Below are 66381 nucleotides of genomic sequence, written 5' to 3' on the forward strand. Positions count from 1 at the left end.
CGGACGTCTCTACACTGTAGGAGAGGTGAAGAAGGCTTTCGCAGGACCTCAGACCCACCCTGGGGGCAGGGGCTCCAGGGGGCTGTGGCAGAGGAGCAGCACAGACAAGCCTCCCAGAAAGCGGAGGCCCTTCTGCGGGGGACAAAGAGCTGGCCCCAGGTTAGGGACGCGCGTGGGCTGGGGCAGTCCCTACGGCAGGCGTTAGTTATCAAGTGCCTCTGGGCTTCCAGCTTCCCTACTGGCTCAGATGGTAAAGAGTCTGCCCGCACGGCAGGAGACCGGGTTCGATCCCTGGGTCAGGAAGATCCCCGGAGGACACACACACTGGTGCTTTTGTTGTTGCTCAGCCATGTCCGACTCTTTTCGACCCCGTGGACTGCAGCACGCCAGGCCTCCCTGTCCATCACCATCTCCTGGAGTTTGCTCAAACTCATGTCCATCGAGTCGGTGATGCCATCTCATCCTGTCGTCCCCTTCTCCTCCTGCCCTCAATCTTTCCCAGCATCAGGGTCTTTTCCAATGAGTCAGCTCTTCGCATCAGGTGGCCAAAGTGTTGGAGTTTCAGCTTCAACATCAGACCTTCCAATGAATATTCAAGATTGATTTCCTTTAGAATGGACTGGTTGGATCTCCTTGCTGTCCAAGGGGCTCTCAAGAGTCTTCTCCAACACCACAGTTCAAAAGCATTAATTCTTCGGCGCTCAGCTTTCTTTATGGTCTAACTCTCACATCCATACATGACTACTGGAAAAACCATAGGCTTGAGGAGACGGACCTTTGTCTCTGCTTTTTAATACACTGTCTAGGCCAGTCATAGCTTTTCTTCCAAGGAGCAAGCGTCCAAGTGTTTTGCAGAAGCTAGCTTGTGCTGTCCCGCCGCCCACGGAAGGCAGGTCCCACCCTACCGTCGGAGGCGCGGGGGCCGCGCGAGGATCGCCCCTACCCCAGGCGCTGCTGGCCAGAGGACGCGAAAGGGGAGCTCAGCTCTTTGCTGCATCTACTGCGAGAATGAAGACCATTCTCAGCAACCAGACTGTCGACATCCCAGAAAATGTCGACATTAACTTGAAGGGACGGACAGTTATTGTGAAAGGCCCCAGAGGCACCCTGCGGAGGGACTTCAATCACATCAATGTAGAACTCAGTCTCCTTGGGAAGAAAAAGAAGAGGCTCCGTGTTGACAAATGGTGGGGAAACAGAAAGGAACTGGCCACTGTTCGCACAATCTGTAGTCACGTACAGAACATGATCAAGGGTGTTACACTGGGTTTCCGTTACAAGATGAGGTCGGTGTATGCCCACTTCCCCATCAACGTTGTTATTCAGGAGAATGGTTCTCTTGTGGAAATCCGAAATTTTTGGGGTGAAAAATACATACGCAGGGTTCGAATGAGGCCAGGGGTTGCCTGTTCAGTATCTCAAGCCCAGAAAGATGAGCTGATTCTTGAAGGAAATGACATTGAACTTGTGTCAAATTCAGCTGCTTTGATTCAGCAAGCCACCACAGTTAAAAACAAGGATATCAGAAAATTTTTGGATGGTATCTATGTTTCTGAAAAAGGAACAGTTCAGCAGGCTGATGAGTAAGATCTCAGTGATCCTGCTGCAGAAACAAGATAGATGGTTCTATGGACTCAGTTGTGATGTTTTAAAGAGACAATAAAAACTCTTGATTTGAGATTTTTTCCTACTGATTATCATTTCAAACTATTTGGCCAGTAAGCAGTTAAGTAAATTCTAGTGTGTTAAAAACAATAACAGAAGGAATAGGAGTGGTTGATTGATTTTGTTGTTGTTAGAAAGATGTTAGCAAGACTTAATGGCAGAGGGGGCTTGAAGGAATACCAAGGACATTTCAGGCAAGAGGAATATGGTTATCGTGGGAAGAACTTTCGGAGATGCCCTGAAGGTATCTAATTTTGCAGTGGCACAGATTTGAATATTTGTGAGGCAAATGCCTGAGTCACAGTAACTGAAAAAGCAACTGAGAAGTGATACTGTCTTAGTAAGAATTAAAAGATGGAGTTAATTTGTATTTATGATAAACATGGTTGCTGTAGTCTAAGGTTCTCTCAGTTATACTCAGATTTCAGCCACATGTATATCCTAGTCTTTGATAGCTTTAAAAAAACTTAAGAAACGTTCCATGTGTCATACTTAAGATATACTACTATACAGTACAGTAGGGTTGCCCCTAAACCTGCGGTCCTCCCCTATCTCATTTGTTAGAAACTCTAACCGTGTAATTTCTCAGGCAAAACATTTCACTTTGTCTTACATACTGTGTCTAGTCCATCAATAAAATCTGTGGGCTTACTAAGATCTTGGTTTAAATAAATGGAATTAATTTAAAAAAAAAAAAGAAAGCGGAGCTCAGCCAGGGCGGCGGGCGCCACGCAGGCGGTGCGGCCGGGAGGGTCCGCTAGATGGCGCTGCGGCGCCGGCGAAGTCGGGGAGGGCGCGGGCTGGGCCTCGCGGGCCGCCGTCCGCGCTATAAAAGGCGCGGCGCGCGCTCGCGCGGCCTTTTCGGGCGGCGGGGATGGAGAGTCGGTGGGATCTCTTTACGGCCTCTGGACTGGAGGCCGAGCGCCCGCCCGCGGCCGAGCCCCGCGCCCGGCGTCTCCGCCCGGGGTGCTCTCCGCAGTTTCCTAGCTTGGAAGCCTCGGGAACATGGCGAGGCAGCGGTGGTTTAACGGGTGAGCTGGGACATTAGGGGAACGTGCCGCGTCTGGTTTTGTCTTTAAACGTATTGATCGCCTCTACTGGGCCCTGTCTCAAAGCTAGGCGGTCTACGGGTTATTCGTGGGTGTAACGTAGCGGGTGTGGGAGCGGGGCCCCCTTCCCGCAACAGTGGGGAGGGGGCGGCGGCATGCCTAGCGCGGCCCTTCTGTCCCCTGGGGTCTGCACGCTGTATCGTAACCTCGGTCTTCCACACAGCCCGAAATGAAGCAGGGGTCAAACGGAAGGTAGCTGGTTTGGCGTGCAGACAGGTGTAGGCCTGGAGGTCGAATGCAGCAAAGCCAAGCCTGGGTGGAGGGCCTCGTTGCGCGCTTCGCAGGCGCATAGGCAGTCTCGGGACTCGGACCCACGGGTGTCGTGATCTTCCCCGCACTGCCCCTAGAGGCGCTGCAGGCGTGGCTGCCGTGTCACGTCTGCGTCATGAGGTGGCAGAGAGGAAAGAGGCTCGGTCTACGCCCAGTGTTCTGGCCGGTGGACATCTGGATGATTGATAGTCTGACACTTGACAAAGTGCCCACCGAAGGTGGGTGTGTGTTGCTGTAAGAACGCCTGAATTCTCTCCTGGCGCTTGGCTGGGCCCCAGGACACCCCGAGGTTGCCGTGTGAGGAGCGGCAGCAGGTGGGTGTTTGCCCTCTGGCTGAGCGACCAGCGGGAAAGATGGGTAGGTTTCAGTAAGGCCGACCTACTTGCATTACAGAATGGTGGCACTAAAACTTCCCTTTCAAAGGTGAGCTCAGTGCCACCTAGCAAGTGACATAATTTAACTTGTTTTAGGCGGATTAAAATGTTACAGGACATTCACACGTGGTTTTTCTGCCTCTTAAAAGAAATTTTAAGATAGATTGTACAGCCAGAAACTCTTTAAAAAGAAAAAGTTGCCAGATAGTTCAAAGACCAGCTGCAGTAGCCTACGGTGAGGCCTGTGTAAATTCCAGAGCGTTTTTTCCTGTCGCCTTGTTAATGGTACTTTTTTTCTATCCAGTGTCTCACTGGTGGCTCCCTGGGAGAGAAGGTGCAGAGATTTCGGCGGGGGCGGGGGTCCTCTTGGATGGGCTTCCTAGGTGACTCGGTGGTAAAGAATCCGCCTGCCAGTGCAGGAGACCCAGGAAACTTGGGTTCAGTGCCTTGGTCAGAAAGATTGCCCAGAGAAGGGAATGGTAAGCCACTGCGGTATTCTTTCCTGGGAAATCCCTCGGGCAGAGGAGCCTGGCTGCGCTGTGGTCCCCCGGGTTCATCAGACGCCAGCCTACTGCGGCTGTTGGCGCAGGCAGACCGTGTCAGCCTCAGAGCTGACTGCCAGGGGTTCCGTGCCAGCAGCCCCGTTTGTTAGGTTTAAATGCTCAGTAGTAGCTTCTCTTCGCTGATTCTGGACCAACCATTCTTGTTATTTGATACAGGAAGGACGGTGACTGTTAGCCTGTGAACGAAAGCGAGAGTGAGCCGCCTCACGCTCCTGACCAAGGTAAGTGGCCGTGCTCTTCTGAGCTGTTTGGGGGCCTCGGGGGGGGGCGGGCACTGCCCTGCAGATGCCGGATTTGCCGGCACCACGGGTGCAGCCGCCCTGCTGCGCCTGTGCCGTTGGGGCAGAGAGGAAGCGGCTATTTCTACGCTCAGTGCTCAGAACCGTGGGCACTAAGAATGGTTTGTAGCCGAACATCAGTGGGCACCACACGAGGGAGCCCCTTGTTCCCACATGTACAGAAGAGAAGGCTGGGGAGGACCGAGGGAGCGGACAGGCACACGGCAAGCTTGGGTCCGGTGGGATTGACCAGGAGACGTGGGAGGACATTTAGGCGTCCTTGAGCACCTGTGACGCGCCTCCCTGGCTGGGGGCTGCTGAGCTGGAGTCCTGCGCCACCCAGCCTACAAACTCCTGACGTAAGGAGTCCCTTGAGGGAAGGCCAGAGGATCCGGTTGACAGCGCTGCTGCAGGAAAACAGGGTTTGGGAGGATTCGCTGATTAGATTCCATCTCACAGATCCCTAGGTGCGGCTGGTTCATGGGGGAGACAGCTGCAGGTGGGACTCTTCAGGACACGTGTCAGGGAAGGTACGTTGGGCAGGAGGCTGGCGGGGGCTCTGACACCTTCTGGACCCTCACAGTAGGCAGTGGTTTGCCAGAATCTGGGTGTGGGCAGTGTATGAAATCCTGGAGGGGAGTCAGGTCATTAGCTGACGGGGCACCTGGGCGGCAGGTTAGGGGTGTGTCGGGCGGAGTGTGTGCAGCCTGCTGGAATCAGTTGTGGGGGTGCTTTTGGGGGTGTTCGAGGCCCCGACAGTGAAAGCCACCCTGGACAGAACGGGAGGCAGGAAGCAGCTGGTGACACCCTGCTGGCAGGATGGCTCCCCTGAGCTCGGCTGACCCAGCCCTCACGCCCTATGGTCCCTCCCACAGGGCAGGTGAGGGCTGTCTGCGCAGTGTGTATCTGGTTGGTTTTTAAATCCAAGTTGGGTGTGTTGTTTTGTTTTTTTAAGAGTGATCTTGAACTTGTGGCTGCTACTAGATTTTTGCCCACACCTCCTCGTATGCTGCGGCTTCTCCACTGGAGTGGGGCCAGGGTGACCGTGGACTTACCGCAAGTCAGACGGCTGCAGGTCGCAGCAGGTCCAGTCTGTCCACCTTTGAGCGGCGGCGGCATGTCCTTCCCCACCCTCGATGACCCCCGCTGGCTGGACCCCCAGAAACTGCGTGGAGTGTTCGGGGGATGAGGCTGAGGAGGCTTGTCTTTGCCTTCCGGAACCCCGCTCCTGTCCTGAGGTCTCCACCCAAGGTAAGGAGGCTTGACCAGGGGAGGGGCCTCGGTCTGGCCGCTCCAGCACCGGGAGGCACGCCTAGCGGGTCCCCTCGGTTTTCTGTCTGCAGGTGGGAACCCCGGAGAGCAGCCTAGCAGCCACGCGCCGCCGGACTCGCGGGCAGTACAGAGCCTGGGAAAGGCGCGGCCTCGGAAGTTGCTCTGAAGAGCGAGCAGGCTCGTCGCGTCGCGTGTTGAGAAGCAGCAGTGGTGTGGATCAGCAGGGTTGAGGCAGCGGCTGTGCGCGTCACGACAGAGACGTGAGCAGAGGCCGCGTGGCGCCCAGGGAGCCAGCGATGACAGCCCGGCAACGGGCGGGGCGGGGGCAGGAAGGCGCCTGAAGGCAGCGGTGTCCGCCTGCAGTGGCAGCAGCCCCGCAGGTACCCCAGGGCATGGTCCTGAAGTCCTCCAGCCGGGAGGTGCGGGATCTTGTGTGCAGGCCCACCCCACAGGCCTGAGCTGTCTGGATTACCCCCCAGCCAAGGGGAGAATGTCGATGAGGTTTACGAATTAGTCCTGAGAACGAGTGTCTCACGCTGAAACCTTGGGACCTGTGTTTCCAGCACAGGTTGTGACAGTGAGTGGAAAGATCTGTCTCGGTGAAGGAGCATGTCCCCATGTTGGCAAAACTATAAAGAATAAACGGATCTTGAATAAACTACCTTGACTTGCCTTTGTCTGATCAGCCAGGGCCCCAACAGGAGCTGAGGGTGTGAGGGGTCAGGGTCCTGGGCTCTTTTCCTGGACGATGGTAGCTTTTTGAAGTCGGTGAAACCCGAAGTTCTGCAATTGCGTGCGCCCCTGCTTACGTCCCCGTCCACGTGTGGTCCAGCTCAGGGCTGGTCACCCTTGCCCTTGGCCCCAGTCAGCCCCAAGCAGCCAGCTGCCAGGATGTGGGTCCAGGGGTGGCGTGGGCCCGTGGCTGCCCCTTCCCTGTTCCCTGCAGTGACTCCAGGCTGAGTAGGGTGAGGGCACTCAGGAAAAGCGGAAAAGCTGGCTTGAGAGAACTGAGATGATCGCATCCCTCCCAGCACTTCATGGCAAGTAGGGAAACAATGACACTATTTTCTTGGGCTCCAAAATCGCTGGGGACAGGGATGGTAGCCATGAAATTAAAGACGCTCCTTGGAAGAAAAGCTGTGACAAACTTAGTGTATTAGAAAGCAAAGACATCACTTTGCTGACAAAGGTCCATATAATGAAAGCTGTGGTTTTTCCAGCAGTCCTGTATGGATGGATGTGAGTTGGACCATAAAGGCTGAGCTTTCAAGCCAGTCAATCGTAAACAGAGAGCAACCCTGAATATTCGTTGTAAGGACTGAAGCTTCGGCCACTTGATTCTAAGAGCCAACTTGTGAGAAAAGGCCCTGATGTTGGGGAAGATTGAAGGCAGGAGGAGAAGGGGACGACAGAGGCTGAGATGGATGGCTTCACCGACATGAGTCTGAGCAAACTCAGGGAGATGGTGAAGGACAGGGAAGCCTGGCGTGCTGCACGCGGTCCACGAGGCCGCAGAGTTGAACACGACTTAGTGACTGAACAGTAATTCACAGAAAAGCTTTATTTACACATAGTTCTCCAAAGTAACAAAACCTTGGCCTGGGCAGGTCCCAGGGCCAGCCCTTGGTGCTTGGGCTCTGAGTCCTTCCCTCTTTCCTGCCAGCTCCACTGTCCTGTCGGGAGCCCAGAAAACCCGGGGCGGGGTGGGGAGGTGGTGGTGGTGGTGCAGGGGCAGGAACCGCGTGGCCGCCGCGCTCTGGTGGCAGAGGGCCTCGTGCTGTGGGAGGCGGGGAGAGGCCCGGGGGCAGGCGTGGCTGGTGGGCCCGAGCCAGCGTCCCCCGCCGCCCGCCGGCCTGGACAGGGCGGGGCAGGGGCCCGCGGCCCTCAGGTGTACTTGGTGTTGGAGATCTCCTTCCAGAGCAGGGTCTTGAGGTGGCTGAGCACCAGCGAGTGGTGGGCCTCCACCTGGCTGGCCAGCCCGCTCAGCGTGGTGCAGGTGCGCAGCTGCCTGCCCAGCTCGGCGCGCAGGCCGGCAGGGGCACCGGGCAGCAGGTAGTCCCGCAGCAGCTCGCACACCTTGGCCAGGTTGGGCTGCACCAGGTCGCCCTTGCACTGGCGCAGGAGCGTGTCGCAGGGCGCCCGGCAGTCGCGCCCGTAGGTGCAGTCCGCACTGCGCTCACAGTGGCGGCCCCGCAGGAAGCGGCGCACGGCGGCCTCGGGCGCCACCTGCTGTAGGTCGGCCATCCTGAAGTCGTACTTGGCCGTGTAACCCACGTTGGCCAGCGTGGTCTCGCACATGTAGAAGGTCCCGTAGGCGCCGTGGAAGAGCTCCTCCACAAACTCCAGCAAGCCGATGGCGATCTTGGCGCGCCAGGGCCAGGCGGGCCCCAGCCACTGCTGCAGGGCCCCGTGCAGCGCGGGCGGCAGCAGCGGCCGCAGCAGGGCCGGGAGGGCGGCGCGGGCCCCGAGCTGCGCGGGACGCCCTCCGTGACGTAGAGGTCCCCGCAGTGGCCCAGGAGCGGCGCAGCGTGCCCCCTCCCCTGCAGGGACAGCAGCAGCAGGAACTCGTTGCGCTGCAGCAGCGCCCACAGCGACCTGGCCTCTGCCAGTGACACCCTGCTGTCCTTGTTGAAGTCGGCCATGAGCAGGACCTGGCCGACCAGCGCGGGCAGTGAGGGAAGGTCTCCCAGATTAGCCTGAGGTTCGGGACCAGGAGAGAGGGGAGGCGGGACATGGGCGCGCTGCTGCAGGCTTGGCACCCGACGCCACGCATCGGCCCGATGGGGGAGCCCGGCCTCCAGCCCCCAGGATGAAGCAGGCAGCAAGGCGCTGGGGAGGCCCCTCACCACTCCTGGAAAGCCCACCTGCGTCTCTCTCCCCAGCGCTCAGGGAGCCTGGGGACTTCCTGCACGGAGGTGGGAGTGCTGCGAGGGTCGCTCACCCTCATCTGCCCCATCCACCCCCGAGTCCCACCTCCTCCCTGGCCTCCTCCCCACGGATGCCCTCCCCCTGCCCCCTGCCCTCTGGCCCCAGGCGCGATCTCATGCCTGTGGGTGCTCCCTGAGCCTCGTGCCTGTGGGGTCTGCTTGGAACCGGCGGGCTAGCCAGATATCCCCTGGCCCGTGTGGCCCCCCCATCCAGCTTGCTGCCTGCCCTGTGCACACATCCTTGGGCGTGAACTTGACACGCCAAGCCCCCAGGAGGGCCAGCTGACCTTGAGAAAGCTGAGGGTCATCTCCCGGAACTCCTTAATCGAGGTGCCCCGAGTGGGCTTGTCAAACAGCACCAGTTCCCGCCGGGGGGCCACGTCGGCCCCGGCCTTCCAGCTCAGGCTCTCCTCCAGGCCACACTTGATGGTCACCTCCTTGCCCTGCCAGAGCCCGCTGTACACCTGCAGAAGCACAGGGACCCGCTGTGTACACGGCCCCCTCAGGGCGCACTGCGGGCGGCAGGGCCCCAGGGGCTGAGCCCGGCCAGGCCTACCTGTTGGCCTGGCACGGAGGAGAGGCAGGTCCTCCACTCCACCTGCTGCAGGTTGCACAGGTCCTGGCAGATGGAGCCTGAGATGATGCCCTTGCGGTACTGGTCACACTGAGGAGAGCAGGGAGACGCAGCAAGTGGCCTGGGAAGCGAGGGCTCCATCCGCCTGCCCACCAGCGCCTCATTAGCCAGACGCACGGGGAGAGGCTTGCAGCGCTAATCAGGTCAAGCTCTGCAGGAGCCGCTGCCCCCACCGGGCCCTTCCTGGCTCCAGACAGGGCCTTGCAGCCCCGAGTCCTGGGGGTGTGGGCTGAGCCGAGCTGGAAGGTGAGGCCCTTCCCAGGGCGGTCCCTAGGTGGGGGGCGGGGGGATTTGTGGCGTCTGGAGCAAGCGTGGGGTGAACTCCTGGATGTGCATCACTGCTGCCATGGTGCCCCGGCCCTTGGTGGAGCAGGCCTGCAGGAAGGGAGCGTGCCAGGGCGGGGAGGCAGGGCCTCCTGAACGCCGAGGCCCTGGACTCACCTACGGGACCGGGGAGGAGGCTTCTGTGCTGCGGCTTCAGAGCCCGACAGCCGTTCATCAGGACAGAAAAGGGGAGCCCGTCCACTGCAGCGGTCCGCTCTGACCCCTTCAGGTTCCCCCGGAGCCACAAGGCCCTTCGTGGGGGGGGGTCTGCCAGTGCGGGCGGTCAGGCTGGGCCAGGGTTGGCGCCTGCAGGCCACGCTGCCCACCAGGGTGGGGAGGGGCTTCCACCGAAGCTGAGGTGGGCAGTGTGGCCGTCAGCCTCAGGCGGGGCAAGACCCCTCCCCTCCCAGCCTGTCTCCTGTCTACAAACCGGGCTGACGTGGGGAGCCGGCTGAGCACCCTGGAGTCCATGGGTACCTGGTCTGTGACCCCGGTCCTGCCTTCCCCCCAACACACACACCCTGGGTGCCCTTGGACAAGCTGTGGAATCTCTCAGAGACGGCTGATACCCCCGTGAGGTGGCCAGGTCTTCTCGGGAAAGGAGGGGGTATCCCCGCGGCCCAGCAGCCGGGGAGACCGCTCTGGTGCTGGTGGGAAGGCCAGGGCGCTCTGGGAAGACGGAAGCTGCAGATCCTCTGGTTGGGGGGGCACGTTCCTTGTCTGCTCCCCCAGGGCCCCTCAGTCCTCTGCATGTTGGGGGCGCTGCTGCGGGCACACAGAAGTGCTCAGAAAACACCCACCAGCTCTGAGCAGCTGCTCACTGCATCCCACTGGCCAGACCCCGTGTCCTCCCAGGCCTCACTGCCCCAAGAGACCCCTCCACCCACCCGGGCAGCCCAGGACCTCGCCTGGTGCAAGAGGTCCCCAAGCAGTACCCCTCACCGCCCCTGCCCAGAGGCCAGGCTCCCTCTACACGCACACCTGCCCCTGCACGTCTCCAGCCCGCCAGGCTGGGGGCAGAGCCATGTGTCTGGCGCCCAGCTCAGGTCTGACCCCTGGAGGGCCCCAGCGAGCATTTCTGGAAGAAACAAGGCCCCCAAGCTGGGTGCTGCACCCTCATGCCCGTGTTGGCCTTCCCCCAGCCAACGATCTACGATCGACGGGCCCCTCGCAAGTCCTGTCACGTGGGCTCTGGACCCCTCCACGACCACCTCCGGACTGTCCCAAGTTTGGCCCCCACGGGACCCTGGGCAGAACAAGCCTGCTGAGCCCTTCCACAGTGCCACACAGCCCCCCAGGAAGAGCGCCCCTCACCCTGCAGAGGAGCAGAGACTCCAGGCCCCCATCAGGAGACAGGTTCAAGGCCAGGCGTCTCCCACTGCCCCCACTTCAGGACCCGAGGAGCTCCACTGGGGCAGGTCCCCCCAGGGCATGGATGCCTCAGACCCTGTTAGCCCGCTGAGGGCTCCCCACTGCCCGGGGAGGCTGGCGGAATCAGCGTCTGAGGGTTACCAGGGCCTCTTCGGCTGGCGTCACCTCCCCCTCCACCAGTCACAGGGCATCCTTCAGCAGGAGCCGTGAGCCAGTGGAGCAGTGCTCATGGGCACACATGCACTCCCGTGGACAAGCACACACAGGTTCACAAGCGCCCTCACACACACGTGCACAGCTTTGCTCTACCAGCCATAGTGGTGACTCAGCGCGTCTCCACCCCCAGGCCCCGAAGACCACGCCCTGCAGCCTCCTTGGCTGGACCCCTGGCACCCCCGGACACGTCTACAGCTGGCCCTGTCTACCCATCCGTCTGTCTGTCCACCCCCAGCCACCCGCTTGTGCCCCACAGGGCACCCCTTCCTCCCAGGCTCCCCCCCGCAACCCCCACCCCGCCACGGCCTGCAGGGACAGCCCCACAGGACGCAGCCGGACCCTCCTAGAATCCACTGGGCGGGCCTCAAGCCCCGTTTCTAGGCTGCCCACAGCAGGAGCGCTGGCTGGGGGCGGCCGGAGCCCAGACGGCCCCGGGCGACACTTACGATGACCACTCTGCAGACATGGCCGCGGCAGAGCTCCGCGTAGGACGAATAGTGCACGTAGGCCAGCCAGCTGCCTGCGAGGACGCCCAGCCAAACCAGGAAGACATACTTGACCCTCAGGCCTGGGAGCCGGCCCTGCGGGGGAGGGGGCATGAAGAAGCACAGCGTTCTAGGTGCACAGACCCCGCCTCCTAGACCCCAGCCCCGCCTCCTAGGCCCCAACCCCGCCTCCTAGACCCCAGCTCCCCAAGCCCCGCCTCCTAGACCCCAGCCCCGCCTCCTAGACCCCAGTCCCCACAAGCCTGGCCTCCTAGACCCCAGCCTCCCCAAGCCCCGCCTCCTAGACCGCAGCTCCCCAAGCCCCGCCTCCTAGACCCCAGCCCCAAGCCCCGCCTCCTAGACCCCAGCCCCGCCTCCTAGACCCCAGCACCCCCCCAAGCCCCGCCCCAGTCAGTGTCTCCCTCCCACTCCGCGCGCACCCACTCCTGGTGCCAGGCAGGGGCCTGGTGTCTCCCAGACCTTGAAATCTCACAGGCAGGGAAAAATAATTCCCGAATGAGGAGGATTTAGGGTAGACAACTCTTTATTTTGCTGAATAAAGAGATTTGGAACAATTTTTTCCTCCTGTCCTGCCCTCATTTCATAATGACATGTAACCTCTGTACAAGGTCAGGCTGGAGAGGCGCTCCCCGACCCTGGGCCCCTCACCCTGGCCCAGCACCCTGCACACGGTTCCTCCCACTGGGGAAGACTTCAGGCTGGACCAGGGCCGGCAGGGAGCACAGGGCTCGGAGGCGCGGCCACCCTGTGAGCTTTTACGGGACCCAGCCTCGCACACGCCCCATCACAGCCGCCAAAGTGTAGACAACCCGCAGACCCACTGACAAAGGAGCGGGCAAGTCAGATACAGCCCATCCACAGGAGAGAACGGTGTTCAGCCATGAAAAGGCAAAGAACTCCGACCCAGGCTACGGCATGGATGACCCAGCAGGACATCATGTCCAGTGAAATGAGCCAGACACAAGACAGATCCTGTGTGACTCCACCCATCCAACAACCTAGAGGACTCAGACCCACAGACACAAGCAGGGTGGGGACAACGGGGAGCGGTGGGGAGAAAAGGGGGGCCTGCCCAGGATGGCGAGCGAGGGTTTGAAGGGGACAGAGCTTGAGTGCTTGAGTTTGGAAAGATGAAACGAGTTCTAGAGACGGCTGGTGGTGGTGGCTCAACGACGGGGATGTGTTTAATGCCCTTGAACGGTGCACTTAAAAAATGGTTAAGATGCTAAATTCACGCGATGTGCAATTTACCATGATAGAGAAGACATAACTAAGATATTCAGCTCCTGGCCCCGCTGCCAGAGGCTCCGTCCCAGGAGCGTGGGGTGGGCCAGGAACTGTTTCTCTGGAGGGCTCGGTCCCTCGGCCAGGTCTCCCCGGCTGACGAGTGGAATCACAGGGTTGGGGGAACCCAGAGCCCTGTAGGAACTGGGGGGCACTGTCTCCCATCCAGCCCCCAAGCCGCGACTGCAGGAGCATCAACTTCCTTCCCCACCCCCGTCCTGGCAAATCACGGCCTCGATGGCTGCTGCCCAGCGGCGGTCAGCTGATGGGCCAGGGCTACCAGGCACTGCCCCGTGCAAGAGCTCAGACACCCTGACCGGGGCAGCTGAGCCCCAGAGAAGAGGGCCCAGGAGAGCAAGGGGGCTTCAGACCAGCCTGCCCTGGAGCAGGGCCTCTACCAGCACTGGTCACACATCCCGCCACCCGTGGTTCAGTGGGGCGGCTCCAGTCCTGGTCAGCCCTGGGTTTCTCATCACCTGGAGGCTGGGGCCCAGAAATGGGGCCGGCGGCTCTGCCCTGAGGACGGGGCAAGGCCTCCAGGCTCAGCTCAGGCAGCTGTTTTTACGGTTCCTCCAGGAGAGGCAGGGTCCTCCCCTCCTGCTTCTCTGGCCGACTCCCTCGGCCGGCCACCCTAGAAGGCGCTGCAGCAGGCACGGCTCGGAGCCGCGGAGGCCCGAGGTGGCCCTGGCCAGTCGCAGGGCTGGGTCGAGGCCCACTGGCCCTGCCACCACATCTGTTTCCGCAAGTTTTGTTCAAAGGGAAAAACAGGAAAGCAGACCAGTGGGTGGGGGGCCGGGAGCCAGGGGCGCGGCTGGGGCAGGACGAGGTCAGAGGACTTCCAACCACGGGTGACCACGAGGCGGGCAGGGCCTCTGGGAGCCCGTGCTGGGGGTCCTGGGGGAACAGGCGGGAGGGAAGCAGGCTGTCGCCTGCACTGGCCCCAGGGGCTGACCTGGGCCAGACCCAGGTTCGCGGCCTGACCGCAGGGCCCACCTCGGACACGGCCCATGCTCCCGCCAGAGCCCCTCCAGCTCCGGCCTTCCTGTGGCGGCCTGCTCCATGGACACCGTCCCCAGTGCCGAGCTCTGAGCGACCCCCAGGTCCTGATTGCAGGCAGGCACTTCCTCCGAGGGGAGTCCCGGCCCCTACCCCCTGCCCTGCCCTACCCCTGTGGCATCCTGACGCCCACAGGTGAGCATGCCCCCAGGACAGGGGAAAGCTCACTCAGTGCGCCCTGGCCGGCGGCTCCCCGCATCCCCCAGCTTGCCCGGCTCCTAGTGGAGCATTTGGGGGGGTCACTCGGGGGACAAAGAATGATGACCGGCAGCCTCGGGGCCAGGGGCCCAATTACACCGTGGCCTCCACCCCTCACCTCCAACGCAGGAGTGTGTTTCACACGTGGTAAACTGAGGCTCAGGGTGTCTCCTCTCATTAAGGTGGGGGTGTCTGGGAACCAACCCAAGCCATCGGGAACCCATCACCTCTCCTGTCCAGGCTCATCTGCCGTTCCCGGGCTGAGCTCAAAGGCCTGACACCCCCAGTCCGAGACCCGCCACACTGGCCTCCTCGGTCAAGGCCTTTCCCTCAGGATGGGGCCGCTGCACCCCCACCTCCCAGCGTGGGGGAGGCCACAGACCCTCAGCTCCCACCCCACCCAGAGCTGGGTGGAGACCACGACCCTCCCAAGACCCCTGGATGGCAGGAGGGCTTCTGGCGCAGACCCCTGTGGGCATTACCTGGCTCCCACCCTTCTCCCCAGAGGGGACCCCAAGGAGGTGCGGGCGGGTCTGACTAGTGTTGTCTCCTGCCCAGGGCCTGGGGTCGTGAAGGTGGCAGGTTGGCCTGAATAATTTGACGCTCGCATTCAGCCTGGCTCAGACCACCCCAAGCAGCCATGACAGGGATCGCGGTAGCCCGCCCCCAAAGCAGCCTGGGCCTCCCCTGCAGACAGCAGGGTCCCGAGAGGGACGGGGATCTGTCCAAGGTCACTGTGGGGTCAGGGCACATTCTTCATCTCGGGCTGGCTGAGGGATGACCCAGGGGGAGGGTATGCCCTTCTTAGGGTGCTTCTACGGGTCCCAAGTTTTCCATCACAGAAACACAAACCTGGTCTCCTAAGTAGAGGAAAGCGGGCGGACCTGGTGTGGCTTCGCGGCCTGCGGGAGCAGCTCCGGCCCGCGGCGGAGCGGGGGCCTTCTGCAGCCCCAGAGGCACTGGGGCCAGCCCCGCAGCATCCGCTCACTCGATCGGCAACCTCCACCCCGGGCCCTGCCTGTCCCCGGCCCCCCAGGGACCACGTACCCGGGCCCTCAGCGACCTTGAGTCCGGAATCCGCCCAGGGTCCCCGGGCTGGATGCCGCGCGACCCCGCCGCGGCCCGGGACCCAGGGCGGGAGGGGTAGGGGCGGGAGCCGGCCCGGCCGGGGGCGCGCCTACCTGCAGGCCCTTGGAGAAGGGGCAGAAGAGCACCAGGTGCGCCAGGCGCCGCAGCCGCCGCATGGTGGGCGCGGGCCGTGCGCGGGCCCGGCTCGCCTCCGCTCGGCCTCAGCCCCGCGGGCCGGCGCGCCCGCATCGGCCGCCGCGCCTCCTCCACGCCCCGCGTCCGCGCCAGAGCGCTCGCCTCTGACGGCCCGGCGGGGGCGCGGGGAGGGGGCGCGGCGGGGACGCGCGGCGGGGGGAGGCGGGGAGCCAAGGCGCGCGAGGGCGCGTGGCCGCGAGGCGGGCGGCGCGGGGTCGCGCGGCGGGGAGGGAAGGAGGGCCGGGGGAGGCGCCCGCGGCCCCGCCTTCGCCCCGCGGCCCCCCCGCCGCGCCCCGGCGGGAAGCGGGAGGGCGCCGAGGCCCCGCCCTCCCGCGCCCCCGGCCCGCCCCGTGCCGCAGACTAGCCCCTGCGTGCAAGCCCCGGTCGCCCGCGCGGCCGCCACGGGAGGGGACTGCACGGCGGGGGCCGTCGCGCGGCCCTCGGAGGAGGAGAGGCGGGTAATGGAGCCGGGCAGCCTGCGGAGGTCCCCCGGGGCGGGGGCGGACGCGCGGGGCGCGGGAGGCGCCGGGGCCCGGGACGAGTCATGGGGGCCCTAGTGGGGTCCTGCGCCGATCACAGGGCCTGGAGGGGCAGTGGGTACTGCGGCAGCATTGGCCTCTTTCTCCCGCTTTTTAAAGAGAGTAAAGCGCACTCTCGCACCGTGCAGCTCTGCCGGTGTTTGCACAGACAGCCCGTGGGCACCACCGCTTGCAGGCCGCAGAGCAGTTCGGGCCCCGCTTTCTTCCAGGCTCCCCCGCCCGGGCCCCGCTCCGGCTCGTCCCCTGCACGACACAAAAATGCAACAAGGCGGCCGCAGACCCCAGGTCTGGCCTCTGTCCCTGGGCAGAGGCCTGGACGCTCAGCACCCCTCTTTGCCAGCGCGGGCACCAGGCACCAACTCGATCAGCCAGTCAGTCACCTCCTGAAGGCCCTCGGAGTTGGTCCTGGCTTGGGACATCAGGAGCAGAGCCGCCGTCAAGTCAGAACTCGAGGTTCTGTACGAAGGACATTCCTTTTCCCTGAGGTAATACAGGCTGGGGATGCCGTGGGAGGTCTAGGCACCCTTTACATTCCCTGCGTGTGGGAGTTCTGGTCACTCCACTTTCCCATCGGCACTTGGTATCAACCCTTTAAAAATTCTAGCCATTCCATGGGGAGCCTGGAAGTGCAGTTTCTTTGTGGTTATTCGCATTTCCCCAAAGGCTATTGATGTTGGCTACTTCTTACATACTTAGTTGCTGCCTGTATATATTCTTTGGCAAAGCATCTATGCAAACTTTTTGCCCAACTTTTTTTTTTTTTTGGTATTGTTTGTTTCTTTGTTGAGTTTTTTCTCTAGTTGCAGCCAGCGGGGCGACTCTTCATGGCCCGGCACAGGATTCTCATCACAGCAGCTTCTCCTGTTGAAGAACACAGACTCTAGGTGCACAGGCTTTGGTAGTTGTGGCTCGAGGGTTCGAGCACAGGCTCAGAAGTTGTGGCTCACAGTCTGAGTTGCCCCGCGGCATGTGGAATCTTCCCGGACCAGGGATCGAACCAGTGTCCCCTGCATTGACAGGCATACTACCATCCACTGAGCCACCAGGGAAGTCCTGCACTTGCTTAATTTGGATGAGGTCCAGTTTGTCCATTTTTTCCTTTTATTCGTCTGTGCCTGTCAAATCTAAGAAGTCTTTGCCTAACTCAACCCAGGGTCACAAAGATTTCCTTCTGTTTTCTTCTAGGAGTCACATAGTGTTAGGTTTCACGTGTGGGTCAGTGATTCACTTGAGCTCATTTTGGTACCCGGCTTCCCAGGTGGCGCTAGTGGTAAAGACTCTGCCTGCCAGAGTAGGAGATGCAAGAGATGTGGGTTTGATCCCCAGGTCAGGATGATCCCGGGAGGAGAGCACGGCAACCCACTCCAGTATTCTTGCCTGGAGGATTCCGTGGACAGAGGAGCCTGGTGGGCTGCAGTCCATAAGGTCGCACAGAGTTGGGCACGACTCAGTACATGGATCAAGGCAGTGTTCTGGCTTGGGGTTTGGGGGTTTCTACACGTGGACATCCAATTGTTCTCACACTTTTGTTGAAAAGATGAGCCCTGGGATGGTTTTGTAGCAGACTGTCACTGCGGAGACACCACCCTGCAAGCAGCCTTCCCAGCTCCAGGACAGTGGTTTCCAGCAATCTCCAGAGGGCAGATTTCCTGCAATTCTGCCAGCACCACAGTGACTTCTCTGCTGTCCCGTAAGTCGCAGCTGGGCTCTCCCGGCAAGATCTCAGCCTGGGAGTGGGGGCTCAGCCCAACATGGTACTTTGCTCTCTTTCTTTTTTTGGCTGTGCTGTGTGGCTTGCAGGATCTTAGTTCCCCAACCAGGGATCGAATCTGGGTCTTCAGCAGTAAAAGCATGGCACGCTAACCAGTGGACCACCAGGGAATTCCCTGCAGGTTACTTCTGTCTGCTCTTCACTTCCATCTGCCTTTGCAGTCAGTAATTCTTGAAGCAAAACTTTCCCTGTTCAGATTGCCATGTGGCTTTTGTCTCCTAATAGGGACCCAGTTGACACAGGTCTGGTGCAAATGTTGTTCATTGTTCAGTCGCTAAGTCGTGTCCCACTCTGCAACCCCATGGACTACAGCACGCCAGGCTCCTCTGTCCTCCACTGTCTTCCCGGAGCTTGCTCAAATTTATGTTCATTGAGTCAGTGATTCTATCCAGCCATCTCATCCTCTGCTGCCCTTCTCCTCCTGCCCTCAGTCTTTCCCAGCATCAGGGTCTTTTCCAGTGAGTCAGTTCTTTGCATCAGGTGGCCAAAGTATTGGAGCTTCAGCTTCAGCATCAGTCGTTCCAATGAATATTCAGAGTTGATTTCCTTTAGTGTTGACAAAAGTGTTTGATCTCCTTTCCGTCCAAGGGACCCTCAAGAGTGCAAAAGAGACATGGGCATTTTTATTTATTTATTTTTGGCCGCCTCACACAGCTTGCAGGATTTCAGTTGCCCAGCTCAGGGATTGAACCCAGGCCTTCAGCAGTGAAAGTGCTGAGTCCTAACCACTGAACAACCAGGGAATTCCCAACAGGGGCACTTCTACAAAACTTATGGAGACCCACTCTGCTCCGCAATTTGGACCATGTGGTCTACCCTCAGATACCGGATGTCTTCAACCAAATGGTAGTGATACTTGGATTGAAGACTGGGATGGGCTCCTAGGAGCATCCAGATGGCGGGACCAGAATTAAGTTTTCATCACCTTGATCCCCTTCTGGACCATCCAGGCTGGCTAAAGGGTCCTCTTAGAAGAAGAGAAGGGCATCTGCTCAGGAGGGCCTGTTTAGGGTTAGAATTGGGGTCAGACCCTAGTTATCCCCAAAGAATCTATAGAGCCCCACCCCGCCTTTCATTCTGGTCATTGCCATGGTGACCAATGACAGGCGTACCTCTCTGGGGACAGTCATATTTAGTGCTGAGCTACCTGACTAAGGCAGGAGGGCCAGGAGGGGCCAGCAGGGGGGGACAGAGGTAGAGTCAGAAGTCTTCTAAGCGAACTTTTGAGAAGGCCATTCCAGTGCTTTGTGACCCTCTGGACTGTAGCCCGCCAGGCTCCTCTATTCATGGGGATTCTCTGGGCAAGAACACTGGAGTGGGTCGCCATGCCCTCCTCCAGGGGATCTTCCCCACCCAGGGACTGAACTCGGGTCTCCTGCACTACAGGCAGATTCTTTACCACTGAGCCACCAGGGGAGCCCAAGAGGGACCATTTCAGGCTGCAAATGGAACTGAACACACAACACCGCTCAGAGCCAGGAGCCACCGGGGCAGCTCCTCCGTGAGTCCTCTCATAGCCTTCAGAGACCCTAGTTCCAAATAGGCCACACTCTGAAGGTCTGGGTGACCATGAACCTAGAGGGGTAACACCATCCACCCCAACACACAGACCACACAGCGACATCATCGCCAACAGCCAGGGGCAGTGACGACAGCACGCATGTCATCAAGGGGCCCGAAACAGAGATGGCTCGATCAAGAGAGGTGTGCGTTTCTCTTTTGTGCAGCGTGCAGCCAAGCCTCTGGGGGCTAATAGGAGACCCCACCTTCTCAGGGACTTGCTCAAGACCTGGTTTCTGTCTTGTAGCCCAGAATGGCTGCTCCAGCTCCAAGCATCACCTCCACACTCCAGCAAGGAGGAAGAGCAAAGGGGACATGAAGAGCATGTGCTCAGTCACTCAGTGTGTCCGACTCTTTGCAACCCCGTGGACTGTGGCCCGCCAGGCTCCTCTGTCCATGGGCTTCTCCAGGCCAGAATACTGGAGTGGGTTGCCATGCGCTTCTCCAGGGGATCTTCTCAACTCAGGGATCGAACCCAGGTCTCCCACATTGCAGGTGGGTCCTTTACCATCTAAGCCACCAGGGAAGCCCATGAAGAGCATACCTTCCCTTTAAAGATGGGATCTAGAAAAGCATATTTCTCCTGCTCATATTCGGCTTCCCTGGTAGCTCAGCTGGTAAAGAATCCGCCTGCAATGCAGGAGACCCTAGTTCAATTCCTGGGTCAGGCAGATCCCCTGGAGAAGGGAAAGGCTACCCACTCCAGTATTCTGGCCTGGAGAATTCCATAAACCGTATAGTCCATGGGGTCACAGAGAGTCAGAGGTGACTGAGCGACTCTCACTTTCACTTTCCGCTCATATCCCATTGGCCAAAGGCTAGTCACACGACCTTTCTCGCTGCAAAGAATGTTGGGAAACGTAGTTTTTCAGGGTAGCTGCCGCATATTCCACTCATCTCTGTGTTTTTCTGGAACCCCTCAGTCTTGGGCACAAGTATGTCATGGGGAAAACAGAGAAATGGAGGCTTGGGTCCTTCGAGACATAGATCATCCCACTGCCCCAGGTCCTGATGACCTAGGACTGAGGTCAGCATTTCTCTCCAGGCGGATATTCTGAGAGGTGTGGATGCCTTTAGGCCCAGGCCAGGCCTGGGGAAGGTGATGTCTAACCCAATGGATGGGGAAGAGACAGGGGGAGGGAGAAGACGGACTCCGGGCAGAGGGACGGAACCCGCGGAGGCCCAAGGCAGCAGGCGGTGAGCGGACGCGGAGCCTGCTTTTGCACAAGTGTTGCCCCATTCAGGTGAAGCTGCAGTGGGGCTGTGAGCCCTCGTCCTCTCTCTGCACTTACGCTTTGTTGTCTTGACGAGTCAGGCATCTTGGGGTCGGTCCTGGGGGGCCTCGATTCGATGTGCGTTACTCTTTTCTCTCACGCACTGCATCTCCACCACGTGCTTGTCATCTGATCTTGATTTCATGTTTGCTTGACCTTAACGCTGGGCTGGAGGAAGCACAAGCTAGAATCAAGATTGCCGGGAGAAATATCAGTAACCTCAGATGTGCAGATGACACCACCCTTCTGGCAGAAGTAAAGAGGAACTAAAGAGCCTCTTGATGAAAGTGAAAGAGGAGAGTGAAAAAGCTGGCTTAAAGCTCAACATTCAGAAAACGAAGATCATGGCATCTGGTCCCATCACTTCATGGGAAATAGACGGGGAAACAGTGGAAATAGTGGCTGACTTTATTTTTTGGGCTCCAAAATCACTGCAGATGGTGACTGCGGCCATGATATTAAAACACACTTGTTCCTTGGAAGAAAAGTTATGACCAACCTAGGCAGCATATTAAAAAGCAGAGACATTACTTTGCCAACAGAGGTCCGTCTAGTCAAAGCTATGGTTTTTCCAGTAGTCATGTATGAATGTGAGAGTTGGACTGTGAAGAAAGCTGAGTGCTGAAGAATTGATGCTTTTGAACTGTGGTGTTGGAGAAGACCCTTGAGAGTCCCTTGGACTGCAAGGAGATCCAACCAGTCCATTCTGAAGAAGATCAGTCCTGAATATTCATTGGAAGGACTGATGCTGAAGCTGAAACTCCAATACTTTGGTCACCTCATGTGAAGAGTTGACTCACTGGAAAAGACCCTGATGCTGGGAAAAATTGAAGGCAGGAGGAGAAGGAAGGGGACGACAGAGGATGAGATGGCTGGATGGCATCACTGACTCAATGGACATAAGTTTGAATAAACTCCAGGAGTTGGTGATGGACAGGGAGGCCTGGCGTGCTGTGGACATGACTGAGCGACTGAACTGAACTAAACCTATGGGAATCCTGTGGATCTCACTCTAGGCTGCTGGAAGGGACTGTGCCTGTGCAGACAGGGGCCCCACAGAGCTGGAGGCACAGGACTCGGGGCACAACAGCAGGCGTCTTCAAGGTCTTGGAGACTTCAGCTTCTTGAGTCCCAGGACCCAATTTTTTTGGGGGCAGGGGGAGGCTCCCTTGCGTGTCTAGTGCACTGCCTGCAGTGAGCCAAATAGTGGCCCCAAAAGAGATGTGTTCACATTCTCTCCCCTGGACCCTGTGGATGGGACCTTACTCAGAAAAAGGGTCCTTGCAACGTAATTAAGATCTCGAGAAGAGGAGACCAGCTTGGGTTTTCTTGGGGTGGAGGTGGAGGACGAATCCAGTGGCAGTGTCCTCATGGGAGACGTGCAGAGAGGACAGAGGGAAATGGGGGAGGAGGTGGGGCAGAGAGGGGGCCATGCTGTCCGCGCCAAGGGAGCTGGCAGCAGGAAGGACCCTACCCTGGAGCCTGTGGGGAGTGGCCCTCCACACCAGGATTTTGGACTTCTGGACTGCAGAACGTGCAGACTAAATTTCTGTGATTTTAAAGTCACCCTTTGTGGTAATTTGTTCCAGGGGGTGCTTTCAAGAAAGAGAAAGTTCTGCACCTGGAATGTGGCTTGCAGCAGGGACCTTGGAGAGGTGCAGCTGGTGGGGATGGTCCCAGGCATCTTCTGGCTCCCAGCCTGTAGTTTGGAGGGATCTTATTTTCCAGATGCTGAGGGAGGCTTTTTTTTTTTTTTTTTTTCCTTATGTTCATTGGCCATTTCTCCTTTGTGGTTTATTAATTGCATATCATACTCTTTTAAAAGTATCTATTTTTATTTATGCTTGGCTGCACCGGGTCTTGGAGGTGGCATGCAGAATCTTCCGTTGTGGCACGTGGGATCTAATTCCCCAACCAGGGATTGAACCCAGGCCCCCTGCCTCGGGAGCTCAGAGGCTTAGGCACTGGGCCACCAGGGACATGCCTGAGGGATTCTTTTCAGAATGCCTTTTGGACGCCTTCTTGCTCTTCTTCCCAGGATATTCTGTCTATGAATTCTTTTTTAAAAAAGCATTTTTATAATTCTTTTCCATGCACCTAGTTGCAAAAGCATCTTGAATCCGTGATCTGCTGCCGCGTAACAGAGCACCCCACGCCCAGCAGCTCAGAGCAGGGAACGCTTTGGTGGGTCAGGAATCCGGAGCCACTCAGCCACATGTTCATTTCTGGTCCAGGGTCTCTGCAAAGCCAGGCTCTTGGTCCTTTGAAGGCTTAAGCGGGGGTGGTGCTGCCGGGGTGGTGCTGGCTGGAGGTCAGTTCCCGGCCAGGCCGACCTCTGCTTGAGTGTGCTCACAGCGTGGTGGCCTGCAATCTGAGTGCCAGGTCGGGGCAGAGGTCCCTGGAAGTCACACAGCAGCATTCCCCTGTGCCGGGAGTGAGGGTCTGGGGGCCCCCTGGGAGCCTGCACCACTTATCCCTGAGGATGAGTCAGATCTTCACAGGGAGGCTATGAGGGGATTAAACCACAGCAGGAGACGCTGAGGTTAGATCCAGTGCAGAACTTTTCTTAGTGTGACCCCAACCAATGTGTTGTATTTCCCAGCAGGTTCTCACAGAAGCCCTAAGACAGGAGACTGTTCCTCCACGCTGTATAGCCAGCCAGCCTGGGTCGTGAAGATGAGCACCCTCTCAAAGCCACATGCTGCTGTGATGGGGCCAGGCCGGGCAGCATAGTAACTATCTGCATGAATTATTTCACGACAGGAGGTCCTGGTAGGAACCCTAAACTAAGTAGCCACCACCAGCCAGAAGAGTTCAGGAAAGGTCAAAAGGAGATGCCACGTGTCCCACCACCTCCCAGAATCCTTCTCACTGGAATCCATCTGGGCTGAACAATGCGTGTACTGCTAGGAAGGACCCTGGATCAGAAAGATTGCCAGAGACAACCCAGAAACTAATCCTATCATCAGTAAACCCGAGCCTTTGAGCCACGTGTCAGAGCAGTCCACCTGGGTCCCCTCACCCTCCTGCTCTCTGCCTGGGCGCCCCTTCCCAATAAAGGAGCATGTGTGAGCATGTGTGTCTCCTCGGACAATTCATTTCCCGGTGTCAGATAAGAGCTCACTCTCGGGCCCTGGAAGCGGTCCCCCTTCCTGCAACAAATGGCAATCCAGCAGATGTGTTCGAGGGGACTGGAAGAAGAATGGACAGGGGTGAGCGTCAGCTGAGGACAGTCTGCGGCCAGGAGGCAGGGAGGGAAACAGGCAGGGGCTAACCTCCCTGGGACTGTGGCTCCCACATTCTCACAGTTAGTGCTGCCCAGGACCTGCCCCTTCGCCATCAGAGGCCCCCTGGAGTGGGGATGGCAGGTCTCCTCCCCAGCTACCCGGGTGGGGGCTCCATGCTGAGTTACCATGGAAAGCAGGTGGTTAAAAACCTTTGCCCCAGAAATGTCACCTGCTGGAACCTGTCCTGAGTTAATCATTCAGGAAGGAGGTGAAGACCTAGCTGGTCACTCACCCAGCCTTGTTCAGAGAGAGTTCAGGACATCCCCATGCCCGCCGAGAGGTGACTGGTCACATAAACAAATGAAGGTCCGTTCAGGCGACAGTCCTGTGCAAACCTTAAGACAACACCACAGCCCCAGGCCCCGAACGCTGGATGCTTCTCAAGAGAGACACATTCTCCAGGGCCCGGGGGTCTGCCCGACCCCTACAGGGAAGCCATAGCCTGCGTCCACACCCTCAAGACGGCCAAGATTTGGGGGGAAACCAGTATTTCCAACGCCAAAAGGAAGCTTATCTTTATTGATGTTTGCATGTGTGCGTGTCTGACTCTTGACGATGCGATAGCCCTCCAGGCTCCTCTGTCCGTGGGATTCTCCAGGCAAGAATGCTGGTGTGGGTTGCCATGCCCTCCTCCAGGGGATCTTCCCGACCCAGGGATTGAACTTGCATCTCTATGTCTCCTGCATTGGCAGGCGGGTTCTTTCCACTAGCACCACCTGGGCAGCCTACGGATGTTTGGATAAGTTCATTTACCTGTCATCCAAGTGAAAACACAACGCTTAGTAAAACTTCACTTAGGACTTGTGGACCCCTGAGAATACAGCGGAGGACTCCAGATCTCCGGAGAAAACCAGTGACCAAGCGTAGGGGGAGTGTGGCCCCAGTTGTGTGAACTACCCACAGGTATGCAGACATACACTGATGGGTGTATATGCAATAATAAAAAAAATCCTAAAATCTGGAAAGCCATGCCACAGTGATAACATCGGTTGGATGTTGAGGTCACAGGTGACTTTTATTCATTCTTACCCACCTGTATCTTTTCTTACTGAGGTGAAATTCATATGCTGTAAATTTGTTTTAAATTGTACAGTTGAGCGGCATTTAGTACATTCACAGTGTTGGGCAATCAACAAGTCTATCTGATTCCAGAACGTTTCCATCCCCCCGAAAAGAAACCCAAGTACCCCACAAGAGTGACTCCTGATTTCCCCCACCCCGGCCCCTGTCACCCACCAATCTGATTTCTGTCTCTCAAAACCCTTCTCTTCTGGATATTTTATACGAGGGGAATCACAGTATACATCCCCGGGGGATGGCACAGCAACCCACTCCAGTACTCTTGCCTGGAGAATCCCCATGGACAGAGGAGCCTGGTGGGCTATAGTCCACAGGGTCACAGAGAGTCAGACACAACCGCGTCGACTTCGCACACACGCGCGCAGGCACGCACGCACGTGCACTATACACCCCTTTTTGTCTTGCTTCTTTCCCTTAGTTCCGGGTGTTCGTGTGTGGGGTAACGTGGTCAGAAATTCATTCCTTCTCATGGCCGACTAGTACCCCATGGTATGGATGGTCCATGTATTATTCCATTCATGAATAGAAATGTGCGTTTATTACCCGTACTTTTTTTTGGGCCACGTCACACAATGTGTGAGATCTTAGCTTCCCGACCGAGGATTGAGCCCGCACGCCCTGCACTGGAAGGCAGAGTCTTAGCTACTGGATCGCCAGGGAAGCCCCACCTGTATCTTTTACAACGAACGTCTTAAGACCCTCCGTGCGAAGGATGAGCCTGGCGGAGGGCCTTGCCCCACCTTCTCTCCCGAGTCCTCCCTGTCCCATCCTTGTTCACTTCTCCCCCCTCCCTGCTTCCGGGCTTCAACCGGCTTGACCTGAGGATCTGGAGGAGGTAAGGTTAGGACTGTTATCAACACAGGTCATAAGGATGGCTCGTGTTCCGCTCTGGGGTCTTTCAGATCCTCGACGCTTGAACATTCCCAGCAGCGCCACGCCAGGCACGGAAGGACAGGCGTCGTGGTCCTAGGAAAGGGGAGCTGTGCAGGTGCGCGTGCAGACGGACAGGGACTGTCCATGCGCCTAGAGGGTCTGCAGGAGGCGCCAGGCAGCCCTGCCGAGGGCCGCCAGCTCGCTCCAGTCCCCAAAGGGCAGAGAGGGCTGGGGCGGGCTCCCCGTGTGGGCGTCTGGGCCTCACTGTGCAGTTGTTCCTCCAAGATAAACTCGGAGGGGCGCTTCCCCAACTTCCGCGGTCTCCGAGGGTCGGGGCCCAACGGGCACAGGAAGGGGAGGGTTCGCCTAGAAGCAGTTCTAGGCGAACGGAACCCACAAACCCGCTCTGGGGGGCTCTGTCTTCTGAGGACAGGTTCTCCCCAGAGGGTGTGGCGTGTGGACTATGTTCTGGTGGGGCTGCGGTCCCCCTGGTGAGATGCTGGGTGCCTGCCAGGCCCCTTACACTCTGTCTGGCCAGCCCGACCATTTTTCCTTGGGCCGGCCTGCGCTCCTGCCCGGGGCCTTAAGGAGGTGGTGGGAAAACAGGCCCACCGGCAGCGCTGTGGGGGCTGCAGGGCAGAGGCAGAGCGCTCCTGAGGCGCCCCTGGGGCCCGGGGTCTGCCTGCACCGGCCAGGCAGCTGAAGTGCAAGCCAGACTCCACGCGGGCCCTCGGGAGGCCCTGACCAGCGGGGACGCTGCACGCACCCCTCCCCCGCTGACCCCGGGCGGCCTGTGTGCTGAGAGACCAGCAGGAGCGAGCCGGCCAGCCCTCCACAGTGGCCATGGCCACCCTCGGCAGGGACGCCAGACGGCAGTGCCATCAGCCCAACAGATCGGGGGGCGGCCTCCCCAGGACGCTGGTCTTAGAGGGATTTCTGGGGCTGATGCAGGTGGTGGTGGTGGGGGCTCCCCCTCCCTAGGGGCTCAGGGCCAGGCCAAGGTGACCAGACCTGCCCGGGAGTCCTCGGCCCCTGGGGCTGCAGCCCCTGCCCTCTCACAGTGCCCAGGGACGTCCAGCTGCACCGCTGGGTCCAGCTGGAGGCACAGCTGGTCTTACAGAACCCAGTGACCGGGCGCGGGGTCTCGCACCCCTGTCAGGACTCCTTGCCAGCTGGGGTGGCCCACCGGACCTTTGGGGTCACACACACTGCTCATGGCTGCTAAGACCCCACAGGATACCCCCGCCCCCTGCCTTGGGTCCCGAGCAGGGCCCACCATCTGCCAGGCCCAGAGCCCAGGACCCGGGGTCCACAAGCTTCTAGGGCCCATGGGAGTGTTTTCAATTTTTTTTTTTCCCTCCAAATCAGAAAGAAATTGGAAAGGAAAATAATGAAATTTTAGGGTTCCTTTTTACTTTTTTTATACCAATATGGTCAGAATATAACTTTCATTGTTTTTATAGAGGAAGGGAGGGAGGCAGAGACAGGAGGAAGCAGGAAAAGAGGACAGAGCGGGAGGAAGGGAGTGGGAGAGCTTGGAGCCCACGGCCTTGGCGGCAGGCAGGTGCTGTGTTGCCCCAGCCTCCGATGTTGGGGTGAGTGTCCTGGGGGTGCTGCTCCCAGCCTGTGCCCGACTCCACGCCAGGTGGAGAGGTGGGTGGGTGGGGAGTTCAGAGGAAGGGGACAGAGTTCAGAGTGGGCAGGGGGTGGGAGGAAGGGAAGCCCCTAAACCCTGTACAACCCCCCCCAACACCATTTTGGCCATAGGGTGAGCACCAAGACCCCTAGCCTGCTGGCTGTCCCGGGCCAACCACTGTACGCTTCACTGGGGCAGCCAACCTGGGGAGGGTCAACTCTCGGGGGGCAGGGGGCGTTGGGTGTGCCCCCATGGGGAGCAGAGAGGGCGGGTCACCCAAGCCCCTCCCCAGGTCCTCCACCCTGAGGCCAGGGCTGCGTCCACTAGGGGGCAGTGCTGCCCAGCCGCCCGCAGAGCCCGTTGGCAAGTGAGGCTGAGAACCAGGGTGGGGCTGGGGTATCGGATGTATTTTATCCCTGCTCCGAGGATAACATACAGGACGCCCGGTGTGATTTCCATCCCAGATAAACAACGAATGACATTTTTTAGTACACGTTTGTTCTAAATATTACCTGGGACGTTGTTCAGTCGCTCCATCGTGTCCCACTCTTTGGGACCCCATGGACTGCAGCACGCCAAGCCTTCCTGTCCATCACCAAGTACGGAGCTAGTTCAAACTCATGTCCATCGAGTCCTGCCCTCAATCTTTCCCAGGATCAGAGTCTTTTCAAACGAGTTGGCTCTTTGCATCAGGTGGCCAAAGTATTGGAGCTTCAGCTTCAGTCCTTCTAATGAATATTCAGGATTGGTTTCCTTTAGGATGGACCAGTTTGATCTCCTTGAAGTCCAAGGGACCCTCAAGAGTCTTCTCCTGGGACATACTTGTCCTGAAAAAGTGCTTACTCCTTGTTGACCTGCGGTTCAGATCTCCCCAGCGCCCAGGTCTGCTGCCTGGCCCTGGGCAGCACAGGCAAGGGCGGGGAAGGCGGGGCTGCAGCCCGGCTCCAGCTTCATTAGCTCAGGGACAGATGTCTGGCTGGGTCACCGGGAAGCCACACCCGCGCTGCACAGTGACTCAGGGCGGTGCTGGCACTGCTGCTGGCTGGCACCCAGGCAGGGTGGGGCCCCTGGGTGTGTTAGACTGAGCTCCAGAAACCTGCCTCGAACCTCCCACCCAGAGGTAGCAGGACCCAAATGCTTTGATTAGGGATTCATTTATCCAGGTCTCCGAATGGTAAAAATCCCAGGTGGCGCTAGTGGTAAAGAATCTGCGAGACACAGGCTCGGTCCCTGGGTCGGGAAGATCCCCTGGAGAAGGAAATGGCAATCCACTCCAATATTTTTGCCTTAGAAATCCCACGGACAAGAGAAGCCTGGTGGGCTACAGTCCATGGGGTCTCAGAGAATCAGACACGACTGACTGACTGAATACATTCTGAGTGGTGAAGGGGGAAGCGAAGGTCAGAGGCCAGAGAACTGGGTCTGCTCACTCTGGGAGGGTCGGCTGCTATAGTTCGAGTTGTTGGAATGCTCTAGACTTATGCAGTGCACAGCCTGCGTAACTGTGCCAGGAGGTCCTGGGCTGTGTCTCCGCTTCCCTCTTCACTCAGGGCCTCTGCCTCATCCCCACCTGCCAGGCTTCCACTTCCACCATGGCCCCTGTGGCAGCACAGGAGTGTCACTGGTTATGTTTAGGTCATGGATTCACCTTGAGTTTCACTGTCACGCACGGACAGATGTGAGAGTTGGACCAGAAAGAAGGCCGAGGGCCAAAAAACTGATGCTTTTGAACTGTGGTGCTGGAGAAGAGTCTTGAGAGTCCCTTGGACAGCAAGGAGATCAAATCAGTCAATCCTAAAGGAAAGCAACCCTGAATATTCACTGGAAGGATTGATGCTGAAACTGAAGCTCCAATACTTTGGCCACCTGATGCGAAGAACGGCCTCATTGGAAAAGACCCTGATGCTGGGAAAGGTTGAGGGAAGGAGAAGAGGGCAACAGAGGATGAGATGGTTGGATGGCATCACTGACTCAACAGACATGAATTTGAGCAAACTCCAGGAGATAGTGAAGGACAGGGAAGCCCGGTGTGCTGCAGTCCATGGGGTCGCAGAGTTGGACACACCTGAGTGATAGAACAATGATGATTGAGTGGAGACTCACACCCCCTGGTCTGCTCCGCCCCAGCGCCACGTGGCCAGCCCTCCACGGCTGGCTCGCATGCTTGCGTGTGAGTTTGCAGAGGGGAGAAGGCAGGAGCTCAGAAACCCCGCTCCCTGGGACGGGGTCTCCACAGGGGCACGCAGAGCAGGCTGGACAGACAGAATGGGATTGCTACCTGGGGCCCGCATGCAGCTCCTATCAGTGATAGCGCCCTCGTGAGCCCAGTTGTCTGGAGGCCATCCTGGTGCAGAAGCAAGCCGGTGGTTTCCGCCAGTGACTCTTCTCTGATGAGCTAGGCATCAGTCCCTTTCCGTGGGTGGTGGCCCAGGCTCAGCAGGTCAGGCCCTCGAGTGTCCCCCGGCAGCCCGTGAGCTGGCGGGCGCCAGGTAGCAAGCGTGCTCCTCTCTGGACTTACAAGAGAGGAGTCCTTCATTCATTCATTCACCAGTGACTTGTGCAGGCCCCGGCCACAGAGCAGGGAGCGGCCAGGAGAGGTCTCGGGTTGGATGAGGGGAGGTGGGGGGTGGCAGCAGGAAGTGCCAGCCTCCGCCCTGCCCTCGGGGCCCCAGGGCCTGGCAGGACCCCAGGACATGGTCAGCACAGCACCCACGGCCCGGGCTGGGCCTGGCCTAGCTGGGGGAGGGCGGGGGCTTCCCTGCAGGCCCCGCTGCAGGCAGCCCTGGGTCATGCAGTGTGGCTCTGGGTCGGAGAGGAAATGAGGCAGAAGGGACTGCTTGGCCTGGCTCAGGTCAGGTCAGGGTGGCTAGGAGTCAGGAGAGCAGGCCGATTTAGGATTTCAGTCTAACACATGCAGGGGAGGGTGGAGGAGGCCTAGTCCCTCCCTCTCTCCCCAGCCCCAGCCTTCACAGTGGAGGGGACACCCCCACCCCGTGGCGGGGAGGGCTTCTCTAGGGGCTCGTGACCGCCGCCTTCTCCGCGGCGAGGTGGGGCAAGAGCCGCCAGGTGCCACCGAGGCCCCATGGCCGAGAGGCAGCCCCCTGGTCAGTGGCGGAGGCCAGGACTGAGCGGCGTCAGGCAGCAGGAAGCCCGCTGGGCCTCCAGCCCTGTCCAGTCCCCCAGGCTGGCCTGGGCAGCGCTGGGGCAGCTGACAGAGTCTGGACGCCAGCTGGGTCACGGGTGAGGTGGCCGAGGGCGGCTGCCCAAGGACGGGCCTGGCACCTCACGCCATCCCTTTATGTCCAGTACCCCAGGCCTTCACTGGGCCCTACCCCGGCTGAGCGCAGCGAGGCCCAGAGGCGTGGCTGGTCTGCAGGTATCCCCAGGGGCTGACCCTGGCACCAGAACCCGTCTCCTGCTCCATCTTGCTGGCCAGGGGCCCCCAGGTGCCCTCTTGCCCTTCTGGGCTCCCGTCTGTCCCGTGGAGGATGGGGTGAGGCCATCTCTGGTGTGTACCCAGCAGAGACCTGGGTACTAGCTGATGTCAGGGGCAGGGAGGCTGCCTCGATCCTTGGGGCAGCCCCTCCTTGATGCTTTCTGCCTTCAGTCCCTCTCATGCCAAGGTCCCCGCTCCCACCTGAGCCTGGAACTCAGACATGAGTGTCGTGGCCATGAAAAGCCGAGCATGGGGGCCGCCACCTTCGTGGAGAGCTGGCCGGGGGCAGGGAGGGGTTCACAGCCCTCGGCTCTCTAACGATGGGAGGGGCCGCTGCAGAAAGGGCCTCACCCCTGGGGGGCTTCCAGCCCTGGCAGCTCCCGGGGTTCTTGCCTCCCCTCCTCTGTTCAGAGACATCTCCTGGACTCCCGGTCACTGCCCCTGGACAGCCCCTCAGACCCTGTCCCCCAGCCCAGAGTCCTTCTGGGAGGAGGCTGCTGCTCACCCTCCCAGCCCCCCACCCCCCAGGCTTGTGACGCAGGAGCTAGGACACCACAGCCAGGTGGAGGCTCTCTGCTGGCCCCTGGGCACGGGCCACACGTGCCTGGCTCCCTGGGCCCTGGAGCACCCCGGTGGAGCCCCAGCCTGTGGTACTGTCCTCACCCCCTCCCTGGGGAGCCTGTGGGCCCAGCACCGCCCAGCATGGCAGAGACCTGGGAATCGGGCCCAGAGGCCTGGTCTCATCTATTTTTAAGTGCGAGCCCATTAAAGACTCACAGGCTGCTTTATTTACCAGTGGGGGAGTGGGGGTGGCACACCCACCGAGAGGGCCCCACACACACAGGCCCTGGCAGGCTCGCCCGGGCACCCTCCCCTCCAGCAGGCACCTCCTTCCGCAGGCTGGGCTGTGCCCTCCCCGCCTACCTTCCTCCCAAAGAGCTTCTCCCTAGGAGGGCCAGCCCCCCGGAGACGCTCCCCCGGAGAGCGGAAGGGGGGCTCCTCCCGGTGCCCCCGACTGGGTGCACTGCCCCCGGTCCACGCTGTCCCTGATCTCGTGTGACTCTGAGCCTTTGTCCCCTCCTGGCTTCTGCATCCTGGCTTTTTTTTCCTGGGCAGGTTTGAAGGGAGAGGAATCCACCTCCTGGTGCCAGAGGCAGAGTTGGGAGAGGCCTGGAGAAGGGCCCAGAGGAAGAAACTGAGGCTCGGGGAGCTTGGAGCTTAGCCATCTGTTCGGAGCTCAAAGATGTCGCTTGGCCAGGAGGGGTGGTATCGGCCTTCAGAAATGCAGAGGCCCAGCCCTTCCCTCTGGAGGCCCCAGCAGAGCCAAGGCCAACTCGGGGACCTCAGGGCCCCACCCCTGGGGCCAGGACTGGAACAGCAGGTGGGTCGACAGGCCCAGTGCCGCCCCCGCGCCCTGCCGACTCCTGTGGCAGGGTGGGTTCAGGCCAGATGGTCACCTGGTGTTATGTGCTGCTTGGCTGGGCCCCGGCAGACGCCCAGGAGGCCTCAGCCGTCACCCGGCCAGGGGTGGCGGGGCGGGCGCCTTCCCTGGGTGCTTGCGGGGATGTGGAGCACCCTGAGAGGCTGGCACCCCCCTGCCCCGCATGCTAGTGCTCCTTGAGGGGGGCATGCTAATTTTAGAGGAAAACCCCTTGTCTCAGGGTCTCCACCAACCCAGAGGATCCTCTGGTGACTCACCTTCTAGAAACAAAAAGCGTTCCTTTCCCAGGAGAATACTGAATATGTGTCTCAGACCCAGCAGCGTCTGAGGCCTCCCCTTTCCCCCATTCCCAGTCAGAGGCAAAAGGACACTTTATTTCCACATTTCCCCAGAGGAGGAAGGAGCTGGGGAAGGAGGTGAAAATCGAGCCACAGCCCCTCTGTCTGTCTGAAGACAGAACAGTGACGTCCGGGACCACCACGCCTGGGAGCCGGACAGGGCAGCGGGCCCGGGGCAGCGGGCGGGGGTACAGGGCCCGGGCCGGCCTCTGCCCATCACCTCTATCAAGTGGGGGAGCGCTGGTCCTGGAGGCTGCTCGTGGCCAGGCCCCGTTCTCTCGGGCGTCAGTGGAGCCCCCGGGGAGGCGGAGGAGAGGGGCGGCGAACACAGGAACCCATAAATGCGTGACTGAGTCATGGGAAATGCTGGGAAGAGTGAGGCAGGGAAGGCATCTGAGGGGTGGGCGGTGCCACCGTGGCAGTGCTGGCGGCTGGCAGCTACAGGACCTCAGGCAAAGCAGTGCTGTCTGCCGCGGGGGTTCTGAGGACAGGATTCACGCCTCAGGCAAAGCAGCGCTGTCTGCCGCGGGGGTTCTGAGGACAGGATTCACGCCTCAGCAAGAGCCCCCTGGGGCCTCCAGCTGAGAAACCAGGGACCCCGCGACACCGCTGGCGGTCCCGGGCCCACCTGACCCCCCGAAACCTCCTCTTCCGAGTCTGTCAGCCCCATGGCCAGCCCGGGCCCAGTGGTGCCAGCGCTCACCCCTCCTCCCCAAGGCGGGGGAGCACTCTCGGGCCTCCTCCAAGGTCAGAAGGAGAGACGCTCGTGGGCTTGATGCAGGTGGCTGGAGGTGTTTACTTTGGTTCGGTCGCTCGGTCGTTCAGTTGTGTCCGACTCTTGCAGCCCCTTGGACTTCAGCCTGCGGGGCTTCCCTGTGCGGAGGGGTTTGGGCCACAGGCTTTGCTGTGAAACACGCATGGGTGTAGCCCAGGGGAAGGGACGCGCCCCTCGTGAAGAGTGAGAACGCCTGTGCCCAGGCTCCTCTCCGCAGGGAAGCCCTCGTCCCTCTGGGCCTGACGCCCCCCAGTCACCCTGTGATGGGTGATTTTGTACTTGTCACCCAAAATAGCATTTTGGGGACTTCAGCGAAGCATTTCAGCAATAGACGCCCCAGCATCTGAAATAGGGCAGAGGCTGACAACAACCTTTTGAAGGCCTCCAGGCACCACGTGTGGGGCCACTGGTCAATGGCAGCAAACCCAGGCCCGGGGCGCAAGTGGGGGGGCCGCGAGTGGGGCCCAAGTGGAGGGGCCACAAGTGGAGGGGCCCAAGTGGAGGGGCCGCAAGTGGAGGGCACTTGTGTACAATGGAAACTTGGTGTTACAACCTGGATCTGCTCTGAGACCTGTTGACGGTCCCCCCCAGGGATGACCTGGAGCTCCTCCCCACAAGCCAGAGGCTGGCCACACCATTGCCCGGCCAGGCTGGCCCACCCGCTTGAGTTGAACTCAGTCGCCTGATCCCTGGGCAGGCCTGACACCTGGAGCAGGAGATAACTTGCTGGCCCTGGCACCCACTGTCCGGCACCCAGGCCCCGCCCAGAAACTGGCCTCCTGCCTACCCAGCGCGTCTTCAGACCACCCCTCCCCCGAGGGGACCCGAAGGGGCAGGCTACCGGTTAGGTCACCGGGCGCCGCTCAAGGGCCCCCCTTTGTGCGGTGACCAGCCTGGCACGCGCCTTCGCGGTCTGGGCTCAGGGGCGGTGCCGGCGGTTGCGAAGGGGGGTGGGGTCCGGTCCGGCTATGGGGGTCTGCGGGGAGCCACGGCCCTGGTCACCCGCTGCGAAGGTGCGGGGGCTGGGGGGCGGGCGCAGGGCCAGCGGCGGAGGGTGGCCCGGCGCCTGGGCAAGGGCACCGTCCCGGGACGGAGGGGCGGGGAGGGGCGGCGACCGCGCGGCGGGCGGGGCGGGGCGGGGACCGTCGCGGGCGGGGCGCACCTCGCTCACCCTCCCGGGCGCCCCGCCCCTCCGCCCTCGCAATAAGGGGCGCGGGCCTGGCGGGGCGAGGAGGAGGGCCCGCCGCCGCCGCCAGCCCGCGCGGCTGGAGCCCAGGCAGGCAGCCCGCGGCCCGCGCCGTCGGGGCTCCGGGCGCGGCTATGGAGCTGTGGCCGTGGCTGATCGCGGCGCTGCTGCTGCTGCTGCTGCTGGCGCAGCTGAGCCGCTCGGCCCGCTTCTACGCCAAGATCGGCCTGTACTGCGCCTTCTGCTTCACGGCCTCGGCGATGGCCGCGGTCGTCTGCCTGCTGCGCCACGGGGGCCGGACGGTGGAGAACATGAGGCAAGGGGGGCCGGGCGGGCGCGGGGGGGCCGCTTCCGCTTCCCTAACTTTCCCGTGTCCTTTCCCTCCTTCCTGCCGCGCCCGCCTCTCCAGGGCTCCGGGAGTGGCGGGAGGGGGCTGGGGCGGGGGTGGGGGGGTGCGGCGCTCCCTACGCCCGAGGGGAAAGCGGGTCGGGGAGCGCGCCGAGGGGTGGTGGTGGGTGGGCTGCGGCCTCCGGAGCCCGCGTCGCCGTGTCCCCGCACCCTTGCCCCGGGATCCCGGCCAGGGGCCGACACGGAGGGCTTTACAGAGATCTGTCTCTCGGCGCCGCGCAGGGTGCTGGGCCGGCTCCGAGAGGAATGCGGCCGGGCCGGGTGGGCAGAGGCTCGGTGCCGCTTCCCGTGGCGGGGGGTGGGGGCTAGCCGCCGTGCACCGCCGCGCCCGGGGTCTCAGTCTCCTCCCCGCCATCCCGCCCGCCCACCTGTCGGGCGATGAGCGCACCTGTGCTCAGCCCCTTCCTTCCGCTTAGGAAGGTGTGGTGGCTCCAGCCCGCGGAGGTTGGGCGGGGACTGCTGGCCCTTGGGGTCCAAGCTTTAAGCCAGGGGAAAGAACACGGTGGTGGCTGGGGTGTCCCCCCTCCCATCCCCGGGGTTGGGGAGCTTGCTGCGGTAGGGGTCAGGCTGGGCTGACAGGAAGAGATGGCGATCTCTCCCGGGCAGGGGCAGGGGCTGGGGAGGGCATGGTGGCCCGAGAGGGGCTCCTTGGCCCTTTCCCCAGATTCCGATGGGGAGGGGCCATTGCTAACATGCCACCCTGTGGCTTTGGCAATGATGGCCTTTTGGCCGTGGCCTGGGGTGGGAATACTGTGGTCCCTGAGGCCCCCACTACCCCAGCGCTCACAGGGCAGGGGGTGAGGGGTCCTGGCTTTCTGCCCTTCCCGGCCTTGTCCATCCGATGGGCTGACGCTGCCAGACTGGCCTGCTCTGCACAGTTCTCCCTGGCTGTTTTCAGGGATTTGTGGCTCCCGCTGCCCCAGGAATGGGCGGGAGGACTAAGAGTGGGGAAGACTGGTGGGTGGGCCATGGGTCTCCAGTGCCTCCCCTGCCTTCCCCCGCCCCACGTGGCCCAGGGCAGCAACCCAGGGAGCAGAGACCACAGGGGTGGCCCACTTGTTGCCTTACCAGCTGTCTTCCCAAGCAGTCAGCTCTCTGGGATGGGGAGGGCCTGTATCCAGAAATAGGGGGTTCCTCAGGGCTGGGCCCTGCCGGCAGGGATGCTGGCCTGAGTTTGAGGCCCTGGGACCCCCTGCAGACAGTGGGCTCACAGCCCGTGTCCGTTCCACACCTGCTGGGGGCCAGCCAGGAGCGGGGCAGGGGGTGGTTTCCGGCAACAAGGGCTGGTGGGCTCCTCGGAGGGGCAGCTGCCCTCCCACAGCCAGGCCCGAGGGTGGCACGTCTGTTTCTGAGGCAGGAGGGGGCCCTGAGCCTGGCTTGTGCTGCTTGCGGGTGGGAAGCGAGTCCTGGAGCAGGCTTTCAGCAGGCGTTCCCAGTGGTCACCCTCTCTCTCCCTGGCTCTGTGTGGTCAGGTAGCCTTGTCTTTAAAAGGTCCAACTCGCTCTTCCAGGCCTGGGCTTGAAAGCTGCTTCCCCAGGGTCAGGCTGGAAGTCACGGCCACCCTTTCTGACCAGGTAGTAGAACTGGCAGGCCGGCCTGACCAGCACTTGGCAGCCCAGGCCTGGCCAGCCCCGTGGCCTCTGCTGCCTCGGGCTTGTTCCCCGAGCCCAGAGCCCAGCTCGGCCCCCAGTCTCGCACGAGATTCGGGCCTGCTGAGACGTCCTCCTCAGCTCAGGAGGGAGTTCCCCTCCCCGGGGCAGCCCCCGACTCAGGCTCTGCACAAGCCAACCCAGGACATGACGGAGGTGCTGAGTCCTCCCCAGAGAGAGGCAGGCCTAGGGGTCTGGGAACCCACAGCCCCCTTCCCCTGCAGCCCCAGGTCCCAAAGGGTGGGTCATAGTGATGACACCCATGGCTCCCCAGTGATGGCAGAGAGGAGGGTCCCTTGTGAACACGAGTTCCCCAAGGGATGCGGCCGAGGAGGGCTGAGGAATGCAGAGGTCGTGGAGGCGCTGTGTCCCTCTAGGCACTGTGCTCCTCCAGGGACAGGCCCACGAGGACAGGTGAGGTTGGGGGGCTGTGTGGACAGGCCCCCTCATTTCAGGCCCCTCCTGGGTTGGACTGTGGGTGCCTGGCTGCCCCCCTCTCCAGTCTCACCCTGACCTCGGGAAAGGACTCTGCCCATCAGTTCTGTCTTGCACCCCCATGCGCTGGCGGATGCTTCATCCTTAGGGAAAGGTGTTGTTCCTAGTCCCATTTTATGGATGAGCCCTCAGAGAAGCAGCTTGAAACTCATGTCTCCGGGGGTTGGGGCGGGGAGGAGGCAACTGGCAGGTCCCAGAACTAGGACGCGGTAGACCTGGGCTGCAGAGCCCAAGGATGACTTCAAGGTGGGTCTTTTCCTCTGTCTCACCCAGCATCGGGGCTGGGGGCAGCACCGTGGCTGCTTTGGAGCTGGAGACCAGGCTCAGAGGAAGTCCTAAGTTCCAAGAGGGACAGCCCAGCTCCACCCACCGCCTCGCGTTCCCATCTCCTGTAACCAGCAGCCCGTCTCTGTGATGGGGCAGCCAAGGAGGCCTCTGCCATTGAGTTGTGAGTTTTGAGCGTGCTTGGCAGCGCTGGGAGCGGAGGGCCAGAGGCAGGCACTGTTGTGAGCATGCTGGGGCTGAGGCCAGGGACCCCCTCCCAGACTGGCGGGGGCCTGCGCGCCAGGCGAGGCTGGGTCCTCGTCCTGGGGGCAGGTGCCCTTATCAGACCTGCTGGACAGTGAAGAGAGCGAGGCCCAGGATAATCCTGTGTGTTAGAACTGGCTTTGGCGGTAGAATCAGGAAACCAGATAACAGCACCTTAACGCAGAGAGTTTCCTTTCTCACACGTTCAGGTGACCAGGACGGGCAGCCTGGGACCACAGCTAGGCTGCAGGGCTGGGGGCAGGAGAGTGAGGTGCTGGGTCGGTGGAGCCCCCACCCACTTGGAACGTTGAGGATGGGCATCGCTGCAGCCAGGGCCTGGGGCCCTGGTCTTGGGGTGGGCGGTGGGGCAGTCCTCCCCCTGGGTGGACTCCTGCAGGCCCGGGAGCAGAGCTCCTGAGATCTGGACACTGCTCACGGCCCCACCTCCTTCCACCCCACTTCTGAGCCCCCGTTAGCACCTCTGGGCACCTGCAGAGGCCAGCACCCCCAGCTCCTGCCCACCCAGTGTTCCGGCTCATCTGACGCTTGGGAAAGGCCGCTGCCTACCAGGCGGCCTTGCTGGGGCCTCCTGTCCCCTGAGCAGACCGATGGCTCTGTGTGCCTGCCCTCCTGGCACGGCCTTCCAGAGTGAGTGCCACCAACCACCCCCCTCCACCCTCGCCACGTTATAAGGCAAAGCCCACGGGGTCTGGCTGAGGACTTGGCACGGCTTGGCTGAATTAGCTACTGGGTCTTCCTAGAGCTGTCTAGCCTGTGTCGGGGCTGAGCGCAAAGGTCAGCAGGTAGCTGAGACCTGACCTTGAACCACCTTCCAGTGGCCAGGAGCAGGTACCGGCTGGGGGAGGGGCTTCTTCCATCTCCTTTGGAATCTTTTCCTCCTGTGTTGTCGCCAACACAGCCGCTGTCTGTGGAGGGCCCCCCGGCCTGGCAGGTGTCTCAGGCGTCCAGCCTCATCTAGCTCGACCCCTCCACGACCTTCCAGTCTCACAAGTGGAAACAAGAAAGCGTAGGGAGGTCAAGTCCGTTGCCCAAGGTCACAGCTGTGAGAGGAGCGTCAGGGCCTGTCTGACCCAGAGCTGGGGCGGGGTCCGGGTGTCCACAGATGAGCACGGCTGGTCCACGGAGGCTGGCTGCCAGGGCTTCGGCCCCAGGCCCCCAAGAATCCTCACGTTTATGGCACTCCCTTCGAGGCCAGCGGCCCCGATCAGGGTTAAATGGAGGGCTCCTGAGAAAGACCCACGAGGGGTGAGGATGGCGCCTCTGTTTAAGGAGATCACTGCCCCCCTGGGCTCTTGGAAAGTGGGGCGGGCCCCCTTGCCTTGCGGGGACTCTGGCACCAGTCACCCGCCTGGCAGCTGCCTGCAGTGCTTCTGAAGACTGGGCCACCTGGCTTCAGGCAGCCTTGGCTCCGCCTCCCTGGGAAGGCAGGACTGGAGCTGGGGTGCGAACATCCCTGGCACACCTGTGACTCCCGCCCTGAAGCTGGGGCCCTGCTTCCTGTGGGTAGGGGCACTGGAGTCAGCTGGGCTCCGAAGAGGCCTGGGCTGGGCAGGCCTGGCTGCCTGGGGACAGCGGCTGCCCGGAGCTTCCTGCTGGGAGAGAAGGGCAGAGCCCCTCCTGCTGGGGGTGGTGTGGGGGCCAGAGAGCCCCTTCAGGGGGTGAGGGGAGGCCTGCAGAGGAGCTAGAACACCTCACCTGACAACCCTGGAGTTTAGGGGCGGGCTCCAGCCCATCCTGGCTTCCCCACTGTGTGACTCTGGGCAAGTCGCTCAGCTTTGCTGAGCCTCCACTTCCCTGGTGCAGGAGTATATGACCTTGTGGGGTTACTGTCTGAGCGAAACTGGACAGTTGGCGTCTGTCCCCAAGCAGGCTTGGCAGGTAGCTTGGAGCGCCTGCTCCCGGGCGTGGGTGTGGGGCGTCTGTCCCTGTGGTTATGTGCGTGCTGCATTCCAGGCCAGGACAGACCAGCTCTCCCTGCCCAGGGCCCTGGAACCTCTGCACAGCTTGGGCGGCTTCCCTGCTCTTGGAGGAAGCACTGTGAAGATGATACGACGTCCCCACCACTTTGACTGAAAACCTTGACAAGAGGGGACAGAAGGAGAAGGAAGAGCGAGACCCCGTGCCCGCCCCCCTGCAGGGAGTGACTGATGGACCCTCCCTGTGAGGAGCATCTCTTGCTTCTGTCTGCTCCCGGGATGCCCCTTTCTTTTGCAGCTTCCTGTACTTATGTCAGTGGCGGTGTCTTTTGGTTTTGAGTGCAGTTATTTGTAAAATGTAGCGAGTTGCTCCCTGGACCTGTCGGTCCCTCCTGGAACCGTTTGGTCCTTGGGAGGTCTGCCTCAACTGGGGTGGGAGAGGCCCCTGCTAGGCTGAGTATCACAGGATACTGTGATCACGGTATATACAGTATCTTTCATCATCCCCCACCCCCAAATACTGATCCTGTCAATTAGATACAAAAAGAAAATACAGAGAAGTTCTGGAGACGGACGTTTGGGACAGCTGCATTATACACTTGTAAATGGTTTAAAATGATAGATTTTATGTTATGTATATTTCACAACAGTTTGTCTCCTTTTGGCTGAGTCAGGCAGCATGGAGGATCTTAGTTCCCCAATCAGGGAATAAAGCAGGGATCAAACCCGGGTCTCCCTGCATTGGAAGGGCAGACTCTTAACCACTGGACCACCAGGGAGGTCCTTCATCACAACTGTTTGAGAAGAAAAACGGAGCCAGCAGACACCCCCAGAGAGTGACCCACTGTCCTCTCCAGATGTGGTCTGGGACTTTGCCTGTGAGCTTGGCAGGGAAATGCAATTGACAGGTTTGCATTAGAAGTCCCAGGAACCGACCTGACAGCGAATAAGTAGGGATCTTTGCTCTTTCCTCTGCCGCAGCCCTGTCTATCTGGGCTGTCCCCACGGGGACGCTGAGGTGTTCTTTCCCTAATCCCGACCGCGCCTGTGCGTCGGCAGCTTTAGGATCAATTGCCAGAAGAGGATTGCAAATCTCAGGGACTAGGCTTCTTAAGGGCTCTTCTAGGTCCTGCCAACCTGCCCTCCTCCAGAAACCTCTGCGATCTCCCACCTCTGCCAGCAGCCTCAGGCCGTTTCCCGACACCGGCCGACACCTCCCGTTATCCGGCTATCCTCTGCCAATCCGAAGGAAGAGGACAGGGCTTCTCGTTTCAATCCGCGTTTCCTTTGATGGCTAGTGAGACTGCGTGCCTCTGTGTTGTTGGACGATGCACGTTTTTCCTGTTGGTGAATGGCCTGCTTGCGCCCCCTCCTTGGGTCGGTCAATCCTCACAACGACCCGAGAAGCCATCTCTTGGCAGTTGAGAAGCCCGAGGCTCCCCAGCTGAGGTAGCCAGGCGAGGTCTCCCAAGAGTGTCCGGCCAGGGGCACCTCTGAGCCGGATGGGAACAAAGGGACAGGTCTGGCTCGAGCTGGCAGAGGCTTAGCGCTAAGGAGGATGGCCCGGCTTCCAGGTCCAGCAAGGCCGGCTGGCCCGACTGTGAGAGCAGCCGGGGCTCAGCTGCCTCCCTCGCGGAGCCCCTCTCTCCAACCTGTGCCGTGGGAGGAGGAGGGGAGAGAGGCTGTGTGGGCCAGATGCGAGCCTGCCTTTGGGACAGAGAGGCAGAGCCGATAGGATCTACTCGTGTGAGGCTCAGAGGAGTCTTATCCACAGAGACAGAAAGATGCTGGGGCCCGGGGCAGGGTGTGTGTGTGTAACGGGAACAGCGTGTCCGTCAACTTGAGAAGATAAGAGTCCTGGGGACAGACGGTGGGGGCAGTTGCTCAACAACGTGACCGCACTTGAACTGTGTATTTGAAACCAGTTCAGAGGGTAAATGTGCTGCGTGCATCTTACCCACAGTTTTAAAGACACGAGTCTGCCTTCGGGCCAAGGACCTGCTCTGAGCCTCTGCTCTATTGAGAACCGGGTCTGGGCCCAGGCCCTTCTGCCTGGAGTGGAAAAGGCCTCCCTCCCGGTCAGGACTGTGAGGAGCTCCCTGGCGGCTGTGTGTGTGTGTGTGTGTGTGTGTGCGTGCACGAATCTTGTGCGGAAAGTGGAAAGCTCTTGGGTCACCGGGAGCTCACCTTCAGCCCCGCCCCCACCCACGGGTGGGAAGGACCCAGGGGGCCTGCAGGAGTGGCAGAGGAGTGACCTCAAGCCGTGGGCTCCATCGCCCCGTGTGCACGGACCCCTGACTGGCACCTGTCCTGTGCCAAGTGTGTGCGGTGTCAACCTTCCCCTGCCAGCCAGCTACCCAAAGATAGGGGCACGCGTGGTCTCCCTCACCCGTCACCTCCTGCGGGGATAGGCCCCTCCAGGTCACGAGTGCCCAGGGCAGCCTCCTGCCAGGAGCAGGGCCCACGCACATCCTAGCTCCACTGGCATCCTGGTGTGACCTTGAGTACGTGTGTGTGTGTGTGAAACGGGCAGGCTGCCGCTTTGTAGGACAAGGAGGCGTGAAAGCCATGGTGCCCGCCGGGCCGGTCTCCCCAGCAGCAGCTCTTCCAAACCAGGAAGCAGCCCGCAGCTCCTCGCCAAGGTTTCCGCTTGGTACCCACGCTTCCCTCTCTTGGGTGTGGCTCTGCCTTGAGGGACGGTCACTTCCCGTGGGGGGCCCCCTGCCCCGGCCTCCTCTGTGGGCGGCCTCTCCACGTTGGGTCCTTCGGTCTCTGATGCGGCTGACAGCAGAGTTCACCCAGCCTAGGGGTTTCTCAGCCTCCATCCCCGCTGTTCAGCTGGGCCCCCGGCCTGGGGTGACAAGCAGGACTCGGGGGCTGGAGGCTGCATGACAGGTGCAGATCCGGGTACCTGGACGTGGAAGGGGGCGTCCTTCCCACAGCCAGGCGTCAGGGTCCCCGAGGCCTTGCTTCCGTGCGACCTTCATGTCACCGGCTGGGGAGGCGAGGGGCGGGGGGCACTTGCCATCCTGCTGGGGGACAAGACCTGAAGGCGCTCGGAGGGGAAGGCGGGCTCAGGGTCAGTGGCCAGCCTGCCAGGGTGGGCTGGGGGTCTCCGGGCTGTGCGCGCAGAGCCCACGTCACGCCGGGGCAGTGGCCCTCTGCTCACTGGGCCCGTCTCCCCCGCAGGATCATCAGTTGGTTCGTCCGGTCCTTCAAGTACGCATATGGCCTCCGCTTTGAGGTCAAAGGCCGTGAGACGCTGGACGAGGACCGGCCCTGCGTCATCATCTCCAACCACCAGAGCATCCTGGACATGATGGGTAAGGCTGGGCCTCAGTGGGGTCTGGGGGAGGACTGACCCTCCCCAGTTGCCTGGGGGTAGGGGGAGGCTGCTGTCCTACTTGGTGGAGGCTAGACCCAGCTGAGCTGGCAGGCGGGGGTTTGACACTGGAGGGAGGGACCCGCGCCTCCCTCCGGCGGGTAACAGGACTGGGCAGCCTGTGTGGGGCCCCGGGCCCTGCTGCAGTGCCCCCCCTGCTAGGAAGCTGAGGCTCAGAGGCCAGACAGTGCCCAGGGGCCAGTGGTACCCGAGGCCTGGGGCTGGCCCGCTTCTCCCTGGGGAGCGGCCCCTGAGCTGCGCTGTCTCCTCCTGTCCCTACCTGGCATCTGGCGCCCACAGGCCTCATGGAGGTCCTCCCCGACCGCTGCGTGCAGATCGCCAAGCGAGAGCTGCTCTTCCTGGGGCCCGTGGGCCTGATCATGTACCTGGGGGGCGTCCTCTTCATCAACCGGCAGCACTCCCAGACGGCCATGAGCGTGATGACCGATGTGGGCGAGCGCATGGTCAGGGAGAAGGTGAGTGCCCGGGGCTGGGGCGCCCGGCGCTGGGGACACTCAGGCCCAGTTGTGGTGTCAAGTCGGCCCCGAGGGTGAGTCCCTGCAGCAGAACACGCCTCATCGCTGTGTGTCTGTGAATCTCATATGGAAGAGCCAGGCGCAGGGCCTCGGTTGTCAGCGGTGGTGGTCTCTGCTGAGAAGGGCGGTGGGTGCCTCCCTGGGCGGCCTCTGGCTTTTGGGTACAGCCTCCTGTCTCCTCAACAGCTCAAAGTGTGGATCTACCCGGAGGGCACGCGGAATGACAACGGGGACCTCCTGCCTTTCAAGAAAGGAGCCTTCTACCTGGCGATCCAGGCCCAGGTATGTCGGGGCTGCGGCCTCCTGGTGTGGCCGGGGCGGGAAGCGCATCCGGGCTGGCCTACGGCTGACAGTGACCTCCCGGCCGGCCGGGGCCACTGGCGCTCGGGGACCACCTGCCTCTGGACAGGCAGCACCTGTCTGTGAGCTGCCGTGGAGGGCAGTCCCTGGGGCCCCTGAGCGTGAAGGCTGGGGCCTGGTCAGCCCAGGACCAGCTGGAATGACGCTCATCACTTCCGTACCTGCCCACGGAGCTTCAGCACCCCACTTTCCCGCTGGCCGGGCGAGGGGGGCTGGGGTTGGCGTAAAGAAGGCCCGCTGCCTGGACTGTCAGGAGGGCTCTGCCAAGGTCGCGTTCAGTCCCCCCGCACCCCTCGCCAGGGCAGGTTCGGGACTGAGCAGCGGCTGGGCGGTGGGGGGTGCACCAGGGCTCACAGGGGCCAGGACAGAGTGAGCAGAAAGCTTGGCATGGGCCTCGTGCTGCTCTGTCCTTGACTTCTGGGGTCCCGGGGATCTCGGGGGGATGGCAGGAGAGGCTTGGGGCACGTCCCTCCGTGGGGTGGGGCTCCGGGTGGGTTCGGGTGCCTGTCCTGTGCTGGGGGCTGAGCGCAGGTGAAAGCCCTCGGGGTTTGGGGAGCCTTTCTTCCTGCCTGGTCAGAGTCAGGCTGCCAGCTGGGCAGGGCTCTGCTGTCTCCTGGGCTTCACCTGTGAGAGGTGGCCCCGAGCAAGGCTGGGAGAGCCTTCCTTCCAGAAGCTCCCAGCCAGCGCCGGGGGTGGGGAGTGGGGGAGCTGGAGGGAGGGGTGGACGGGGGCGGGGACGGGAGCCTGGGCTCTGATGCCCGTCCTGCCCGAGCACGAGGAGGAGGACACCCCGGCCGCAGGCCCGGGGCCGGTGTCTCTTCCCTTTGTGGTGGAGAAGGGGTCACGGGGGTCATGGGAGAGAAGAGCGGAGCGGAGCTTTGAGGGGTGGTGGGGCCAGGGCAGTCTCAGCCAGGACGCCAGGCAGCGTGTTTCCTGTCAGTTCCCCCCACCCCAGGGTTAATGATTACTCCAGGTGCCATTTCCGACACTGGAACCACCGCTGAAGTCACCATTGGACTTGACCCTGGTGTCTTCCGGGAAAACCCGCAGGCCCTGCCCCCTCCCCTGGCTGGAGCTGCCCCCTGGGGTTGGGGGAGAGGCTGGGAAGGAAGAGATGGGCAGAAAGACCTCAGTTATCTCCTCTGGCTAAACTGGACAGGGTCCTGGGTCATCTTGGGACCCTTGGGGGGTGTGGAATGTGAATCCAATGGATGTGTGCCAACCCAGGAAGTCTTCCTGGAGGAGGGGATACGTGGGTAAGGATGTGCAGGATGAGTTTATGGACTCGGGGCCACCCAGGGCACGAAGGGTGTCCCAGGGCAGCGCATGGAAGCACCCTGAGGCACCCAGGCACGAAGGGTGTCCCGGGGCAGCGCATGGAAGCACCCTGAGGCAGGGTGGTATGCCTGCCTGGTGGCCACAGGGGTCGTGGGGGCAGGCAGGGTCTGCCCACAAGCTTGTCCCTGGGATCAGGCTCCACGGTCGGGCTGGGCTCCGTCCTCAGGCTGCCACGTCTGCTGTCCCCAGGTACCCATCATCCCTGTGGTTTACTCCAGCTTCTCCTCCTTCTACAGCTGTAAGACGAAGCTCTTCACTTCAGGTAGCCCCCCCCCCCTCCCCAACACACACCTGCCACACAGGGGCCCGCCCACCCGATCTCAGTCCCAGTGACACCCGGACCCCGCTTCTGGGGGGCCACTCCAGGCCGTGCCCCTCAGTGACTGGGGGAAGAAGGAAGGAGGCCCTGCCTTGAGCCCCAAGATCAGGGCTCCCAGGGGTGGGTGGAGGCCCAGCTTCTCACACACGGGCCGGGCCTTGCCCACAGCTCGGGGGGCCTTGAGGGGCGCACTTCCTCTGCCCAGGGTGGGCTCTGAACCAGTGCATCCAGCCCTGACTCTCAGGCAGCAGCCTCCCGGGGACGCCCCCCATGCCCTCTGCCACGGAGCTTAGGACCTCCCTCCACCCTTCTCTCCAGACCCCCACACGAGGGTGCCTGGCACCCAGGTGGGAAGTGGGGTCCAAGGGAGAAGCTGCCTGCCGCACACCTGGGTCCCCGAGGCCGCCTGCAATCCAGGGCTGCCCCAGAGCCTCCTGGGGGAGGGAACATCCTGGAGCCTAAGCGGTCCTCACAAGGGGGCACGCACTCGTCCATACCCCTCTGAATGTTCCTGAGAGCATGTGAATGCCTGCATCAGTGATTCTCAATTAAGAGCCAACCGCCAGAGACCGGGGTGTCTGGAAGAGCCCGGTCCAGCCCAGGCCCTCAGGAGGCTGGCAGACAGCCAAAATGGGGGGAGAGAGGCCCCCCGCAGGAGCCCCCCAGGCGGCTGACGCCCCCACCCTGCCCCACAGGAACCATCCAGGTGGAGGTGCTGGATGCCATCCCCACCCGTGGCCTCACTGTCGCCGACGTCCCCAAGCTTCTGGACACCTGCCATCAGGCCATGAGGACGCACTTCTTGCACATATCCAAGACCCCCCAGGAGAACGGGGCCCCCTTGGGGCCCGACGCCCAGGAGGCCCAGTAATCGAGGCCTGGGGCAGGGCGGGACCTGGATGGACGATGGACAGAGGGCCGCCCCCCACCCACCAGACACCACTGTGTCCCCTCTGGCCGTCACCCCCTGGAAGCGGGCCCCTCTTGTCACTGCCTTGGGTCCAGGCCCCCCGATGTCCCTGCAAGGGAGAGTCAGCCCCCCAAGCTCTGAGGGCAGGGCCTCGCCCACCCCTGTGCCTCCGGGGTCTGGTGTGGGAGTGGGTCTGGACCCCCATGGGCTGACAGGGCAGGGCCGAGCTGCCCGGCCCCACCCTCCCGCCCAGGCCTGCATCAGGCCCTCAGGGAGAGGCGGGCTCGGGGGCCAGGACGCCTGGTCTCACGCCCCCAGGTGGCTCATGCCAGCTGGGCCTCAGGGAGCCACAAAGCAGGGTCTGCGGCTCCCCCGGCCCTGGGGAGCGAGTCTGCTGAATGGGTACTGTGCTCGTCACTGTTTTTTATAAACGAACTCTTGGAAATGCCTGCTGAATCGTGCTCACTCAGAGGGTGGGCAGGGCTGCCTCGGGTTCCCATCCTCAAGCTGCCCTCGCTTCCGGCGCCCCTGGACGAGTGTGGAGCACCCCCAGCCGTCACCCTGGGCAGTGTTCCTGCTGGGGTTGGGGCCACGGTGATCCTGGAATGTTTTCTCCTACTGGGGGTGGCAGGCACGCCCAGGGGTCCGGCAGGCACGTCACAAGGAAGCTAATGGTTTGCTCTCTGGCTGCCGGCTGGGGGTGGGACCAGCTGGTCACCTTCACTGAAACCACGCCCTCCAGCCCCATTGGAGTGAAAGTCGCTCAGTCGTTTGGACTCTTTGCGACCCCATGGACTATACAGACCAGGGAGTTCTCCAGTCCAGGACACTGGAGCACGTAGCTGTTCCCTTCTCCAGGGGATCTTCCCAGCCCAGGGATCGAACCCCGATCTCCCACATTGCAGGCAGATTCTTTACCAGTTGAGCCACAAACTGGAGAGGGCACCAAGACCCTGTCTAGGGAGGCCGGGGAGGGGGGCCGGCAGCCTCCCTGCCAGCCCCAAGGCTGTCTTGCCTTTCTCCCAGCACCTGGCTATCGGCCTGGGGGAGGCCCGTCGGCTTCAGGACGCTCCCCAGATGCCTTCGTGGACACAGCAGCTCAAGTCTCGTTTTATTCTGACAAAGGACAGGGTTGCCCAGTGAGGGGCGCAGCCCCAGGCCCTAGGCAGGGCACCTCGTACCGTCCTTGGCCGTGGGCCCACAGGCCCCGAGAGTTGGCCGGGGTGCAGGGGGCTGGGTGGCTGGGGCTGGATTCACACGGGACGATCCTCACTCCACCCCGCCCCAGGTGGGGGCTCTGGGGCCTCCGTGGTCAGCAGAGGTGGGGCGGGGCGGGGCATGGCGGGGCATGGCGGGGTGAGGAGAGCCTCTCCTCTCAGTTGCCGGGACTGGGCAGGTGGGCCTGTCACACCTCCTTCTTGCAGGAACCTGCGGGTGGATGGGGGTGGGGGGGGTTCAGAGGTCATCGTTTCTTAGCACCACAGACCCACCCACTCAGCCCATGGCAGCCCCGCCTTCCACCCTCTGACCCCTGGGTGGGAGCAGGGGTCCTAGGCTGTGTGTGTTGGGGGACGGGGGAGGTCATGGGGCCCAAAGCACTCACAGGAGCCCAGCTGCTCCTCCAGGAACGAGATCTGCTCGCTCAGAGAGTCGATGCGGTCCAGCTGCTGGAGGGAGTGGGCCAGGAGGCTGCCTGGGTCAGGGAGTCCGTGCTCCAGGGCTCGGGAGGCCAGGCTGTGCAGTGGGGCCAGCACGAGCTGCAGCTTCTGTGGGGTGGGCAAGGCCCCGGGGAGCCGGGTGGGAGACCTGTGTGACCCTGGGCCAGGCCCTCGCCCTGTCCATTCCATAAGGTGGCCAGCAAGCACGGCACTGCCAACCCGCAGACCCAGGTCCAGCTGCAGGGCCCCGCAGTGTCCACCAGAGAGGCTGCTGCGCTGGGAGCCCGCAGAGGCTGGTGGGCACAGGTGACGCCACACAGGCCCGCTCGGCCAAGGGTCCCCGAGGCCTGGGACCCCTAGTCAGAAGGGCTGGGGGAGGGGAGACAGGGGCTTCTGGGGGGTCTCAAGTCAAGGACCCTGTGGGAAGGCCTCGGGCACTGTCCCTGTAGGGACAAAGGCAAGGCATGGACTGGACCGAGGTTCTGGCTCTCGGTGGGGTCCCCGCCCCCACGTCCTGGGGTCCCAGACATCGTCTGCTGGGCAGGGTACCCACACCAAGGGCACCCTAGAAGCCGCCTCGCCAGGACACCCCCACGGAGCCCCTCCCAGGCTGAGCCTCCCTGACCCCGGGGATCCCAGCCCGGGCCTCACCTGCTCCAGCACGTCCACCCTCGACTGGAGCCTCTGTACTTCCTCCTTGACCTCACTGTCCGCTCCTGGGGAGGGCAGCTGCGGAGTCAGGGAGGCCCGACTCCCCACCCCGTGCCCCCCACCCTGGGCCAGCCTCACAGTCCCATGTAGGGGGGTCTCCCGGTGTGGGGCCCAGCCCTTGGTACCAAGTTCCAGCCCCAGCTGCTGTCGTGCCGAGTCCTGCCCCCCCACCCCCAGCTCCCCCACCCCCTGCTCCGGGCCCCGCCTTCCTCCTGGGCCGCAAGGTGGCCCCGGGCAGTCGCAGCCTCACCCATGCCTGCCCCCCGGGGGCCAGGGTCCCCAACGCCGCCGCCGTGCTCAGGGTGGTCTGAGCTGACGTCCGCGGGCGCGCTCCGTGCCGGGCTGCTGACAGCGCATTATTACTCACGGTACGAGTTTGAAGTGTCACAGCGCGTACCAAAAGTAATAATGTCCCATCACCAGCAGAGGTGCTGTGTCTCCGGCTGCTCGGTGAAGGGACCCCGGGCGGCGGCGGCTGAGCTGAGGTCCTCCCCACCGTCCCCGCCGGAAGCCCCCCATCATCACCACCACTCCCCCGGCCCGCCCTGCCCACCCCCAGGCACAGTGGCAGGAGTGGCATCTAGAAGGCACCTTACCTGTCGTGGGGTCTGGGGTCACCCTGGGGGCTCCTCTCTCAGGCAGGCAGACTGCCCTGTCCACAGATGGGCGGTGCCCCTCCCAACACTGGCACCAGTAACTGCCCGCCGTGTTGACACAGCGCTGGGGACAGCCGCCCTCTCCGGCGCTGCACTCGTCCACATCTGCAGGAAAGGGGGTGTCAGGCACGAGCACCCTCCCTGAGCCCCCTCAAGACCCACCCCTCGGGGCTGCCAGGATCCGTGGGAGGTGCCCGGGGGCTCCCTCCTCCTCTGGATGGCCGGGTGCCAGCCTCACCTGTCTGGCAGGCGTTGCCCTGCCATCCTGCAGGACAGTGACAGCGGCCAGGCTGGACACAGCTCCCTCCGTTCTGGCATGGTGGCTGGCATATTGCTGTGGGGGTGGGGAGGCCTGTCAGCAACGCAGGAGGGTCCCCGGGGCCCCGCTGCAGTGGGGTTGTGCAGCCAGGGGATGGGTGCCACGCAGGACCCGCTCTTGCCCTGCTGGGCTCTGGTTCCCTGAGACCGGGTGCTCTGGGTGCTCACCTGCCCCACAGGCCCCTGGCACCCCGCCGGTCCGCTTCCAGCCAGGGCAGCAGGCGTAGCGAGGCCGGGTGGGGTCCGGCCCGGGGCGGCGGCGGTAGGCGGTTCTGTAGAGGGTCCTGGGGGGACGGTGGCGGCTCAGAAGGGCCTGTGGCCCTCATGGTGCGGCAGCAGGAGGGACGGGGCCTCCGTGCTGCCACCAGGGCCCCCCCCAATGGGGCCTGGTTTCCCCACCCCGTCGTCACATCCTCCCGCCTTCTGGGCTGGCTCTGGCCCCGTGCCATTCAGAAGCTGCGCGAGCCATCTCCCCTAGTGTGGACGAGGTCAGCGGCTGTGCCCACAGAGCGCCTCTCCCCCCAGGGAGGGCACCTTAGGGTCCCCGCCCAAGTCGCCTCCCTGCCCCAGGCTGCCGTGTGGGCAGAAGCCCAGTAAAGCCGGGAGTGGAGTAGATAGAGGTGGTACCTCGGGGGGAGTCTCCTATTCTGGGGGGGTTCTAGGCCCTGAGGGAAAGGGGCTTCCCACCCTGTCCCCGTCCCCCACCAGAGGTCCTTAAGAACTTCACGGAAAATAGAATCTTTCCCAACCACATTACATCCCCGCAGCAAAGAACGAGAGATTCTGCCCCCCGCCCACCCCCCAGCCCATGCTGGCTCAGACTGGGACGTGCTGGGTCTTGGGGGAGGGGAAGGATATCCATCTGTAACTGTTGGGGGGCTGCCAAGGGAAGGGGGTGCTCCCTGGAGCCCAGAGGGCAGGACCAGGAAGAGGCAAGTTTCAGGGAACCAAGAGGGTAAAATCTTGCAGCCAACGATGCTGGGTGTGGGGGGGAGTGTCCCCAAAGTGGAGGGGGGCAGACAAGGTGGGGGACCCCTTTAAAATGAGGGTTGGGGGGCCGATGCGCCGGACAGCCCTGGAGTGGCTGGTTCTTGCGGTTACGGCAGTCACTTCCTGAGTCCGGGGCCGCCCAGGTACACGAGACTCGTCTCCAGCACACACTCGGACCCGGCCTCCGCAAGGCCTTTCACTGCTCGGGGCCCTCCCAGCCCCAGGGCGTGCGTGTGGCGGGCAGCGGTGGGGGCGCTCACCGGTAGGTGCTGCAGGCACGGTAGCCGTCGCAGGTGGTGAGGAAGGGCTGGTATACACGCTGCACGAAGGACTCGGACGCGGGGCCCTGGGGAGCCCCGACGACGCACACCCTGCGTCTGCGGGGGCGGGGAGGGGCGGGGCCAGGAAGTCAGCAGTGTCCCAGGGCTGGGACCCTCCAACCCTGGAGCCCAGGAGAGCCGGGCACCTGGGCAGGGGATTCCCCGACGGCACCCTCAGCAGGGACTGCAGGGAGACGCCAGCTCCCTGGACACTGGGGGCTGCCCCCAGGGAGGGCTGAGGGCCCCAAGCCCCGGCTCACCCAGGCCGGTAGACGTGCTCCATGCCGCCCGCTGCCAGCACCAGGAACCAGAGTGGAAGCAGCTCCTGGGAGCCCCACATGGCCTGAGTTTCCGGGTGGAACGGCCTTCTCCTCGGGGTGGCCTGGAGCACAGAGCACAGCCCTGTAAGTCCCTCTGCCAGACCCCCTCGAGCCAGCACCACGGGAGAGATGGTCCCCTCAGCTCGTGATGCCTGCCCGGCTCAGCTGCTTCGTTGGGGCCTCTCACCATGGCGGGGGAGCCCCCACGGCCAGTGCTAGCTCTCCTCACCCCCAGCCCGCCTGGACAAGGAGGCTGGCCCTCACCAGCCACATACAGTCCACCCCCGGACCACAGAAGGGCCAGGACATCGGGGTCTGGAAATGGAAGCTGATGCCCTTGCCTGGGGAGAGACGCACCTGGGCCCTGCTGGGCTCGGTCAGGTTCACCGGGGAAGGCGGGGGCTGAGGGGGGACCACCCCTCCCTCCCCTGGCTGGGCTTGGGGCCCTCCCACAGCAGGGCAGGGCTTGTACCCCAAACCTCGGTCTGCACATGGGGTGTCATGGCAGGCCTGAAACCCACCCCAGCTGGCTTGGCCCTGGCAGCCTTCAAGGACCTCAAGTGCCAGACCTGGGAGCCTGGGGGTATAGGTGCCCGGAAGGCAGGAGGTCCTCCTGGGGTGGGTCCGGGGCCTGTCCTTGGGAAGGATCACTCCTATGCTGGGGCCTGAACCACACGGGGCAAACCGCCTCCAGGGCGCCCAAGACAGTGGCTCCATCAGGCCCCGGATGGTGGGGGGGTTGGAGCAGCACCCCTTCTGCCAGTGGAGCCGATCACATCCCTGTCCTGGCAGCGGGTGGGAGCCAGGGAGGCTAGAGAGCGATTTCTGGGAATGAGAGAAAGCCTAGCCCAGAATTAACTCCGTGAGTGACAAGCCACGGGGACTGGAGCAGGGCTGCCGTCGCTGTGTGCCAAGAGTCTGGGGAGCGCTCTGCTCCCCTGCTCCAGGAGCCCCATCTGAGACCCCCCCAGGATCCCCCGAAGGACAGGGTACAGGAAGGAGCTGAGCTTGTGTGTGTGCTGGGGGCAGGTAGCAGAGTCTGGGTACAGTCGCCTCCCTCCCTGGGACTCAGTTTCCTCTGGCTCTGACGGTCAGTCCCATAGACAGGGATCACCATGAGCATCGCTGAGCCCTGTATCCACACTGGGGTTCAGCTGGGCGCTCGGTCCAGGCCCTCACCCGCCGCACCACACGGCCCTAGAGCTGCACGAGGGTCCTTCCTGTGAGCCCTCCCCCCCATTCTCTGTTAGCGGCCTGCGAGGGGAGGGCTGGGTGGCCAAGCAGGCAGAGGCTGCAGCGGGCAACTGAGGTGCTGGATTTAGTTTGGGGATGGCAGGGGGTGGCTGCTTCCTGGCGGTTTCTGGGCTGGGGTATATCCTGCAGTCAGGCGGTTCAGGGGACGAACTCTGCAGGGGGGCACCCTGTTAGGGACACACCTGGGGGCCTGGCACTCCCAGCAAGAACTGAAATGAGGGGAGACAGGTGGCCCTGGGAATGGGCCCCGGGAAGGCAGAGGCGGGCCGATGGGCTTACAGACCCTGAGGGCACCCACACTGAGCAGCTGGGGGGCACAGCTCGTGCACATGTAACTGTCCCCCACAAACACCCACCCAGCCCCTCCGCTACCTATGGAAAGCTGGTTAGGAAGGAAGTCCTGTTTTTTCAGAGGAGAGACTGGATTTTTGAAAGTCATTCTTTTCTCCTAGCCCAGAGGAAGCGGCTGGCCCTGGCCTCCTGCGCTGGGGGCGAGGAGTCCCATTTCCCTTTGCAGTTACAGCCCCACGGGGGCGGGAGACAGGGCAGGCAGGCAGGCAGGGCAGGGGGACCCACGCTGCCTCCAGGATGACAAGCAATACTGCCCCATCCCCTCTGAGGGTCTGCAGGAGCCTGCCCTCACTTGCCCGGGGTTGGGGGGGATGCTGCACCGCACAGCTGCCACCCGCGGAGACTGAGTCCCAGAGCAAGGGGCCTGACTCTGGGTCCCCCCTTCTACCGTGAGGGGTGCTCTGGACGTCAGGACCGGGGGTGGTGGATGTGGAGACGCGGGGTGAGATGCCTCCCTGGGGGTGCGCCCTCTCTACTGCCCACCCCACGCCTCCCCTTTCCCTCTGCATCGTGGGGAGCAGGAGCGAGGGTGAAGTGACCCCCTCCGGCCACCGCAGGGTACAGCTGGCCTGGGCTGCGGAGTCCCTGGCCCGCCAGGCTGCGGGCCAAGCGCTGGGGGAGCCGCAGGGCCCGGATAGGGGGATAAGGGGCGGCGGCGCCCCCCACCCCGCACAGGGACCCCCCACCCCTCGTGGCCGGGCCCGGGTCACCCGTCACCAGCAGGGGGCGCCCTTTGCCAAGGCCGCTGGGCCCATTCTCCGGACCCGGGGCCGGGCTGGGGTCGGTGCCCGCGGGGCAGAGCCCGGCGCTCCGGGCCGGCTCACCTCTGGGCTCCCTGCGGTCGCTCCGCGTCGCCCCCCCCCCCCCCACTGCCCCGCGGCCCCAGCTCCGCGAGTGTCCAGGGCCCCCGCCTTCCCGGCCCCAGCCCCCCGACCCCAGCCCGAACTGTGAGCACACCCCCAGCCCGCGGCGGTCCCTGCGCCCCCAGCCAGGCGCCCCGCTCCCTCCGCACTCACCGCCCAATCCGGGGCGCGCACGCGCCGCTGCCGCCTCCGCGCCGAGGGGCCCGGGCCCCGCCCGCCCGCCAGCCCCGGCCCCGCCCCGCCCGGCCCGCCCCCGGCCCGCCCCGGGCCCGGGGTGGGCGCCGGACCCCGCCCGCCCCCATTGTGCAGGTTGGGAAACTGAGGCTCCGCGGCAAACGGCGCCCCGGGGGCCGGGCAGTGAGTCAGCTAGAACCGGGGCTCCTGACGCACAGCCCCCCCCCTCCCCGATCGCTGCCGCCCCTCCCAGCCCGCTCCCCTGGACGCAGGGCTGAGACTGCGGCCAGGTGCCCGGAGGCAGAGCCCACGCGAGCCGGGGGTAGCTAGCTCTCGACCCCCCTCAGGCTGAGCAACGATTCCTGGGATGGCCATCGCAACCGGGGGGCCAGCTCACTGGACACCAGGGGCTGGCTAAAGGTGACGGCTGCTCTGCAGCCACGCGTGGGGTGAACGGCAGTGACCCTTGGGCGCATAGACTTCTAGAGATGGGGGGTGGGGAGATGGGGGGGTGGCGGCCTCAGCAGCCCCCTGCTGGCTCCTAGGTGTGCGCTGAGCCTCGCTCCTGGCCCGTGTGCCAGGTTAGGGGGCCTGCGGGGCTTCCACCGGGCTCCGCCTTTGTTCAGGACAGTTGGGACCACCCTTGAGTGCGCCTCAGGCCCCTGAGGAGTCCCCCGACTGCATGGTCACCGCGGGGGCCTCCTGGGCCCGTCCCCTCTCCTGTCCAGGCCCCTTTGCACGTTTGCAACATGGGCTGAAGAGCCCCAGGTGGTGGAGTGGGCCGCAGGGCCCCCGTGCTGCCGGCAGGCGGCCGGCCCTCCTGGGATCCCCGTCATTTGTGCACCGGGATCACCCCAGCCCTCCCTGGGCCTGCCCGTCTCAGCAGTGTCTCCCTCGAACCCGAGCCCCGGCCCTGTTTACCTGAGTGTGTGTGTGTGCAGGTATCGGTGCCCGCTGCTGCCCGGGGCACTCACCTGGGGAAGGGGGCTCCCTCATGCCCCGGACGCTGGTGGCAGCAGCTCTTCTGGGTGGTGGGGGCCGCCCGTGCCTCCCTGGTGCCGGGGTCTGTGGGTCAGACACACAGCCTTGATTCTCCTGACATGCCAAGGCAGGTGGGGGTCGGGCCAGCCTCCGTGCCACTGAGGGCCCTCAGCCTTCACTTGGCCTGCAGACCCCCACCCTCGGATGGCCACTCAGCTCTGCACACACCCTCAGCCTGGCTGTGTTCATTGCTGGGGGGTCCTGAGACCCCCAGATGGAAAGCTTCTCCGCACAGCTTGGGGTGCTGGGTGGGTGTCCTGTGGGTACACGGGGAGGGGGCCTTCGGGCAAAGCCAGCAGCTCCAGGGCATCTGGTTCAGGCCTCCCTTGGCGCCCAGGAGGAGAAAGAAGGGGCCCGAGGTGGCTGGACGGGAGCCCCTTCCTGGACCAGGGGGCCCGGAAGCCCCTGGAAGGTGCTCTGAGGGCGGCTGGGGAAGCCGCTGCTGGGATGCTAGGATGGTGCGGGGGCTCCCTGCCACTGGAGGGGTCTCTTCGCTCCAACCCCAACAGGCAGTCCCAGGCAGTAAAGAGTTCCAGGCCAGGCCTAGGGGGGACAGAGGGGAAAGCTGCCCTGCTCCATCCCCTGCCCCCATCCAGCCCCTGAAGCTGGTCATTTGACCCTTTGACCTCCAGCTTGAACAAAAAAAGGGAGGCCGGCAGCGCTGGATGGGCTGGTCCTCGCTTGGCTGCTAAGCTGGGTGGTGGGTTAGCCTCTGCTTTCTCCTCTGGAACGTGGGTGCTCGCCATACACGCTGGGGCGGATGGGCAGCGGCCAGGGAGTCCCCTGTGCGCCCTTGGGGACCTGTGCTGCTCTGGGTAGGAGGCTCCTGTAGGGTGCCAGGGGGACCAACGGGATGCCCACACTGTGCCAAGTTGTCCCTCTCCCCGACCCCAGCCAGCCCCACAGAAAGCGGGGGGATCCCTCCCACAGCCCATCCTGGCTGCAGACTTGGCTTTAGGGTTCCTGTCTCCCCTCTAGTGCCCATCCCCGAAACCCTTGAGGTGTTTGCCCACCCCTGGGGGATGCCCTTGGGACACACAGGTCCCAGAGAAGGGGGGTCAGCGGGGCCGGGGGGTGGGAGTCCTGCTTCCGACCCCAGGGGCTTCCCCGGGAGAGCAGGGTGGCCCAGGAGGCGGTTCGACGGCAGGGTCACCACTGCAGCGGCTCCCCTTCCAGGGGTCACGGAGCTGCTGGGCTGCCAGTGCCAAGTACGAGGGTGGAGCAGGCCAGGCTGGTCCAGACCGGGCCACCCCAGCGGGTGCCCTTGGCCAAGGTGAGGATGGCACCAGTAGGGGTGCCGATGAGGTGGCCCCAGAACGGAGAGCCCTCAGTGCTCAGCCCACAGGTGCCCATGGTTGCCCCGTCCTGCCTGCGCCCCGTCCCTGCAGGGCCACCCCTGTCGTACCTGCTGCTGCCCGTGCCCCGGCTCGGCCATGGCCACCTCTGCCGCCTCCCCGGGCCGGGGGTGGGCCCTGCCGCCCCTCGCCCGCCACCTCGAGGCGCCTCCAGAGGCCGCCCGCCTGTCCGGTCCACGGGAGCCTGCTCCTGGGCCATGGGGACGGCGGCCTCGGGGCAGGGAGGCTCCTCCTGGGACGAGGAAGGGCGGCTTTTTATGCTCCGTCCTGTGTAAATCGGGATTGGGATGGGCCCTTCCCGGCCGGACTTCCTGTGTGTGCTGCCCGCTGATAACGGGATCTGTCAGTGAACAAACAGGAGGCCGAGGGCGGGCGGGGGGCTGCGGGGGGCGGGGGCCGGCTGAGCGGCTGGGGCAGGGCTGGGGGAGCTGCCCCCTGGGGATTTCAGGGTCTAATCCTGAAGCAGCCGCAGACTTTGCTGGGGCCCACCTGGTGACCCTGGGGCCTGACAGGCCCCACGTGTGATGGACGTGGCTGGCACCCAGCGCCCTCCCGAGGCCGGGGGTCCACCAGGCTGGCGGGGCCACAGGAGTGCGGCTCCACAGACGGGCCCGTTTGTTCTGTGACTCCTGGGCCCTCGGACATGTGTGCCAGGGCCCGGGGCTGGGAGCAGCCAGGGCGAGCAGGGGGTGGGTGAGGGAGCTGGGGGTTTGAGAACAGCCTGTTCCCTGGGTTCCTGGCGCCTTGAGTGGCCGTGGTCAGGGGAGAGGCGGGGAGGGCAGACATCAGCCCAGGGCCTTCTCTAGCAATAGGGCAGTGAGCTCCTTGCTCCAGGGGCGAGAGCCCCCGGTCCCACTTCCGGGGCCCTTGCTAGGGGAGGACAAGAGATGTTCTCTGGCCCCTCGGGCTCCTGAGGCTAGGGAGGGCATTGCGGGGGAAAGGGCAGGAGCCTGGGTGGCCACAGAGGGTGCTCCCGCGGGCGCTCCAGGTGCTCTAGCCCAGGCCAGACTCTCCGTTCCTTCCTCCTGGCAGTGCCCCAGTGGCTGTGCTGATGGCTGGGTGGGTGCCGCAGGGGAGCTGGGCAGTGACCAAAGGACACAGCTGGACACGCCTGGCTGAGGGCCCTGGGTGAGCAGGCCCCCAGCCCGCCATCCTCGGGGCTCAGCCCTCACCCACCCAGTCTGAACACCCTCATTTCTCTGGCCTTGAGCACCTCTGCTCAGTCCTCCCTCCCTCCACCCCACCCAGCTTGATGTCCCGGCCAAGAAGGGAGCTGGGACAGCTCGGGAAATTCCCCCCAGAGTGCTGAGAGCAGGAGGGAACCTGCCCACCCTTGCTGGGGGCGGGGGGCAGGGGGTCTTGGCGGTCAGCCCGGACTGCTCTCTCCCCGCCCCCCTGGGAGGGTGTCCTGTAGGCGAGGCTGTGGTCAGCACAGGACCTTTGTTTCTCCTGGCCTCAGTTTCCCCAACTGTTCTAGGGGGTCGGGTGAGGTGCCAGCCAGAGGGGTGGCTGTGACCGCAGAGGAGGTGGCTGGCCCTTAAGCATTGCCGGATGGCGTCTGGGGGGCTCACCCCCCACCTCTTCCCCGCCATCCCCCCGTGGCCTGCCTTTGCTTCCTGGCTCTCTCACCCAAGGGCCCAGCTGCTCAGGAGGGCTGTGTGTCTTGCTGAGTGTACTAGGGGCCAGGCTGGGCTTTGCCCACACCCAGAAGGTGGCCCAGACCCTAACGCTGACCCTGCCCTAGGCCCAGGGGGTCAGCTCGTGCCCTTGGGTGGGAGAAACAGTGAGTGTCAGGGCCAGCTGGGCTTGGCCCCTTCCGAGTAAGGATGGGAAGACTGAGGCCCAAGGAGGAAAGAGACTCACCCTAGGTAAGCAGGGCCCCCCAGTTCCTCCTGTGCCCCCACCCCAGGGGGCAGATCTAGTCCTGCCAGGGAATGGGCTGGGCTGAGGTTGTGAGCAGCTAACTAGCCAACTTGTGAAATAGTTGATGGGCCCCCCTCCGTCTAAAACGTGGGGAAGGTTAGGGAATTTTCTGGAAGGGCGCCCAGAGCATGCAGACTGAATCGTGGGTTGAAAGGTGGAATTACAGGCGGTGGGGGGTCCTCTGTGCCCCAGTCTCCCCGGACCACTGGTTCTGGGACCCCCACTGCTCTGGGCCCCCCTCCTCACCAGCTCTGCTCTGCTGGCAGCTCCTACGGGGCCCCGCATGGCAGCCAGCCCGGCCCGGCCTGTGGCCTCAACCCCTCTGCACCCCCCAGTCTCAGGTCCTGGAGCCTCAGAGGCAGATGCCGGAGATGGGCTGAGGTCCCGGCCTGCCCCAAGCAGGTTGGGGACGGGCAGGGTCTGCATGGAGGGTGGGCTGAGTACCGGCAGAGGGCGAGGACGGCACTGGCCGATACCCCGTCGGACTCCAGGAGGGTCCTGGGGACCTGCAGGGGGGTCGGGGTGCCTCCTGCCCCGTGGGTGCCCCTCCCGGGTGCTGGGATGTGGGGAGCTCACTCTGTGTTCCAGTCTAGGCGACTCCACCTGGGGCAGGCCAGGACCACCCCATCCTCAAGGAGGCCCCCTGCCTGCCCCCCATGGCGTCTCTCCAGGGTTGGCGAGCACACCACCACAGCGGGATCAGCTGGGGGAGGAGTTGGTGCCACCCCGAGGGCGGCACAGAGGTGATCATCTGCTGGGACTGGTCCCTCACTACTGGGCGGCCCGGAGACCCAGGCCCAGGGCAGAGCCCCAGTGCGGTTGGAAAGCTGGCGTTCCAGTCCCAGCTTTGGCTCCCATGGCCGGAGCCTCGGCCCACACTGGCCTCAGTTTCCCCGTCCGCTCCCCGGTCCGTAGGCACGATGGTCCAGCGGCCTCCCAGCCCGCCTGCAGGCATTCTGGGGGTGATGGACTGAGTTGGGCCTTCTTACCTTCCCAGAGCGCACCGGTCAGGCCAGGGGCGTGGCGGGGGTGGCCAGGGCCTCCCGGGCCTCCTGGGACCCTCCCAGGAGCCCTCGATGCCAGGCTTCTGGCCTCGGCAGGCTCAGGAGCAGATGGACCGAGCCCCCGGCAGAGGCCCGCACAGGCATCTGGGGCGGCTCGAGGGGCGCTGGGCGCAGCGTGTGAGCCAGGGAGGGGAGGACCAGAGCACGGGGCAGGGGAGAGCAGGGCTTCCTGTTTACCCCCTGCGGTGGCCCCTGGCCTCGGGGACAGGATGGCTCTGTCAGCCAGACTCCCGCCAGATGCAGCTGACCCTTCATCCAGGGACGCGTGCGCCTGGTCCAGTGACCCGTCCCCGGCAGGACGGGAAGGGAGCTCGCTTTCCCCTAGGCCCAGGGAGTTGTGTACAGAGTTGGATTGGGTCCCAGAGGGAACGGGAGGTCCCACGGGGAGATTGGGGGTCTGTCCGGCAGCCGGGGGTCTTCAGCTCCACCCAGGCCCCCAATGACTCCTGCTTCACACCTCTCAGATGTGCCCACTGCCTGGCACTGTGTGCAGCGCTCACGTCTAACCCTTGAGCTGCTGCAGCTGAAGCTTGCCAAGGGGAGATGATCCCCCTAGGCTTGGCCGGCGCGAAACAGAAGCTCTGAACGCAGAGCCCAGGGCTGCCTGGGCAGCGGGAGACCCTCGGGGCACACTTGGTCCCTTCTCCTGCTGCTCCGTGGTCTTCCTCACTGGGGACTCCTCACACAGCCATCACGGCCTTTCTGCTGCTCATGTCCTGCCCCCCAACCCCGACCTCGGTTCCTGGTGGGTCCCCAGGGGCTGTGCCCCATTCTGGTCACCATACTTCCTTGGGCAGTCCCTGGTAGCAGGACAGACATGAAACCAACCCCTGCCCGACGTGTCTCCAGGCCACCCCCACCCGCCGTGCGGGAGCGCCCCAGCCTCCCCACAGCCTCGTCAGCACTTGGTGCTGTTCTGCTGTTCTGTCTTAGCCATTCTGATGAAGGTGCAGGAGTATCGCTGTGCTGTTACTTCTTTAATATAGGAAGATGAAGGCAGTCTCGTTTTTTGAACAACAGATTTCCTCCCTGGGGAAGGACTCATATCATAGGGGAGTGGGGTGAGAGCTGGGCAGGGGGCACCCGGGGAGCAGGCAGGGCATCTCCAAGGGAGCTGGGGTCCAGGCTTCTGCTTTGCTGAGCAGTCTGTGAAGTGCAGGCAGCAGTGGTCTGGGCAGTGGAGAGAGGAGAGACCACCCGGGCAGTGAGCGTGGGGGTCCCCCAGGGTGGGTGTGCGGCACGTTCCAAGCTCCCAGGGGCCGCCAGGAAATGCTTGTCTCTAGAGCTGTTGGCCAGGTGGGGCTCACGGTGCTGACTGTGGCCAGGGGGTGGGCTCTGGGTCCCACCTGGAAGCTGGAAGGTGGGCAGTGGTGGTCGCGGCTGACCCCTGCAGGAGGCTCACTGAGCAGGGGGATCCTGGGATAGAGCCTGACCCCAACCCGGCGCTGCGGCTGGGCCCTAACCCGCAGGTCCTCGGCCCTCAGCCCACGGCCCAGACACGTCCCAGGGCCCAGCTTTGCCTGGAGCCCAGGCTGCCCCAGCCCCACAGGGCTCCCTACCCGCACCGTGAGGGGTTGAGGAAAGGGGGCTTGAGGAAAGGGGGCTTGAGCACCCTGCCTGGAGCCCTGGACAGAAGCCCCACTCACGATCAGGCTGCAGTTTGCCAAGCCTGATGGATAGAGCAGCCGTTAACCTGGGGGAAAAACACTTAATCTCCCAGGAGAACAGAAAGGGAAGTTCCAGAGAACCGATGTGTGTGCTGGGGGTGGGGGGACAGGTCAGTGGAGGTGGGTTACGGCTCAGCACCTGGGTCTGGGCCATGCTGTCCCCTCCCTGCCCGGCCCACTCCGGGAGCACTGGGCGCCAGGCTCTCCGAGGCCTTCAGGGAGCAGAGTGGTGAGCAGGACCCTGGGGCCTGTGGGGGCCGCGCCGAGGGCACATGGCTCTGGTGGGCTGTCTCGCCCACCCTGCAGGGCCGCCACCACTGCCTGACCCCATCTGTGCAGGAGTAAGGGCCCCTCAGGAGGGCGAAGACCGTCAACCAGCAAGATTGACCTTGAACCAGGAGCTGCAGCCCTCCCCAGGCCTCCACGCGGGGCAGGCTTCGGGCGCAACGTCATCCCAGCTGTCTGGGGGAGAGGGGCTGGGGGCGGCGGGGTTCCCCTCCCCAGGGAGACCGTGTCGCCGGGAGAGTTTGTCGTCTCCACGGGGCAGCCATAGGCTTCGGGTAGGTCTGGGACATTAGAGGCCAGAAGCTGCCCTGCCTCACTTTCCCCGCTTCTCAGGGCAGGGCCTGGGGAGCCCTGCAGGGGCAATCTGGGGACCTCGAAATGCTGTCACGGTGGACAGTTGTGCCTGGGCCCTTTCCGGGGGAGGGGCGCAGCAGCCCACAGCGTCCACTAGGTTCTCAAAGGGGCCTGTGCCTCCCACCTACAGACCCCCATGGGCAGCCCTGAGGTCCCTCCAGCCTCCACAGTCCATGCTGTTCGGCCCCAAGCTGCCTGTGAGCATTTGGGTTTAATATCCCTAAAAATGCACATCTCTCGCAATTAGCAGGCAGATCCTTTACCACTAGCTTCACAGAGAAGGCTGCAGGGTGGGGGGGCCAGCTCTGCCACCCGGGCAGGCCAGAAATCTCTGTTTCCTCTCGGCCAGGAAACAGGAAGTGAGTGTGCAGGGGAGATTGGGGGCCAGGCCCCGAGAACAATAGAAACCCCCTCCAGAGGGGAAGGGGAACTGCGTCAGGGGCCGGGTGGGGGCCGCCTGACCTCTCCCCTGCAGTGCACAGGCCCAGGCGTAAATTTAGTCTCGGTTCTTTCCTGGTGAGAAGATACCCCGTGCTGGGGGAGGGGACGCACAGCCCGCCTCGGTCTCTGGGTGCAGGGCTCCTGGGGTCTTAGGGACCATCTGGGTAACCTGAGGCCTGGAAAGGAGCAGTGTCTGGCCTGGGGACCATGGGACGTGGGAGTGGGGCAGCTCAGACGTCCCACTGGGGCTGCAGGTGGCTGGAGAGGCCTACGGGTGCGTGGACAGAGCACCTCACCAGGCCCAGGGGACGAGAGCGGCTCCCCTGGCCCCTGCCCGTGGCAGGTAACTCTGCTCCAAGCAAGCAGGCTCTGTCCTGAGAGCCATGTGGCCTTAGCCAGAGCTCCAGGCTGGGCCGGGGCTCAGCAAGAACCGAGGGCCAGCCAGTGGTTTCTTTTTATAACAGAATAGCTATTCAGTTCAGTTCAGTTGCTCAGTCGTGTCCGACTCTTTGCAACCTCTTGAATCGCAGCACGCCAGGCCTCCCTGTCCATCACCAATTCCCGGAGTCCACCCAAACCCGTGTCCATCGAGTCGGTGATGCTATCCAGCCATCTCATCCTCTGTCGTCCCCTTCTCTTCCTGCCCCCAATCCCTCCCAGCATCAGATTCTTTTCCAGTGTCAACTCTTCGCATGAGGTGGCCAAAGTATTGGAGTTTCAGCTTCAGCATCAGTCCTTCCAAAGAACACCCAGGGCTGATCTCCTTTAGGATGGACTGGTTGGATCTCCTTGCAGTCCAAGGGACTCTCAAGAGTCTTCTCCAACACCACAGTTCAAAAGCATCAATTCCTCGGTGCTCAGATTTCTTCACAGTCCAACTCTCACATCCATACATGACCACTGGAAAAACCATAGCCTTGACTAGATGGACCTTTGCTGGCAAAGTAATGTCTCTGCTTTTTAAAATGCTATCTAGGTTAGTCATAGCTTTCCTTCCAAGGAGTAAGCGTCTTTTAATTTCCTGGCTGCAATCACCATCTGCAGTGATTTTGGAGCCCCCCAAAATAAAGTCTGACACTGTTTCCACTGTTTCCCCATCTATTCCCCATGACTTAGTTTTCTGAATGTTGAGCTTTAAGCCAACTTTTCCACTCTCCTCTTTCAGTTTCATCAAGAGGCTTTTTAGTTCCTCTTCACTTTCTGCTATAAGGGTGGTGTCATCTGCATATCTGAGGTTATTGATATTTCTCCCGGCAATCTTGATTCCAGCTTGTGCTTCCTCCAGCCCAGTGCTTCTCATGATGTCCTCTGCATATAAGTTAAATAAGCAGGGTGACAATACACAGCCTTGACGTGCTCCTTTTCCTATTTGGAACCAGTCTGTTGTTCCATGTCCAGTTCTAACTGTTGCTTCCTGACCTGCATACAGGTTTCTCAAGAGCAGGTCAGGTGGTCTGGTATTCCCCTCTCCTTCAGAAACAATTCTGAAAGAGAACAGCTGTAGTGAGGTGTAATTCGCCTGCCCCATAGCCAGCCACTCCAAGTGTGCAATTCCACAGACACCGAGCAGAGTGGCCATCACCAGCTTCGATTTTAGAATATTTTCAGCACCCTAAAGCAGCCTGCCTCCTCCTGCCGTCTATTCCCCAACGATATGCCCCCCGCCTCCAGGCCCTGCACAACCGCCCGTCTGCTTCCCGTCCCTCTGGATTTGCCTGGATGTTTCCTACAGCTGCAATCCTCTGACGTGGGGGCTTGTGTGCGTGGCTTCCTGCACTCAGCAGTGTTTGAGGTTCACGCATGTTGCCCCCGGAGTTGGCACTTCGTGCCTTTCTATGGCTGCATGACGTTCCGTTGTATGGATGGACATGTGTTATCTGTTCCTCAGCTGATGGGCCTGCGGGCCATTCCCTCCTGGCCGGCCGCTAGCTGGGAGTCACGTCGGACTCCACGGGGGCCTGTGCTCTGCGGGTGGGCTGGACTCAGCCACTGGAGCCCCTGGGGGTCACAGGGGGTCCCCAGCAGTCACCTCGGTGCCTGGGAAGCTCCTGCAGGCCCAGCCTGGCCCCATTCTCGTTGCCCTGGCCCCCAGTTCGGGGACACAGGACCAGAATCAGGAAGGCAGGGCTCCCACCAGCTTGCAGAGCAAAGCAGTGCTGGGGTCTGATCTGGGGCGCATGTTCAGGACCCACCCCCGGGGGTCCAAGGTCTTCTCCAAGCCCCAGTGTTCTCCATGGCAATGATCACTCAGGCCTCCTCAGCTAAAGCAGGTTTCCTGCTTGGCCCCACTGCCCCAGGAGCGTGCTGAGGTCCCCGGAGGCCGCCGGGCGTGGCAGAGCTGGGGTTAGGACGCAGGGTCCAGGGGTCCAGGGGCCCAGGTGAGCCGTGCTCTGGGCATCCTGACCCTCTGAGTCCCCACCGACGCCCTGCGCTGGGGTGGCAATGCCTCTCCACTGGCCGTAAAGGGGCCTTGCGCCCTTTCCTGGGGAGGGAGGGGGCGTGGGGCAGACCCCTCCCCAGGCCCGGCAGGCACCTAGGTGCGAGAGGCACCCCACTAGAGTCCTGGCTACTCTGCCCCAGCCACGGTCCTGGCCCAGATGACGCCAGCCGGACTCTCAGACAGGATGTTGTTCCCGACCCCCCCCCCCCGCCCCCCCGGCCCCTTCCCCAGCACCGCCAGGCCCGCCTCGGGATCGCAGCTTCCGGAGCCAACCCGGCTCTGGACAATGGCCGGAAATGCCGAGCTCAGGCCGCGGGCCAGGCGGTCACCGGATCCCTGGGAGAGGCTGGAGGCAGCTCCGCATCAGGCCCAGGCCCCCCTCCCTGGGGTGGAAGGGCGCCCCAAGGACCTGCTGTCTCGGGGTGGGTGGCCATGGACAGCTGCCCACGGGGCTAGGCTGGTGGAGGACTCAGGAGATGGGAGCAGGTGGCCATTGTACCCAGGGCCCAGCCCCACCCAGGCTTCGGGCAGTTATGCCCACCTCCACCCTCCACGCACGAGTCCCAGCTCCAGGCCCCGCTGGGTTCATGGGGCAAAGCGCAGAGGGCTCCGGAATGCCCCCAGACATTCCGGAATGCTGCCTCTATGGTTTGTTGGGTCTGACTCAGGAGGCACAGGCGCCCCAACCCCTCTTCCCACTTGGCCGCCCCACAGTTTAAAGGAAAGACATTCAAAAGCCAAAGAGCCACCTCCCTCTCAGGCTTGATCCCTGGAGCCTGTGGGCTGAGCTACGGAGGGACAGACGGACCCCCCAACCTCCTGCCCCCCCGCCACGCCCTGGAGCCGAGAGGATGTGACTTCTCCAGAGGCCTGTGGCTGGGGCAGGACAGGAAGAGCCCTCTGGGCCAGGACTGCTTATTTATGCTGCATTTTGTGATTCTAAAATGAAAATCAATCTGTGTGTGTGTGTCGTCCAGCCCATGAAGTGGTAAGCGCTTGTTTGGAAAGAGCTGGTTGGATTAGATTCCCAAAAGCATGAAAGAGAAACCGCTGCACCTCCGGCTCGTCTCACCACCTGGGGTCGGGGTTGGGGGCGGTGGAGCGGGTGCCCTCCACAGCCCCTGCCACTCACGGCGGAGGGCGCCCCGGGTCCGTGCAGCCTTGAGGTCAGCTCTGCCTGGTCTCAGTGACTTCACGACCCCCAGGAAGAGGCGCATTGGTGAAGATGGATTGTTTTTAGCACAGCTTTGGGTTCCCAGCAACACTGGGACGAAGGTCAGGAGAATTCCCACAGGCCCCCCTCTCCAGTGCAGCCACTCCCCCATCCACAGCCCTCGACAATGTGCTCGTTACAGGGGCAAGCTGACACCGCCCACCGCCCGGAGTCCACTGTGCGGCCCAAGAACACACGTCTGGGTGTGGTGTGTTCCCTGGGTTTGGACAAGGTGTCAAGATGTGTGTCCATCACATGGACTCACGTGGGCGCCTCACAGCCCTAAACTCCCTCTGAGAGGCACGTACGTTATGTGGACGAATTCACGGTTTTGGCGGCTGTGATCCCCGTCACCACGGGCCAAGTGGCCACTCATCCCTTGATGCCACCCACACCTGCCCCCGGCGTGGTCACCATGCCCTTAGCCGGCCCCTGCCAGCCTGGAAGCACACAGCAGTGCCCAGAGCTCAGCTCGAGGCTTCAGAGATGGCATGAGTGGTGAGAGGGTGCATGCCATCCCTGCCTGGGGCTGAGTGGACCACAGTCCAGAGCAAATGCATTTTTGAAGAAGGAGCCTGTTGCGGCTCAGAAAGCAAGCATAGAATTCCCTCCATC

The 66381-nt window shown here is 62.6% G+C and overlaps 3 protein-coding genes, 2 long non-coding RNA genes, 2 other non-coding genes and 1 pseudogene across 18 annotated transcripts; 6 read left to right on the forward strand and 2 right to left on the reverse strand.

Moving 5' to 3' along the window:
- Positions 1–973: 973 nt before the first annotated feature.
- Positions 974–1800, forward strand: LOC102277072 (large ribosomal subunit protein uL6 pseudogene; annotated as a pseudogene).
- Positions 1801–2512: 712 nt separating this feature from the next.
- On the forward strand, positions 2513–6192 carry LOC106701327 (uncharacterized). The gene is made up of 5 exons (XR_011465936.1): positions 2513–2696; positions 4138–4202; positions 4719–4789; positions 5215–5510; positions 5603–6192. It is a non-coding gene; the product is annotated as an uncharacterized lncRNA (long non-coding RNA).
- On the forward strand, positions 3111–3242 carry LOC138990055 (small nucleolar RNA SNORA17). The gene has a single exon (XR_011466229.1). It is a non-coding gene; the product is annotated as a small nucleolar RNA SNORA17 (small nucleolar RNA).
- LOC138990053 (small nucleolar RNA SNORA43) lies at positions 4266–4399 on the forward strand. Its single transcript, XR_011466227.1, has one exon. It is a non-coding gene; the product is annotated as a small nucleolar RNA SNORA43 (small nucleolar RNA).
- Positions 6193–7077: 885 nt separating the features above from the next.
- On the reverse strand, positions 7078–15499 carry DIPK1B (divergent protein kinase domain 1B). Its single transcript, XM_070378721.1, is given in 6 exon segments — positions 7078–7996; positions 7999–8227; positions 8746–8922; positions 9015–9122; positions 11450–11584; positions 15229–15499. Coding segments are annotated over 6 exon segments (1293 nt in total). The 5' UTR covers positions 15292–15499; the 3' UTR covers positions 7078–7415.
- A 174-nt stretch (positions 15500–15673) lies between these two features.
- Positions 15674–23548, forward strand: LOC138989790 (uncharacterized). 3 transcript variants are annotated; one of them, XR_011465938.1, is made up of 4 exons: positions 15674–15768; positions 16190–16334; positions 16650–17539; positions 23060–23548. It is a non-coding gene; the product is annotated as an uncharacterized lncRNA (long non-coding RNA). The 3 variants fall into 3 exon arrangements; XR_011465939.1 differs by lacking the exon at positions 15674–15768 and having other exon boundaries at positions 15794–16334; positions 16650–16926; positions 17035–17539; XR_011465937.1 differs by lacking the exon at positions 15674–15768 and having other exon boundaries at positions 15796–16334; positions 23060–23547.
- Positions 23549–34508: 10960 nt separating this feature from the next.
- On the forward strand, positions 34509–46816 carry AGPAT2 (1-acylglycerol-3-phosphate O-acyltransferase 2). Its single transcript, XM_070378731.1, has 6 exons — positions 34509–34822; positions 42713–42846; positions 43206–43381; positions 43628–43723; positions 45329–45401; positions 46154–46816. The coding sequence occupies exons 1-6, from the start codon at positions 34641–34643 to the stop codon at positions 46327–46329; spliced, it is 837 nt and encodes a 278-aa protein (XP_070234832.1). The 5' UTR covers positions 34509–34640; the 3' UTR covers positions 46330–46816.
- A 651-nt stretch (positions 46817–47467) lies between these two features.
- EGFL7 (EGF like domain multiple 7) lies at positions 47468–59407 on the reverse strand. 10 transcript variants are annotated; one of them, XM_070378724.1, is made up of 12 exons: positions 56430–56537; positions 55193–55281; positions 54905–55048; positions 51282–51403; positions 50962–51078; positions 49880–49995; positions 49632–49727; positions 49334–49498; positions 48988–49079; positions 48678–48742; positions 47972–48134; positions 47468–47796 (listed from the first exon to the last, which is right to left on the reverse strand). In XM_070378724.1, exons 2-11 carry the CDS (start codon positions 55211–55213, stop codon positions 48011–48013), a joined length of 1062 nt encoding a protein of 353 aa, XP_070234825.1. In that variant the 5' UTR covers positions 55214–55281; positions 56430–56537; the 3' UTR covers positions 47468–47796; positions 47972–48010. The 10 variants fall into 10 exon arrangements, 9 of the variants coding, with proteins under 9 accessions (XP_070234825.1, XP_070234827.1, XP_070234824.1 ...); XM_070378726.1 differs by lacking the exons at positions 55193–55281; positions 56430–56537 and adding an exon at positions 59292–59407; XM_070378723.1 differs by lacking the exon at positions 55193–55281 and having other exon boundaries at positions 56430–56617.
- Between the last annotated feature and the right edge of the window lie 6974 nt (positions 59408–66381).

The sequence above is a fragment of the Bos mutus genome, chromosome 11, assembly GCF_027580195.1.
Source record: "Bos mutus isolate GX-2022 chromosome 11, NWIPB_WYAK_1.1, whole genome shotgun sequence".
Taxonomy (NCBI): Eukaryota; Metazoa; Chordata; class Mammalia; order Artiodactyla; family Bovidae; genus Bos; species Bos mutus.

Coding starts and splice junctions, on each gene's coding strand:
- EGFL7 (XM_070378722.1), bottom strand. CDS start 56,578: ATGGCCCAGGAGCAGGCTCCCGTGGACCGGACAGGCGGGCGGCCTCTG. Junction 55,282..56,429: donor CGGGGCACGGGCAGCAGCAG/GTACGACAGGGG, acceptor GTGTACCCACAG/GACACCCACCCAGCACCCCA. Junction 48,743..49,333: donor GACCCCAGACCCCACGACAG/GTAAGGTGCCTT, acceptor TGCCCTCCCCAG/GAGCGGACAGTGAGGTCAAG.
- AGPAT2 (XM_070378731.1), top strand. CDS start 34,641: ATGGAGCTGTGGCCGTGGCTGATCGCGGCGCTGCTGCTGCTGCTGCTG. Junction 43,382..43,627: donor AGCGCATGGTCAGGGAGAAG/GTGAGTGCCCGG, acceptor TCTCCTCAACAG/CTCAAAGTGTGGATCTACCC. Junction 43,724..45,328: donor ACCTGGCGATCCAGGCCCAG/GTATGTCGGGGC, acceptor TGCTGTCCCCAG/GTACCCATCATCCCTGTGGT.